This window comes from Montipora foliosa, chromosome 13 (genome assembly GCF_036669935.1).
Source record: "Montipora foliosa isolate CH-2021 chromosome 13, ASM3666993v2, whole genome shotgun sequence".
Lineage (NCBI taxonomy): Eukaryota > Metazoa > Cnidaria > Anthozoa > Scleractinia > Acroporidae > Montipora > Montipora foliosa.
This window is the reverse complement of record NC_090881.1, coordinates 11,112,387-11,174,886: the sequence shown is the minus strand read 5'-3', so window position 1 is coordinate 11,174,886 and position 62,500 is coordinate 11,112,387. Positions and strand designations below refer to the sequence as shown.

The following is a 62,500-nucleotide window of genomic DNA, read 5'->3' as shown; positions in this document are numbered from 1 at the left end:
CGTCAACGAAAACGCGATTCCGAAATAGAACTTAGCGCTATCGCAAGGATTTAGGGGGTATTCCGTATTGTTTACGTGTAACATTACAGGCAGGCAAAGTATCCTGTAAATGTATAGCCCGTTTTTAGTGTCAAAAAATTCAAAAATGCCATTCCAACTTTCAAGAATTCGACAATTTAAATATTTAATGGGGCAATTCAAACATTCAATTCGACAGTTCAAATTCATGTATTCAATTCGGCATTTCAAATATTTGGGTGAATGGAAGGTTTGAATTAAATGGTCGAGAGAGCAAAAAGTAAATTGAAATTTTCCAGACACTTGAAACATCGAAACATGTGTTATAAATTTCAAGGTTTGAATTACCGAATTGAATGTTGCAATAATATTGTTGAATTGAAGGTTTGAATACCTAAATGGAAAGTTTGAATTGCCGAATGCTCGTTTGAATAGTAACTGATGGCTAAGAACGGTTTTAAAGTGAAGATTGCAAATAGATGGTTTATTGTTGCTTCCTCACGTTGCTGTCAAAACCTAAAATTTGGTAATTTCCCGTTGTTGTTTGGTGGAGTACGGCAAAGAAATTAATTTTCCCTTTTTAAAAAATAAATTTTTGTTTTCTGGCGTTTTCGTTGCCGTAGCCGTCATCTTTGCACAAACTTCCTAAAAACTCTTAATCGCAGCAGGCAACGAAGACAAATCCATTTTGTGGGGTCATTGCGATTTAGACGGGTGGGGTTTTCAACACAAGTCAAGTCAAATTGAATTGTCACTATTATAAACCGATAAGAATCAACCCTTCCGCACGATTTCAAGTGGGTGCTATGCCCTGGAAGCTTGGAACAGCACGAGGATTATAGACCAGCAGCATCAGATTTACGACAAACAACTAAATAATGTAGAATATTAGACTAACGTACATTGTAATTGCCTTCATTACCATTAATTCCCAATCATTAACAACCAATTGAATTACATATTTTGTAAGACGGTGTAAGTTGTACGTCGTTCTTTCATAGTCTATGAGGCAAAGATCAAGTCTGTGTACCGAATAGAGGAAATAATAGTACATGGAGTAAAAAGCAAAACATTTCGCGAAATGTGAGAAGCTTTTGCAATAGCTTAGCTCGTAAAATGGGTACCCTGCGTGTGTTCATTGCGTTTTAGTTTTCAGGCTGAGCGTAATTGTTGTACGTTTCTCTATTTGTGAAACTATAATAAAAGTTTTCAATCCATTATCAGACTGTTTTCCATGGCTTGAATAGAAAATGGCTTTTAATTTGACACTTTTTTCCAACTTTCATCCTCAAAAAGTGGACTTATTATATGTAATTCTAATTTTTGTATAGCTCCAACCATTCAAAAACTCTAAATGCTTTCCAAAACTAAAATAAGGTTTGTTTTTTTTTTCGAAATCAAGCTTAAACGTGACAAACTCGCTTTTGTGTACACAGCAGTTAGGAGTGTGGAGGAGTTCAACTCGAATATTAGGCGTTTTGGTTTTTACTACCAAAAAGCGTCTTAACTATGGAGCAGATTCTTTTTTAGGTCAAATAATTAAGAAATGGTATATAATTTCCCATGCAAACGAAACTTTTTATTTGAGTTGGATCTCGAGTTCCGAAGCGAGGAATCCTGGGAAGATGAAATTATAATACCCTGTCAACCAGGGTTAAAGTTCAGACGCTATCAGTCTTCGCTTCAATTTTTTTATATTTCACCTGTAAGTTATTTACACTCAAAACAATCATCTTTAATATGATTACGTCGACTTAAGCTAATTGCAAAAAGGCTTGAGGCAAAACTTACCAGTGACTCGTAAATAAACGTTTATTCAATTCAGCGAAAAATTTGGCCAACTATACTCGATAGAGCCGCTCACTTTACTGAACAATCGTAACAAGTAACAACAGTGCGATGAACCAATCAAATTTCAAAACAATTTTATGACACAAGGTAAAAGCGCGGGAAAAAAAAATGGAAAAGGCGCTCATGCATGGCCTTGCTTCTCATTGGTCGAAAACAGGTCGCGAGATTTTTTTTACCCAATAACTAAGGACAGTAATTATTCAAAATCCTAGTAAACGTCGCCTTCATCACGTGGAATGAGATCTACTTTCTCGGAAAAAGAAGTACCCAAAAAATAGCCCGCAAGATATGAAAAATAGAAAGACAAAATACGTAAAAATGCGTTTAAAATATGGCCTCTTCTACACTATTTCTGGGCACTTCAGCATAATACAGCTCGTCAAATGATCATTGTGTTGGCGTTTATTCGGCAGAAAGTGATCGCGTAAAAAAACACTTTTCACGTTTTTTGGCCATTGATATTTTTTCTCAATTGTAAACAATTTCGGATATGAAGGATTGTTATATATTTGATTGTTATCAACTGCTATCAACTTCATCATTTAGCAATAACATGTTCAATGTTCCTGCGACTATTCTTAGACAACAACAACAACAACAAAAAAAAGATCTGGCAGAGTTGGGTATTGGGGACGTTCTCTCTCGAGAACGACTCCCAGAATTAATTGTACTGTAAGTCTGGCAAGCACAGAAAATAGAGATTTCGTGTCGATCATGCTTTTTCTCAGTAATTGGCATTCGGCCATTTACTTTGTAATGAATCCGCATCCTTCCTTTGAAGACGAAACCCGAGCCCAGTTGCACGACTTGTTGTAGTAAAATGATTCATCTAGTTCATATTAATTGATATTCTTGTCAATTAAAAAGCAAACTAAATAACTCAACAACTCTTCAGTTTGAGGCGTGAATAGCGTTTGATGAACACCTTGACAAAAACTTGTCCGTTTAAACGTGATACGTTCATTTTGCAGGGAAGATAGTTGTGTTTGCGTAGAAAACATTAAGATTATAACTTGATAGCACGCTGAGGTTGAAGCATTGCATGTGAAAGATATTAAACTGCTAACAGAGGATCTCTTGTTGAAGGCTGCGGATGGCATTAGCACACAATATGCATATATCTAGATGCACACAAAACTCTAAGCAGTATAAACTAGAACAAAGAGGCGGAACAACGAATGTATACCAACGGAAATCCGATTACTCCGATCTCTCCTATACAATTCACGCGCGCATTTCATTCAATGAAATATTTTTCATACTACCACATCAGAAATCGGTCTATAATCATAGGATAGAATGTGCGACAACAGATGTTGAAACCACAATGCGTAAGGAAATCGCACACGTGAGATTGTAAGACGCACGCGTTTTAAACAAAGAAGAAATTTTACGCCACGATTCAACTCTGGGTCTCCCTTAGACACTAACAATAAGACAATTTCTTCGACAAATCAAACTCCAATTTTCTTTGAAGTCCGTGTTATAAATGACTTACCTTTTTTCAAGTAATGTTTCCTTCCTTGAATCGACAATTTCTGAAAGTTCTTTCTTTGATGAATGAAGGCAATCTCTGACGGACTGTACGCGAATGTGTGAAATTGATATGTATGAAAATGAAGTCTTTTCGTACTGGGTTATTTATCCTTGGGAAGTGTCAATCAGTTCATGTGTCTGGAGAGGTCACGTCATTAAATAAGCCACGACGTTTGATATTGGAAACCTTTTCCTGGTCTGAGCATGAGTTCCTCTCAGTACTGTAGTGGATTTTCCGGTGACGCCAAAAGGCACTCTGTCATTTTTCATTGGCAGAGTGCTGGAGGTGAAAGGGCAACGGCCAACGGTTGGAGAGATTGCTAAATTGCACGGGTGGGGAGGGCTGTTGAGATAGAGGTTGATTCAAAATGTGCACACCACTCCCAGTTATGAACCTCTTTTGTTGAGGCAAAGTTCTTTCATTTCAGGGACGAGACGCCAAAATACGAACATTGGACGGCTGTTTCGATGGTCTAGTACTATTACTAACGAAACGTGGACAAGATGACACCCAGCTGGGGTTTTAAACAGTGCTTATTCAACCATATGTGAAATTCTATTTTTAATTTAGTAGTTTTGATTACGTGCAGTAAGATTCTTGTCTAGATATAGACAGTCGATTGAGCAAAATGACAATTGATGCCCACCGGAAGACAATTGTTCGTTGACCTCGCTAATTCAAGTAGATCTTTATCCTGACAGCCGTGGAGAAAGGCGTAGACGACATGACACAGAATTTTTTGCTAGGGATTTGAAATTTGAACATATGTACTCTTTATAAGTTCTTCACAGGCAAGAAAATAAACATGGCATCTTTTCTTAAACGATTCGGGTTTGTTGATAGTTTTTCTTATTCCTCGTTGTTTGTTTGCTTGGAAATTTGCCACAGCTAACGAACTAATAGCGATCTGGCTAGATCCAGAAGTTTTTTTCACGGCAGAAAGATTTTCCTCTGAAATGAATTCACTAAAACTGACAAGTTGTATTTATGCAAGGCATTTCCCTCTTAAAACTCTTTAAACGAACAGGGGTTTTCTCAACACCAATCTGTCGCTCAGCATAAAATAGCGAACGGGTTCTTCAGTAATGGAAAAAATACATTGGTGTTCATATTCGAAAATGTCTAGCCATTTGTTCAGGCGCTGAAAATGTCTTAAAAGAAAGAGGTTTTGTTATCGCGGGGACGCTTGAAACCTTAACGAGCTAAAGTTCTGCTCGGAGCACACTTACCCAAGATTTCCTATACCGATTCAGGTTTGAGTGATGGTGCCCTACAGTGAAAACTTTGTATGATGAATAATTTCACTCAAGGAGCCCATTACCTAACGAGCTCCTGTTTCAATCCTTGAATAATGAATTTGCCTAAAGTTTGATCGGCAAGCATCTTCAAAGAGACATATTTTTTGTAACGTACGAGTTGTGAGCTCAAGCGGATGCATCTACTCTTTCCGTAGCAAAGAATTACATAAAATCCAAAACAATGTTACAGGAATGTCATACTTCGTATATGAGTTTTATACGCCTGTTATCTCTTTATTCTGACCTCTTCCCACTGAAAAAAAACATCAAAGGGACCGTCAACTTTTCTTAGAAATAGACAATCCCTTCACTTTTCAACAACTCCTGTTTCCGTATTACTCATCCGTTGGGGATTATTTTGATTATGGCACGTTCAAACCTCAATCAAAATGATTGCTGTTCTCCAAGGATTGCCAGATGGCTCTGTCATTATGAATGCAGAGCCCGCTGATTTGAAGTCCCGTGTTTAAGGGGCAAGGCCTTCGATCATACAAGGCCCTTTGAACACAACGGAGGCCGCCTTGAGCTTCGTGGCACAACAGACAGACCAAAAATAGTATTGATCCCTAACTTCGACCCCACTCCATATTAAGGAATTCTTTTTAAGCGTGGGAAAGCGGGACTAGAAGATTGGTATTAATTGTCCATCGTGAAAGCGGAAACAAGGAAAATTACAAAATGAAAGTATATAGGGTGTAGCTGCTAAAACAACACCACGAAAACTGAACATGTACTGATCGTTACAGGGCATTGCAGTTTTTAGGCATTAATTTAGAAATTAAGTGATGAAGTGATACTTATTTTTACAAAATGTGGATAAGGAACGTGAAGCGATGCGGGTTGAAACTGTGACAAGATTTTAAAAAAGTTACGTACAAAGAATAGATTAGTCACGCAACGCTACAGGTAATAGGAAACGACGATGTTTGTATTGTTACGACTATTAGAAAACCGATTCATTAGGGAAACGGCTGGATAAGCGGAAAGACTTAAACGTAGACTGCTTAATAACGTCAGTAGGCGTAGCGCGACTTTGAGCGCCAAAAGAAGAGAGATGAAAGTGAAAAGAAGCTTTCGTTTATATACCAAGAAACTAAATTATTCAAAACGAAGGTGTAAATAATGGTACAAGAGAAACAATCGTGCAGAAAAGTTTGAGAAACTGGACAAGAGACGCCAACGAACAGGATAGAAGAATTGCTTATTTTAATATATCGAGAGTGGGTTATAAATAGCCCACTATCGATATATTAAAATTCAGTCCTAAACAAAAGGTATCATCTCGAGGCTCTGGGGAATAAACTCATACAAATCCTTATATCTATTCCCCATAGCCTCGAGATGATGCTTTATGTTCCGGACTTCATTTCGATATATCGAAATTGGTCTATTGAGCCACCATGGACACTGAAACAGACTTAACACTAATAGAATACCACTGAAGAAAACACGCTAAGATCTCACTTAGGGAATTTGAGAAACGACTGCATTCTTTTTTCTAAGAAAGTCTAATTGTAAGGCTGAGGATTCTGCTAGTTTTCTTGCGATTTGAGTGAGACTGTAAAATGATGTTCTTAACTTGATTGTTCTTAAAGTTGTGTGGTATACTAAGTTCGACCACAAACTGAGTTGTTCTTCATTGTATCATGCAATAAGAAAACCACATTTTAAATATAGTCCCCAATTATTTGAGTTAATTTTACCATTAGACTACAGTTTTACATTCAATTACCATTTGTACCAATCAAACAAACAAACAAACAAACAAACACACAAAAATGAACAGCACTGTCTCTCGGCTTGGGTATGTTCTTAGTTTGTTCATAAAAATTTGTTTAACCTCATCCTGAATGTTGTTATATAAAAAAGAGTGTATAGTGAGAATATACAAATTTTAATTCATTTATTTGAATTGCAGTTATGTAATTCTGAGTGAAAGGGAGCATCGCATTAGAACGATTTTCAATAGATCGTTTCTGAGTTCATATGTGCCTCCTCTTCAAAGCGAATCTAATTAAGTGCGAAGTTTTTGTGATAGTAATTAGTTCTACTTTACATAGGAATGAAAACTAAATTTCAGATGAAAACTTCGCACTTAGACTCGCTTTGAAGAGAAGGCAGACATGAACTCGGAAATGGCTTATTGAATGTCGTAAAACAAATGCCAAAGTAATTTCTTCGACCAATCACAGCAAGTGTAAACAACGGAATGAACCAATCCAGATTCGTAGCTATTCCATGTAACTTTCTCAAGGTGAGGAAAAAAACGCACGTGCCAGTCGCGATTGGTTTTGGTTTTCCATCTCATTAGCGTGAGATTTTAAAAAACTACATGTAATTACTAAGCGTAGCAATTGCAATCCGGTTTTTTAGCTCGCGGAAAGCTATTGACGGGGATGGTTGGCGAATCAGGCTGTCAGGCGTAAACAATGGAAAATTTGTAATCGATTTCTGATCGTCTCAAGTTCGGCAGGCGCATTCATGCATTCATTAAATGGTCGTTAAGAATGCTTTTATTCGGCTACCAATGAAAGACGTTCAAAATAATGTATTACACTTCATTTGTAATGCTTGATAATTCGCTATATCACTTCCCTGACGCAGTATCTTCCCTATTCCACGAGCTTACCACAGGATACCTTTGATTACTTTCGGCGAGATAAACATCCACCTCCACTTCGGTGAATAGTTGTTTGAGTTTATACTAAAAAAGTGGGATAATATAGCACAAAAAGATGATTTTAACTCATTTATCCTTGCAACAATTACAATGTCGTCGGGGATAAATCCTGCGCGAGCTGCTTGCCCGGAGGTGAATAGAAAAGGATATTCGGAGTTTCAGTAGCCAATCAGAGCACGCCTTCAACGCTATCCACTGTTTTTGTACATGCTTATAAAGGATATATATAATACCCGCTTGCAAATGATCATATCCGGCCCCAGATGACCTGATAGCTCAGGTGATCATCCAAACTGTTTTCACCTATTCCATTTGAAGGACAAAGGCATACTGTACATTTAGACGATTCTTAAATGATAAATGATACCGACCAAAGGAATGATTTACGCAAAATCGTCAACCGGGCGGGAAACGGCAGATTTCTGCTTGCCATCATTTAACACACGAACATAAATTTTCTTTCTCTAAATTTTCTCTCTTGCGAAATAGCTCTGTCGATATTTGTAGCTAACCTGAGGCATAAAGGGAGCTAAAGGCAAACCTGAAATATATTTTTATGATTGGCGTTTGCTGTACGTAAACGCTAGGCTATATCTCTCTGATACCGTCGTCCTTTACAAAGACGTCTTGGCATTTGTTTCCTTCTTCTCGCGTAGTCTCAGACGAAGCTGGGAGGATCACATTAATCAATGTATTTTGCTTTGTTTCGGGTTTTTTTCCCCTTGGTTTATTTTCTGTATTGTTTTGTTTGTTGACTTAATTAAACTGCTTACCTTCATAAGAGAAAGGTCGATCATGAAAGAATATATGGAACATCACTCCGGCTTTTGAGTGTGTAAATGTTTCTTCGGCCAAGGAAGGCGTTGGGAAACTACAAGTAGCTGCGTAGCGAAGGGCAAAAGGACGAGAAAGGTGTTGATTTGAGTAATAATATCCTACCCAAAAGATAGACCTTTTGCCCAACAAGAAAAGAGTTTTACATCCATCTCATCTGACAGTAACGTCAGCTTCCAGCTAGAATCTACTTTCGCAGCCAAAAGGTTCAATTTTAGCCAATACACCTTATTCCAAAATGGCCGCCATTTTAGTATTCTTTTGTTTGATTGCAACTTGGTCCTTTTGGCCTCGTTCTAGGTTAAATATTCTTTTGAATTTTACGTTTGAAAGCGAGACCAACAGGGCCAATTTGCAAAGTGATAAAAGAATACTAAAATGGCGGCCATTTTGGAATAAGGTGTATGATCACGTATGATTAGCTGTTATTTCTCTACACAAATCCATTCTCTGTTTCATTCACTATTTTACACATGACTAACAGTTGCAGGTACCACTCGATTCCCTTACATGAAAAATCTTAAGAAGATATTCCACAATGTCATTTTTTATACCGATGCATATAACAGAAGCTCAGTATTAGAAAAAAATACTACAAATTTTGAAATTTAAAAAAATAAAAGCAGTGAAAAATATTACATTTTGCATTGTGGAACTGTTAGCTGAAAAGAACAGTTCTTGAACATAGAATATAAATGTTTGAGTTACTGAACACCGAATGAAAAACTTCACCACAGGAGAACACTCACAACCAGCCGGTAAACATAATCGGTAAAGAGCAGATCGAAATGGCTCCCAAGCATAATTATGGTCCAAATTTTGGACTTTAACTAAGTTAATTAGGACTTAAAGATTTCCGACGTAAAAGACACCTGATTCATACATGTAATTCAGCAGATAATGGTTATGTGCAGGGGCGGATCCATTTTTGATAGGGGGGGGGGGGAGGGGTCCGGACCCCCTCCCCCTGGATCCGCCACTGATGTGAGGACAATAATGTCAACGGTCAGGCTCTGAAGTTACACCTTTTCGCCATATTCGATGTATATATTGTTCTCCACAAAGTTTTTATCAATTTACAGATACGATACCAAACAGTTTTCTTTTCTCACACAACAATGTACGACTTCCAAACGCATTCACTAAGCGAGCTTGGCACAGCTTAGCAGAAGACCTGAGACAACTCCCGAAATATACTGGACTTAGTCAAGAAGAACGTGGCTGTATTCTTCGGTTATTCCAGATCTTTTAGAAAACAAGGCAGTTTTGTTGATACGTTAATAAATGAAATCAAAGAAACCTAATTTATTCTTATCCGGCTTCAAACACTTGAAATGTATCTTCCTATACTAGTATTTTGTGATCATTTTTCACGTCTTGTAATTGCAACAGCATGATACGTCTTCATACTACCTGCCCTTATTAACTTTCCTATTTGGAGGCAGTCTGTGTCTGATGTATTTGAGATTGTTGTTATTGTTGTTGTTCACTATTAAACATTGGAGAGCACTGTAAAAACAAGAAAACGTATCCTGAGCTGTACAAAATGTAATGGAATTCTTATTGCAAAAGTTGGTCACAGCACGATTAACCAACGATAGTTCATTATCGATCGTTAACCCCTATGTTAATTTTAAAAAGTCCGCGGGGAAAAAAAAAGTGACACAAATAGAAAGCCAGTGGCTAGAAATCAACACACATTGAAGACCATTTAATACACTCTTATTTGTGATATATGATCGAAAAACGTGTTGAGATACGCCGTACAACAGAACCCAATTCACACAGCTAAAATATTGCTGGTGTCATAAATGTGACACGCTTGCTGCGAGAGCTTGGCCCATTTGAAAAAATAAGTCAGGTACTAGTGTGTGCTCTCAAATAACCGTCTTTAGCTTCAATCAGGAGGAAAAATATTGCAAAACAACCTCTCGATCTCCATAGAAAAACGATCGCAGACAAAAATACACAGTCTTTCTGAAAGTCGACAAGCTCCTTTAGTAAATCCTGTTCAATGATTTAGAATGCAAACAGCTTAAACTATAAAGAGATTACATTGGTATTACTCAATAGCATTGTTTATTGAAGATACGTAAAGTGATCTGCCATTGTTTTCGTAATGTGTATTTATTTTCTCTGTAAACACAAAACATAGGATCAGTCGTTTTTAAAAGGATTTGCCTTGGCCCTGACCTCTTTCAGTAGTTTCTGTTTACGTGTAGGATGCAAGTGTGTTTCACTGAACTTCACATATAAATTACCGAGTAGAGTTAAAGTCTTTGAATGTCGTCTATACTTCCATATCCGCGTCTCACTGACAAGGAGAAAGAAGTTATAAAACGCGGCTTAACTCTGGCAACTGCTGAATACCCAGCCACTTATTTGCATAAGAATAACGGCTATTGTATTCTGACTCGGCTAAAACGCTGCCCATGCGTTATGATTGCTTTTAAGTGAAATGTGACATTTTCAGTTTGTTCTCGACAGTGATACTATTGCCACCATTTGAACTGACTTATCAATTGACTTCTCATGCAGTTCGAATTTGGCACACATTTCGCAGACTTGGGAGTTCACCCAACCATCAACGCCCCACCCCGAAAAAGAACCACCTGGTGAAGCCCAGACTCCCTACTCTTCTCCGAGAGGTTTTTCTCCAGGTACTCTGGTTTTCCCTCACCTCAAAAACCAATGTTGAATTTGATTTGGTTTCTATCTTCAGTGTCACCAATTAATGTCTCTGCAATAGAAAATTTGACATTCGAAACAAAGTTCATCATAATTCTTCTCATTACTGAATTATTCTCCTTTATATGTTCACCCATTTTCGTCTCTATTTTATTCTGATCACAGTGCAGCCGGGCTTTGGTTGAGCTATTTTAAGCGATTAGTCAGACAAAACTGCCTTTAGACAGATCTAAAGACCCTCCACCTCATCCCACCATGTTCCTCACGTACCCAAGCTTGTCCCGCCCTTATGATCGTGATGTCCGCCTTCGAGATAATAGCGAGTTTAAGAAACGACGACGGCTGCGGAAACGAAAACACCACAAACAAGTCTATCATTCGTTAAAAGAAAAAAAAAAATCGTGCTGCACGTGCAGCACGCATTTTAGCACGTATTTTTGCAGTACTCTGCATAACAACGACGTGAAATCACAGCGTGTGCCTGCACATACAAACCTCTCATTCTATATTTTGACTTTGAAAGCCCTCGATCCAAGTTACCTTTTTTTATGACAAGAACGAGTGTAACAATCGCGAAAGACATACGATATTGGAAAGTTATATTTCAAGGTGACGGTTTCGGCGACCTCGCCGTCGCAGAATTTTTAAAGTCCCTGATAACGCCATGAATTAATGAAATACGCGTTGAAAGGTGGGAATCACACCACGACTTAGGGTTACAGTGGACTCATTTTCAAGGAAGTGGCGTGGTGTCAGAAATCAGAGAAAATCCCTAGACTAAGCTTTTCCGGATTAAGAAGCTCTCTTTCATTAAAGCTCTTGTTTTTGCGTTTGAACTTTTACATCTCGTCTCCCAATGATATTTCATTCGATCAAATTTCTACTTTGGATACCGTTTATTCACTGAGCTGCAGGATATCTTAGTTTTAGTAGAATTCTCTTATGAACGTTCAGACGAGATAGGTGAATTGATGTTTAATTAACCACAAAAATAAATATTTGGGTTTTTAGAATCAACATTGTGATAACGACAAGACGAATGTACAGCTGCACGATTAAATACTGCGAGATTGTGGGGGTGGGGGAAGATCAGGAATGGCCGAGATGGTTGTCCCGAATACTCCCACATACAGAAATTCCAGCTCGTTATTTGGGTAGGGTCTAACCTCTTGTTTAACACTATATTTCATTCGCTGTATAGGGTCATACTTCCTATTGCTTTCTCTGCTAAAGCCATTGTTATCTTTGTTCGTTCTATTGCTTTTTTTGGCCAATCCTGACCGTTATAAAATGAATGAGTAAATTGCCGTTCACTCGTTGCCCAATAGGGAAATTTGATGCCTTCGAACAGTTACACGACGCACTATCCTCCTTCACTGAACAACGAAAGCTCAATTATGTCTTAGCAATTACTCAAAACAGTTAAGCTTTTAGACAATTTGTTTTTATCTACGAGAAAATGATTAATTTACCACTCCAACTCCTCTCCCAAGGGAAGAGTGAGGTCTATGTGTATTGTAATGAGTTGTGTGGGTTTTGGTGTATTAGGTTGGATGTTTTCCTGCATGGAGAGACAAACGACTCAGTCGTAACGCTGTTTGAAAAGTGTCGAAAATTTACCCATCGCTAGATGTTCAGTGGTTGAAAGCTAAATACGATTGATATTTACTGATGGCAAATTTTTATTTTACAACTCAACACTGAACTGTCCATCCATACTACTCTTACAAAGAATTGAACTTTGAAAATTGTTCATTAGCGGTCGCCTCGATGTTTGGTCATTATTCTTTTTTCTGCCCCGTCGAAAAGTCACACACATTACCCTATTCTGTTTACACGACTATCTTGCTAATACGACGTACAATTTGTCCACTTAACCTGGATGATCTTATTACAAGGTTCCGATTTTTTTGGCTGGGATGTCTGCGGTAAAACTATATATCCCTCTTTCGCGGCTTTAGATCTGCAGCTATAACACTAACGTGCTTGATGACTGTGAATACCTAAGCTAACTTTCCAGAAAATATCCAAACAAAACTGCAGACAGCTTCGGCCTTTATTACATTTATTTAGAAATTACTGATGATATCCTTGCAACATGATTGCTCTCACCATTTAACCAAGCCAATGAGAAAGGAACATTAAAACAAGACAGCCAATCCGATTTCAATTTCAGGAAAATGAAAGACAAAGAATACCATTGCGTGGCGCAAATGGATCAATAGAATATTGAAACTGACAAAAATCCTGTATCTTAGCGATTAAATAATCATATTGTGATTCTAAATGCATGTAACAAGGTGGTAATTGAACTTCGTGCCGTGCAATTTTGGTCTGAAATCATGCTTGTGAAACCAAACCTATCATTTCAGACCAAATTGCACAACACGAAGTTCAATTACCATTAAATGTCCAGAAATGCACAAAATCAGGTGCACTTGCGCCAAAATTTGACATCCAACGCGAAGTGTCCCTTGAAGCTTTCCAAGAACAAGGTAAGAGTAAACTGATTTAGCGTTATTTTTAGCTTAGGGTAAATGCAGCCGTTTATCCTAATTATTTTGAGAAGCAGCATTTGGTGAGCAATCTGTGACGTTACTTGTCTGCATTCCGAGGCACGAGTGATGTTGAAGTCGGGGTGAAGATGGGGAACTTTGTGACGCTTATTGAAATCTGCATGCATCAAATTAGGAGCATTTCTGGAGTTGGCCCAGAGATAGATTAACAGGGAGGCACCTAATTCTATACCAATAAAATTTGCTAGTTCAGTCAAGCTTTTTCTTTTGAAATATTTTGATTTAAGCCACGTTTTACGACTTCCAAGTTAATGAGTGTCCTCAGTGAACTTGTTCCAACCTAGGGAAAATACATATATGATACTTTAATTTCAATTTGTGCAATTACCCCCGACTTGTCTTCTCTTACAGTTTACACGTTCCTGGGGATTCTTTCAGATGTCATTACAACGACATGCTCAACCTCAAACGTTTCTTTAGAGGTAGAATGGAGAAATTTCCATAGCGCATGGCCTTTCTTTCGTCACTATCGGGTAATCTTTGTTTACATTTTTGCGACATTAACACAAGGCATTCCGGCGTTTTCTAATCAGTAAGCTGAGATTAAAGAACTGAATATTTAAAAGTGTATTGCATAATGAGCTATCTCTGAAAATCAGAACGCGATGTGCAAGATCATCTCTGAGAAATATTGCTTTGAAAATTCGAAATTTTACATCGTTCGCGGTCTTGCCTCACAAGAAGTTATCATGTTTTGATGGCTAATAACTGGCTCGTTATCAACGCTAAAAGGTTTAAAATTGGTGATTTAACTTAGTTTAACAAGATCTTTTATCGTTTGAAGTCAATAGACCTCTTTACAGTTGTGTGCTTAGTTACCTAAAGTGAGACTTGTGTTGACCTTGTTATGATATAGACCTCCTTCCTTTTGTTATGTAATGATGTTGTTGTTATGGTAATGAGTAAGAATTTACATATGAAAGGCAGTGAGATTTCTATCAAAACAAGGTCAACTCAAGCCTCACTTTCATTCGCAGGTCAGGTAACTAAGCACAACTGTAAAATGGACTATTTGTAAATAGCATAGTGGCTTCTGTCAGCAAACTCATACGGCAATAAAACACAAGGTAAACAATGACACGAGCAAAGATTCCCTTCTAATAGCTTTCTGCACAATATTTTTTGTGTGAAACGAAAGGCAAGGTGCTTCTTTACTTCTCGATGAATGAAAATCACTTTGGTCTATTACGTGTTACGAATCCATTGAACATCACTGAGAAGTATACAAATCATTTTTGTTCCCTTATTTCAGTACGCTTAGATAAATCTGCTTTAGTAATAAGGAACAATTTTTCTCTCATTTGATCATTGTGTCACAGAGGTTTGTATTAACTCATTCATAGTTGCATGGGCCGAATCAATCACTGATTGATCATTGACCATAAATTAGTATATTACCAGGGATTAACCAAATTTCTTTATCATCCCTCCTCTACTCCTCCTAGGCCTGTTGGTCTTGACGAGGTGAATCGCAAGTTTCATGTATCCTTTCATTTTCAAGCCCTGGACATTCCAAAGTGTCCTTCCCGTTTTCGTGACTTAAAACTTCTGGAGAAACTAAGTTGTCTACATTGTTCTCGGCTAGGTATGCAGGGATTTGTTGTGAAGTATCCAGTTTATTTTCTGTCCCATCTTCGTCTTCACTCCTTTGTTCGTGAATTTCTGACTTTTCTTGGTCATCCTTTTGTTCCATTGAAAGTTGACGAGGAAGAGTATTGAGTTTGTTTCTGTCCACCTTCCCGTCTGTTAGGCTTTCTCGATCGTTTTCATTTCCATTCAACTTTTGAGCGACTGGTAAAGGATTCATTGCTTCTTCCTGACCCTCGTCGAGTCTTTTTTGACTATCTTCCTTGCTTTGCAAGTTTTTTTTCATCTCGTGAGCACTAAAGTCGTTGCCTTGCTCATCCACTGCCATTTCCGAAGGAATGGGAAGAGAGCATCGTTGTTTTTCTTTCTCATCAATTCCTTGTTGAGCAGCAGAAACCGCATTGTGTTTTTTCAGTGAACCGGAATTATTTTCACCAAAACTCCCTGCCTTTAAAACCGAAGAAGAACGGAAGGATTTTGTCGATGACAAACTAAACAACCTCTCCATTCGTGTGGATGCTTGGTGCGCATTTCTCTTCATCTGGTGGAAAGCGACAAAGAAATAACTGGGTTAAGCCAATTATTATCTTACTGAAGGTAATTCCTCAGTATTTCTTGGTATAAATGTTTTTTTTTTTTTTAAGAGTAGAAATTCTCCAGCTAATTTATCATTTCAGTCACAATTATGGGAAGTTTTAGATCTTATGTCTCATTAATTAAAAGTACTTTGTTAAACCTGCGTGGAAAAGTCTAATAGCAAAGTAAAGTAACGAAAGCGGGACTTTTTACGTATTGAAATAAGACGTTACCAGCTCCTTTCTTAGTGCTGAATTAGCTCAGTCTTACCTAGAAGTGTCTTAAAATCATCATTGTCGGAGTAAAGACCCGTTTGATGAGGGCATTTTCTTTGCATGTCCTTGTCACGAAATAGGGACTTCTCAGTAATTATTGAAAGAAGACGACGGTTACCAGCTCGTTTCTAAGAGCTCAGATGGCTTTTACTTAAACATGTCTTAAAATCATTTAAAGCTAACTTTATCTATTCTCTGCCTCATCCCAGCCTTTAATGGGGAATGATCTAAATTTTTGTGTCTCAATAAAAGGTTTTTTGTTTAACACTCTCACTCGTATCACTCTTATCTCTGACCTGCTTGGAAAAGTTAATAACAAAAAAGACGACACTGGAAAAAGAAAGATATGTTTATAAATAACTTCTTATATATGGACTGTTCCCAAGGAGAAAAGAATGCCGGAAGTAACTATTGTCCGAGAAAAGACCCGTTGGTAGAAGACATATTGCATGCATATGAAAGAGGGACCACTTACTTAGAATTGCCTTAAAATCATCCTTGTCAAAGAAAACACCCGAAGGATAAAGACGTTTTGTGTCAGTGCCCTTGTCGTGAAATCGTTACTTAATGAAAGAAGACATTACAAGCTCTTTTCTTAGTTCTAAATTAGCTCTTACTTAAAAGTGTCTTTAAATCATCTGTAAAATTAAATTTAAATTTAACTTTATCTACTATCTGCCTCAGTCCAGCATCAGGAAAAATGTTACTTACTTCATCGTCGAAGCAGTACTGCGCGATTAAGAAATACAGGCCCTGGAAATTAAAGAAAAGACAGAAAAAAACAAATATTAAAGTCTTTATTTTACTGGTGGCGGTTTGTTTTCTTTTTGTTCGCCCTATATATCTCCGGAGGTTCTCAATATGGCTACATACAACAATACAAACTAGTATTCTGAAAAGCCAAAAGAGATTACTAACAAACAAAAAGGACCTCTTCATTTCTGATCTACCAGGACTAACAATTCCCATCTCAGTCCTTAATAGGCCTTCATCAGACGGCGGCCATTTTGAATCCCGAGGGATTGAAAACTTTGTTTTTGCCCACCGAAACTCGTTCCCAAACATTTCAACTCGAGTCTCGTGGTACGAAATCTATCGTCCATGGCCAATATGGCCACCCGCGAGAATAAGGTCCATTTCAACAGCGAGAATGCACCGTTTCGACAATTTCAGTGGCAGCGGTATAGCTGGACAATTATCACCTGAACCTGCTTTTAATGGCGTAGCTCGATCGGCTGCGAGTCTCATAGGATCAACTCCTGCAAAAAAAACACTCGGGTTATCTCCGAGTGTTTCCGAGTATCCCCGAGTCAACATCGAGAACACTACATGCAGGGATGACAGGGATGGGGCGCAGGGATAGCGCGGTGATGAGAACACTCACCTCCCACCAATGTGGCCTGAGTTCGATTCCCAGATTTGGCGTCAAATGTGGGTTTCAGTTTACAGTTTACGATTTGCGAAATGATACTTCTATTATTATTACTAAACCTGACAAAGCAAACCTCAGCAAAATGAAACAGTTGATTTCCGATGGAACGAAATTTAAGTTGTTGTCGCACAACCCAACCAAGTCTAGGGAGAACAGTCTTATTTCCTATCTTCGTAACCTCAAGCGAGATTGTATAATTGATGAAGCTACATTTAGAAAAATCCTTCCTTGTGGATCTACTGCTGGTGTTCTTTATGGTCTTCCTTAAGTCCACAAAACTGGTTGCCCCTTTCGCCCGATTGTCTCCTCAGTTAACACATACAACTACAATCTTGCCTCTTTTCTTGTTGATGTCCTTAAACCGATCTCCACCAACCAATTCACTATCAAGGACTTCTTCTCTTTTGTGGATTGGGCGAAGACTCATCAACACAACGATGAAATAATGTGCTCTTTTGACGTGTGTTCCTTATTCACGAACGTTCCACTCGACGAGACAATAGAAATTTGTCTTTCCAAGTTATACTCTCTTCCTGACCCTCCTGCCTTACCGCGACATGTCCTCAAAACCTTGCTCGAGTTTGCAACGAAGAAAAGCCACTTTGTATTTGATGGTCATTATTACGACCAAATCGATGGCGTTGCAATGGGGTCTCCGCTAGGCCCAGTATTAGCTAACATTTTCATGTGTGACTTTGAACAGAAATGGTTGGCTAATGTAGATTCTCGTCCCTCCATTTGGTTTAGATATGTGGATGACACATTTTCTTTGTTCGACAGTGAAGCCACTGCGGCCAGTTTTCTGCATTTTCTTAACACCAGACATCCTAACATCAAATTTACAATGGAACTTGAAGAAAACCAGGAGATTCCATTTTTAGATGTCCGCATTAAGCGCAATCTCAACAATTTCACAACAACAGTACATCGCAAAACAACTTTCACTGGCCTCTACACCAAGTGGGACTCTTTCACTCCTAGAAAGTATAAAATAAATTTAATCCGCACCCTCACCTATCGCTGCTTACGCATCTGCTCGAGTTCTTCGTTGTTACAGTCGACTCTCTTCGATCTCAAGAACACTCTCCTTCAAAATGGTTACCCAAGAGGCGTTCTTTGTTATAACATTAATAATGTTTTGAACAGACAAAAGAACAGGTCTGCTGAACCTGCCACCACTGTTCCTAAGAAAGATATCATTCTTGTCTTGCCTTTTTTGGGCTTTCAAAGTGAAGCTCTTACTCGACGTGTTAAATCATGTATTAGTAAGTTTCATGGCTGTGTCAATCTTAGGGTTATTTTTCAAAACACTTGCAGGGTTAAGTCTTTTTTTCCCTACAAAGATCGTTTCAGTCGTTCTCAAAGATCAAAAATAGTATACAAAGCCAGTTGTTGGGACTGTGATTCCTTCTACATCGGCAAAACAAAAAGAAGATTGCATGACAGGAAGTCCGAGCATTTCAAAGCTCTTACACAAGTCGGCCACGCCTCTGCTGTTGCAGACCATACAATTTCTACCGGTCATAACATCAAATGGGACCATTTTGAAATCCTCGCAACTGGAAAGTCCGACATGCAATGTAAAATTAAAGAAACGCTATTAATCAGTGACTTAAAACCCTCTCTCAATGAAAACATTGGTAGTGAGAAGCTTTTTCTTTATTAATTTCTTCCGGAAGAATCGACTACCGGAAGTTACGATTTTGTTATCACACTTTTTAACTAGTCACCAGTTCCTCGCTCTAGTTTTTTAAAATTCTGTGTAACAGTTTTAACCGTCACTTCTGTTGATGTATGCTGCAACATACGAAACGTCAAGTATTAATTAAAAAGGTTTGTAACCGCTGTTTGTTTTCTTTTCCTGTTGAAGTATATCCACTAAAGTTCGGGGTGAATAATGGGCAACTTTCGATATATTAAAATTGAGCTTGAAAGAGAGGTTTAGAGGACAAAGACAAAGGAAATTTGATGATATGCTAATATCTTTCATATTCATTGCAACTTGTTTCCATTGTTTTTGTCCTCTCTGCCTCAACTATCAAGCTGAATATTGATCTTTCGAAAATGGCCTGTTATTTTAGTATAAACCACAAAAGACCTGGAACGAGTAATATCCAGGAAGACATTATGTTTTTATTCGGTTGCTAAAGGGTGACTAGTAGTTGCTAATTATCTCGACGCTAACCAATCAGAAGGGCAAATTAAAGTTTAAGCACCATTCACTAGGGCAATACATACTAAGGAATGATAATACACACAAGAACAAGATGACACGGAGACTGGGAATCGAACCCGGGCCATTATGCTTATATATTTATCGTTTATTGATAAAAATGTTAACTGCAAAATACAGGTACCTGCACAGAATTGACAACGGCAAACAAATACTGGAACACAAGAGATTTTTGGTGTATCGATAAAAATCCAAGAAACCATGTTAGGCCTAGAAGGGGCACCAAAATCACTATTGTCTTGAACGCCGCCCTATGGAAAGAAAAAAATAGGATGACAATAATTCATCAGTAAATTGTATACATACATACATACTTGACTTTCATTTCTCAAGTGAGGATTTTCAGCAACAAATTTATTCATTATTAATCAATTAATGATTAAGTGATAATTTTAATTCATAATTATAAGTTAATCAATCAATAACTCAGTCTGTCAGTCAACAGGAGAAATTTGTAATCGCGATTGGAATAAGCTACCCCCTAGAAATTAGAACTGCATGTCAAGTATCTTTCTAATTTTAAAACAGATCTGAAAATCTGGCTGTTCAGAGAGGCCTTAGATCTTTGAATTTTTATTTTTAGAATTATTATTTGAATTTTCTGCTTCATAGATTGTTAAATACTTATAGTTCCTTATAGTTCCGTTTTATTTATTTACTTATTTTCCGATCGATGTAAAGCGTGATTAGCTTAATTTGCGCTATGTAAAATTGATACTATTACTATTAATATGAACAATTTTATACATCACAGTGACTTTTTGCCGGTCGCTTGCGCATTTGAACAAGTTGAAACCAACTTTGGTTTTTTTTTTCCTAGAGCATGGGAAAATGCAAAGGCAAGCCTGCCACAACGTGTGCGGCATATTGTAAAATAAAGACTGGATTGGATTTGTAAAACATGGATTTATTTACATAAAAATGTTTTACAAATCCACCTTTTACAATCCATGTTTTACAAATCCATGTTTTACAAATCCAGTCCATGTTTACAAATCGAATCCAGTCTATGTTTTACAATATGACAACGTGGGCAGCCCTGTTTTGTTACTTTTGAAGCATACTTGATAATGTTTGTTAAAGCTGGTACCACTACCTAGGAGCGATGATGCTTCACGTAACAGAGCTGACACGTTCTCCACGTGAAATTTTCATAAATAGGCATTCCAAAGCGTTCAGTTTCTTGAATTTTAGAAATAGGGCTCAAAGAAAAGTCAATGCTATCCTCGATAGCTGGATGGATGGAGGGGAGGAATCGGTGGATGGCAAATAGGGCAAATCATTGAACTCCCTAAAGTAGTCACATCGTGCCTGCCGTGCCTGACGAAATACTGGTAAACCAAAGAATATATATTTTGTTTTTTAGTCTACAAATTATTTGCAGGCTAGATCTCCCAAGATCCGGCACTTCTTTCGTTGTTGTTTTTTTTTTAATAGTCTTTCAACACACACATACTTTATAACCTAAGATGACTTAACTACATTTACATAAAAAATGTTACTCAATCACATACACGCCTGGAAGTTACAATGCCGCAGATGCCTTATGAGCTAACAATTCAATTCAATGAAATTCATTCTCCATTTCTTATTAAAACACTCTAGCTTTTATTTTTCTTACATATATATTTCTCTGTTTCACACTTTAATTTAACTTTCTACCAAAACCCTTGAATATTTGGAAGATCCTGCACTTCTACTTTGTTCAGCTGGCCCTTGCACAAAAATTGTCTACAAGTAGTACTTGCCATCTTAACAGGAGCTTGTGAGTTGAATTTTTGCTTCCTTTACTACTATCATCTTATACTCGAGACGATATACTAACATACCTTATTTCAACTTGGAGGTCAGACATCTCCTTTCTTTCAGCAGGTTTAATTTTGTAGGTAGCCCTTCGTACAACTATCTTGATGGCCACAAAAAGGACAGAAAAATTCACCTGCAAAAGCAATGTTGATTTCATAGTGGTCCTCAGGAACGATAATAGACTATTAGCTTTTAATTTATGGATAAGAAAACTATACCAACTTTTCTTCAGCTGGGATAAAGGATGCTAGCAGTTAAAGGGTAAATCGAGTTCTTGTATTGAGTCCTCTTCCTCGCTCAAGCCAGGAAATGTAAAATAGCTGTGCTGATCACCCTCTATTGCTGTAAAATACTGTCTTTTAATAAACACTCGCCTCGATGTTACAGGAGATTCCCAAAGAATGCAACTACTAAACGCAATCGCGCATTATGGCTCTCCACTCACACACGATGAACACAGTGTATCGTGAGATTACCTATAACAAGGTTTCCGGTCTAGAACGATTTCCGGACTAAAACACTACAATTGTAGTCTAGGGAACTAAATTTCAAAGGGCGCAACTCATGACATCGAGCCGCTCGCATACAGGGGACGCCTCTGGCAGCCACTATACGGTCCATGTTTGATGTCAGAGCATAGCACCAAAGCCAGATGAAATTAGTTATGGGTCAGTTTTGAGGTCAGTTTTGAGGGGAGGCAGTGTGGCCCAGTGGTTAGGGCGCTTGCCTTGAGATCCGGAGATCCCGGGTTTAACGGGACCACTCATTGAATCTGTTCCTAGTAGTCCCTGGTTTAACTTCCCGCTGCACTTGTAAATAGCCAACTGGTTTTGCCTCCGGCCATTTGGGATTTTCAAAAGTTGTTGTTGTTGTTGTGTTGCGTCGTTTCGTTAACTGTGTTTCATTGGCCCTGAAAAGCCCCTACGGGAAGCGGTCAATTAAGTATGTATTGTATTGTATTGTATTGTATTGATGAGGGAGGAAAACCAGAGAAAAACCCTCAAGTCAAGTTGAGCTTCACTGAAACTCAGCCCACGTACCATCGCAGAGGTGGGAAGCATGGTTCATGACCAGTGCGCATGCATAACTCCCCAGAGCCGGAATGTTCTTGAAAAATTGACAAAATTTAACGCGTATGATTTGACATCCCTTAAGTGAATCTAGCTATTAAAGCCCCAACTGTTGCAAGTAATTGTAGGTATTAAAGTTAATTCGTTAAGCTCGAGGCTCCTAAGTGTGAAAATTCAATATGAGTATCGACAAGCCTTGATTAAACGTCCCCGTGTTGGATTTCATGAGAATCAAGGTGACATAGTATATTCGCAAATGGGGATCATAAGAGACAGAAACCCATAACGCATAGTGTCGACCTCTTTCATTTCTCCTTTGCCAATCAGTTCACTGTATCCTACAAATTTAGAATAGTATGTCCAATCAGATTGGCCTGATGACCACAACGCTTCTCATTCGTCTGCAACCAAGTCGTCGCACGAGGGATTGCTCGTACTTAATGCAAAATCATGAATCGAGCAACTAAGACAATACCGCCACGCTTTTCCCTCAAAAATCTAGCAGTAGCCGTTCTAAGAATAGATAATATTGAAAACTGATGTGCCGCACTTAATTTCGTCGGAGATTGAGACCTTTTTGGTTATCAGTGGACTTCTTTAAGAGGGATTAGCACAATATTTTTGCAAATATTGTGCAAATATTGTGCATGGTTCAAATTTTCTCATAGTTCAACGTCCTTAAACCATTGAATTTTGATTTTCGTTTGTTTCAGGGGTGCAGGGATGGCGCAGTGGTGAGAGCACTCGCCTCCCACCAATGTGGCCCGGGTTCGATTTCCAGATCCGGCGTCATATGTGGGGTATGTATGTATGGTGTACTCCGGTTTCCCCTCTCCTCAAAAACCAAAATTTGACTGGATTTGTGTTAATTGTTAATTTCAATTTACAGCGTCCCCAATTAGTGCTTCTGAGCTAGAAAGACTAGACACTTAAATAAAGTTCCTTTCCTTTCCTTTCCTTTCCTTTCAGATTATGATAGTGAATATTAGACAAAGAAAAATCAAGAATGAACTGAATTGAAAAATTTTAAAGCAAGAAGAAATTGGAACCGCAACATGAACCTGGCTGACATCTTCATCTTTAAAAGTCAATTTTGAATTGAGGGGTTACTTGTGATGTAAACGTTGTAGGTTAATCATTTTTGTACATTTATTTGTTGTGCAAGAGGGCTGAAACCGTAAAAAAATATTTTTTTAGTATTTTTATCAATACGCTGTTAATTAAAGGTCTACGACTCACCAAAAGAATGCATGCCACAGGACCAGCAAAAGCCCAAATAAGCCGATGAGAAAGCCAACAGCTGTAAAAGGAGAATAAAAACAATGATTTACTAAATATCCGCGCTGGTACAATTTATTTTATTAGATCGATTTCTTGTTTGCTCTCCTCGCATCGCGTCAACCGAACAGGAACCTTTCGAGTGCTCTCAACTTGAATTTTTTATTGACTTTTTAATACACAGGCAGGAGTGTTTTTAATTATGATCAGATATTATATATATATCTGTTAAAACATTTGCTGCGCGCGTTTATCTGGCTTAAAATACTCCCCCATGTTCAATAGCCGTTTTGACCAATCGTGATGGAAAAAGACTGTTCCTTCGTGAAAGGCGTTCTAGCTCAGTTCGTCTGGGAATCGAAAAACACCCGGAACAGTGAAGAAAAACTAATTACCTAGTGTTACATAGGAAGACGCGCCAGTCCAGTTCACCTGGAAATGGAAGAAATGTAATTCAGCGATGCATAAAACTGTATTCAGGTCGACTTTGCTAAAATTCAGTCATTGGATTTAAATATCGCGAAAATGAATGTTGAGAGCTTGAACTTCTGGCTGACGAAGCATTATATAATGCCAGTAGTGGCATCCCCAGGCTTTTAGGTTTGTTGGGTATATTACTACTGTACTTAAAACAACTTAATAACGTGTCTAGAGAAATTCATCCGATTGGTCAAAAGGGCTATTGAATATGGATGAGTATTTTAATGTCTAAAGGCGGCCAAGATCAACAGTGGTGAAAACGCCACAAAACGGCACACGTTCGTGCCTTTTACACTAGAGCACGTTTTACGCCGTCCTCTGCAAAACAATTAATTAACAACGTGAAAAAAAAAAAAAAAAAAACGAAAAAACAAGAAAAACAAAAACAAAAGTGTTGTGAGGACAATTGCTTTGCAATAATGAGCAAACCACTGTTTTCCTCTCAGCATCACAAGCGCCGTTTATGCTGGCTTTCATCTCGGATAACTCGCAAAGATAACTCTTCTCTTTAAGGACGATGCCTACTATTGTTATTGCTCATACGTTCTGCGCATCTCGAGATACACGGATTTCCTATGGCTGATGCTTATTAATACTGGGATATTTTTTCGCGGTTCAAAATTATGCGCAGAAAGCAGAACCTAGCAAGTGATCTCGGTATCCAAAAAGAAAATTGGGGGTAACCATGCATTTTTCAGAGATAATTAAGATTCAATTTGGCAAAGAACGCCATACATTACTTTGTATTTTAAAGCTTTTTGCGATTATTGTTGATTAATTATCTTCGAAAATGCGTGGTTACCCCCAATTTTCTTTTGGATCCAATAACACTTGTTAAGATCTGCTTTTCCCACATATTCAGTAAACCGTGCAAAAATGCCTTTGAATTAGTAGTCACCGTCCTTAAGGTGATTCCTTGGTTTTACATTGCGCAATCCTACTGCGCATAATTTCTTGCGTCATTTTCGCGCGCAGTGGTGCGGGCACATAGATAAAATGGCGGATTTTCATTGACGCCAAACCTAGTCCATCAAGGAATGATAACGAGTACGGTGACCGCCATTTTTTATTTCATATATTTGCTGAGAACGTTGTCTTCTTGTAGTAATGAAAAATCAGCAAAAATTTATGGCCAGTTTTTTTGGAAATTTCATAAAATTATACGGAAATGAGTCATAACAGATAGAACAGCCCACACTAAAGTTAAATATATTTTGGAGTGCTAAGTACTCACAACGGTATTCAAAAACACGTGCTCGAATTAACTATAGAATGACACCACGCTTTGCGTTATACGTTGCGTGATTACATTTATAAAATCGAGCTAAATTTGACCAACCTTGGGGGCGCGCGGCAATTTCCCTTTTCACGGTTTGTTTTTCTCATTTGCATTACAATGTAATCTAACGTGGATGCGAGGCAATTTCGGGTTAAAACTACAAAATAGCCCGAAATTGCCTCACATAAATGCTAGATTATATTGTAATGCAAATGAAAAAAACTAACCTCCAAACGGGCTATTGTCAAAGTAGCTCAAATAGCCGCATTCGTCAGCCCCGTACCTTGGAAACGAGCACTGTGACTCCCCTTCTTTATTAGGTTTTTATAATCTCCTTAACATGTTACAACAGTGTGGGAAGTTTCATTGGAAATCTGTGACAAGTTCTATTTCTGGGGGGTCACCTTAAAGGGTTGGTACAGCTACGGAATTCGTACTTATGTACGTCAATTCAGCAGAAACAAAAGGAAAACCTGAAAATTTCAGGTTTGAACGGGAATTGACCCATGAACTCTGCGATACCAGTGTAGTGCCTTACCAGAGAACTATAACATCAGCTTGGATTTTTCAGAATTTACTTTTGTTAGTATTCAGTGACCTAAAATACTAACCTTTCAAGTGTTCAAATACCGCCTAGTACATTACACGACTTTTAGTATATTCTACGCAGTTCGCTATTGCTAAGCCAATGGTGTAATGCCGAAAGAAAAAAATGAAATTGAAAACTTAAGATGGTCGAGGGTTGATGATACAATGTCAGAAATGATTTCCCAAACTGTGCAATCATTAAAACCTCTTTATGGAAATTAACGAGGGAAATAATACTCCAAGTCTCCGAGGGAGGCGCCTCCTTATAATTCCGATATAGAAATTAGTTTCCGCAGTATCCGAACTGTCATATCTTAAGGAACAAAAGATTAAATGAACAAGCAAAAATAATGACAACAACAATAATTTGAGTCTTTACGTACAAGTCACTCCTGAGAAACGTCTGGTGAAAAATACTTGAAATGACTGCTACAACAAGCGCGGGAAGTCCTACAAGGATAATTTAAGCAAACATAGTGACGACTCCAGAATGAGTAGAGCATATGGCCTTCGTCTCAAAATGGTGGGAAATATCTTGCGTAGGCGTAATGCTGAGTGGTTCGGAGAATGAATTTCCAGGCAGATACTGATCTCGTACCCAGAGTGAGATCTGGGTGCGAGAGGCCTGTTTCTCAAAAGCTCCGAAAGCTATTCTGGCTCGACAAGCAATTCGTTTTATACATGAGGCTCTGGCTCGGATACTGAGGGCAACCTCAATCCCACGCAATGACTTCAATAAATTGATTGATTGATTCGTGAAGATCTACTCATTCTGAGAAACTAATCTTTCGACATGTTGTCAAAAAACAAAAACGAAACAAAAAATAGAACATATATAAAATTTCATGACTTGAAACGTTTTTCTTTTGAAGATACAAAGCGTCTTATGTGACCCGAAATACGCCCAAAAAACTTTCGGGACTTTCGAGAAAAGACCCTCTGTCCCGAGACCTTCTGCCTTCTCAGTGGTCCCGAACCCACCACGTTTTGTAAATAAACAATAAACAAAACAACATGACGACGACCACGAGGTAAACCTGATCACGACGCAAGTACAAATATGACCCATTGAAGAGATCGACGGTATTGGCTGGAATTTGCGAGGTACTAAGAGGGGCAATAAACAAAGGATGTTACATTATACTCACCCCATGCGAAAAAGCCATAAATCCGTAGTCGACCGGTGACACGGAAAACTTTCAGCATCCCACGCAGAAGATTAATTCCCTCAACCAACATCCAGCAAAATGACACCAATTGAAAATAATAAAGAAGAAGGGCGATGGCAAAGCAAAGTTCCTATACAAAACACACACACACACACAAAAAACCAAAACATGGTAGAATCATCAACAATTCTCGAGAGTACTATCACATAGGATTTACAATGGCAAGCTTACGGCTCGCAGGATTTAGTGACTAAATTTTTATTCAGATCTTCTGCTGACGTTGCTTCATCTTTATCCAGTGCAGTTTTTTTTTTGTGCAGCTTTACAATTGCTTCGTCCCTACTCGTTATACAATTTCATGTTTACCCAGAAATTACTTCTAAACGAAACGAATGAAACAATCGTAACGAAAATTAAAATGGCTGTCTGGAACACATATTTCGAGTTTCAGGCAACAGTTCAAACGTTGAAAAAGCGCTAATTAGGCTGCACAGTTTAAAAAAAAAAAAAAAGTTGCAATCCATTTTAACCTTTTTAACTTTGCCCATCTCTGCTTTCTTTACAATTGCTGTTTTTTGTTTTCACCTTCACCTATCCTTCGCATGCCAGGTGGCACATAGGGCCTCCACAGAAGCTTTCCATGTCTGTCTGTCTACCGCAACGCCCCGCACCTCTTCCCACGAACCCCATCCTCCTTCTTTCATCTCCCTCTCAACGGTCCTTCTCCACGTTGTCTTTGGTCTCCCCCTCTTTCTTTTTCCCTCCGGTCTCCAATTTAACGCCGTCCTTGTATCGCTCGCTCTGTCCTGCCTTAGAATGTGGCCAATGAACTTCCATCTTCTTCTCTTCACTTCCTGACCCACTGGTGACATTTCCGCTCTGGCTAGTAACTCTTTGGTGGTGATGTGATCTTGCCAACGTATGTTGTGAATCTTCCGGAGGCATTTGTTTTGAAACACGTTGAGAACGTGTTCATCGCTCTTGGTCATTTTCCAGGTTTCACATCCATACATCAATACAGGCAAGACGAGGGTCTTTTACAGTTTCATCTTCGTTCTCTTTGAGATGCTCTTGGAGTTCCAGATCTTAATTAGCCTAAGATATGTCCCTCTTGCCTTTGAAAGTCTGTTCTGTAAGTCCTCCATCCCACCTCCTTCTTTATTGACTTTGGCACCAAGATAGGTTCATTGTTTTAAGTACTTATTTTTACGTTTGGCTTTAATTGGTTGCCAGTTCCCAGTTGCGGAATTTTCGTTCTTTAACGTGCTACAGGGTGATGACCGTACATTGAACGGGGGTGAGACGGGGCCTAAGGTATATGATTATTTTCCGAGAAGACTTGAAATTCTAACCATTTGATGGTGTCATTACAATGGCGGAACTTTCACATCATTTACTTTAATGATAAAAAAAAAATGCACACAAACCTTGATCTTCACCGATGGGTACGCAAGGAGGAAAAAGGAAATGGCAAAAACCTCGGTTGCAGCGAGATTCATATGAATAGAAGCTGTCTCCGTCCGTTTTCTGTTCATAAAGAAAGCAAAGCGTTAAAAAATGAACGGCTTTACGACTCTTTTCTCTGTTTGTAAGAGCCAGAAGCGAACGAAATCTCAATTTTTTCTCCGCTTCTGGGATAGAAACGCCTGCTGTATTGGTACAAACGATCGGTATCTGAGAAAGAAATCCGCTATAGAGCTCTTTTCAATTGAGTTTCGTTAAAAACACCAAAGTAATTACTTCGACCAACCACAGTGCAAACAGCGCAATGAGCCAATCCAAATTCGTAGCAATTCCATGTGACTTTGGTTAAAGCGCGGGAAAAATTGCGCTTGCAAGTGGCGATTGGTTTTGGCTTTCCTTCTCATTGCTTGATAAACTGGCACGAGATCTTTCAACCAATCACTAAGCGTAGGAATTGCAATCGCGTTATTACTTTCGACAGTCGTTTCAGAACTTCTCTAAAATGGGTCGCTTCAGTCTCTGTTATTGTTCGGGTACATTCAAACACGACTGATAGTCTAAGATGGCGACCAATAAACAGCAACAAAGAGACCGGCCCCTAAAAGATATTTCTATAGCGAGGAAATTGAAAAAAAGAACGACTGATAACATCTTATAACATATCACGGACACATTGCCCTTACAGGCTTTTTTACTACAAATTATCACAGAGCTCTGCATTCATGGTTGATTGACAAATCATCTTCATGTGCCTAGGGTACCTCGCCTTTTATAGTGCGTCTTTGGAGATTGAAGTGAGACTGGGCTGGCGTAGCAAAACATACTGAGGTTGGATCAGAAGCTGATAACAAACGGTACCAGGATGTATTTGTGCGACACTTCGCCTTGAGCGCGCGTGTACCACAAGGCCTTCTGGGAAAAGTATACAAAAATTTCGTTTTATCAACGGAGTTGACTATGTAAATCGACCACCGTACACAAATTCTGAAAGCTGACGTTTCGAGCGTTAGCCCTTCGTCAGAGCGAATTCAAAGGGCTAACGTTCGAAACGTCAGCTTTTAAAATCTCTGTACGGTGGCCAACTTACATTATCAACTCCGTTGATAAAACCAAATTTTTGTATACTACTTCCCCACCGACGCAGCACCACAGTTTCTTCAGAAACTACCCCCTTCATTCTTCTGGGAAAAGAGCACCTTTCAAGTGAACATTTCGTCAGTTTGTAAAATTTCGGCCAAATCTTGCAAGGACTCCGCAATGAACTATCGCAAGACAAAGCTAGGTTGGTTGAGACCTGATAAAAACATTTTTGGTCGATTCTTGCAGGAAATACCCTTAGCCTTTTCCACCTAAGGTCCCGACCAAAGTAAAAAAGAGTCCTACCTGATAGAGTAAAATGTCCAGAACAAGATAACGTAGCAGACAAGAGCGACTAAGCATCCCAAAATTGATATTGTTGTTAATGCAAGCGCGTGGTCGCCTGAGATGGTATCGGATTCCTGTTTAAAGGAAATGAAGATCACAAATAGGCCATTTTAAAAAATACCACAATGGTCCCAAGAGAAAATAAAAACACTACTTGTGCAAAATTTTGTAGGGCAAATAAAGAGTTTTATGGCATTTTTGAAAGTGGCCTATCACGTATCCAAAATTTGCACCAACTAGCGCTCGAATTGGATAGGCTCTCTGTGACGTTCTGTGATCATTGACCAATCACAATGCTTGGCTTGTTATCTGTTTTTGCACTTACGTACATCTTTTGCACTGTTACCTAAAAACTGAATTTCCCTTACCCAATCAGAATGGAAAATGTTCAATGCATATAATTCTTAAGAAAATGATTGTTTTTTTTTTCCTGAAGACTGTAAACTTCTACCGCGAAATAAGCGGACTTTGCCAGTTTCAAACCAATTTTACCTATTATTACGGTCGCTTTGGGTATGAAACGTCTGCTTAGTAGGCGTGGTCCAGCGTTAAATCGTAGGATTTATAATTGATTTCGACACTTCAAATTCCAATTAGATGCATCGCTATCTGGACTTTCGATGATCTTTAATTCTAAGACGATTCATTTGATTGCCACCCATAGGTAGGCCAGGTTGTCGTTTTGAATTGGCACCGTAAAAAGATAAAATGATTGACGTTTCTAGCGTTAGTTATTCGTCAGGGCGAATTGACGATGAGCTATGGAATTCACTCTGAAGAAGGGCTAACTAATTCGTTCTGACGAGGGGCTAATGCGAGTGAAGCGCACATTAGTGTTCTCACCACTGCGCCATCCTTGCTCCAAGGAGGAATGCTATAATTGAACACCCACCAACAAATAAAGCAAGAAACAAACCCATGTTTTATGTTAAAACAAATCAACTTACGTAGGCTCCATGTACGTCCATTAACACAGCATAGCTTGTCATATGGTAACAATGACACACAGTATGTGAGACATATTGCTGATGTATGACACATCCAAAAGTAGACCACGAGGGTGGACTGCAGAGAAAACATCAGATATTATTTTGTGTGTTTGATTCACGTGATCATCCGCCATAATCGAAACAAATGAGATTAATAAATAACGCCAACGTAGCCACCGTTTTTTGTTTAAGGACACCAAAGTGGCTGCCTAGCCTCATGTGAAAACAAAAAGATACTTGCGTTACAAACTCATCAATATTCATGAGATGACAACAAGCATACACGCATTATTACGGAAATTGGGCAATATGTAAGGAATGACCGTGGCCAGGAGCTCATCAAGCTCCTGCTGTTGTGCAATTTGAAATATTGAAAAGTAAACTTTCGGCCTTATCATGCGTTCACTCATTGGTATGGAATCCCCTGTAGAACTCACAACTATCAGTTCCCACACCCCTGTAGCTCATTTCAGAAGCACATGACGTTCAAGCGTATAACATGCAACTGTTTATCTCGGAACAAAGCTGGGAATTGTAGGACGCCAATTTTATGCCCAAATATGGACAAACATAAGATCGAAGCTACACGCGCGGTTAAAAAAACAAGCTAAGTTACATCCACATAAGCAAATTTTTCAATTAAAAAATCCCCAGCTCTGAATCAGAGTTAAACGCTTCAAGGTCATAAGCTTCTGCTTATATTGTATCAAGCAGATGGACCTACAAACATCAGCAGAAGACTACAACCCACATGTTTAGATTCCCGATGGAATGCTTCCCATCAAATAATTATCACGTTATAAGTTTTTAGACTGGCTTTGGGTAGACTTTTGGCCGGAAAAGTTCGTTCCGTGACAGATCCATGACTTTCAAAAGAATATGACATAAGACAGCGATTCCCTCTTAATTGGCCCTATTCCGATGCTAATTATTTGAGATTTATTATTAGTTCCGTGGCGTACTGCGCGGTTATTTCAAAGACAACACCTTATTGGTCAGATGGTGTGAAAGTGGACTGCGCAGTCATGGGGACATCAGATAACAGTAACCCACGCAGTACGTGAGCGATCTAAAAATAGATTTCAATAGTTATCATGAGGCACAGGGTTTCGCGCTCTTACCTGTTATTCTCTTGACGATTTTGCATTCGGCACGAGCAATCCCTCGTGCGCCTACTTAGTTTCGGATCAATCCGAGGCGTTGCGGCCATCAGAGACAATGTCACAGGCCATTATTTGGCGGGGGATATGTATTTTAAATTTAGATAATATCGCAAACTGATTGACCAAGGCCAAACAAAAGAGATTGACACTTCTGGCTTTTGGACTTCTGACGTCAGCCTAAACATTAGTTCTTACCGGGAAAGTTAGTGTAGTAATTAATTCATTAACTAGTTTAAAAGATACTTACTCCGTGTTAACATCGAGGAAAACACAGTTTCTAGAATCTCTGCCATTTGCCTACAAATGAAAACGAGGAAAACATTCATTCCACGTCATAGAAGGTAAATTGGAACATTTTCTAGTATCAAAAGTTTTTTCCACGCACCCTCTCGCTTTCAGATAAATACATGCTCATGTCTTTAATTGTTGTCAATTTTCCCTGATGGCTTGATTCCTTAGTTTATGTCAGGCCTCGTACACGAAACTCCACTTGTAACCAAGAGAATATGAGGTAATAGAGCGAATAGACGAAATCGGTAATGTACTTCCAGGAGTTAAGATTCTTTGTGTATTATATTTGCATTATAACGTAGAATTCACATTAGAATGATATGAATTTGCTGCATCAGTAAGGGTGCTTTCGATTAACCTAATCCGGTCAAAAATAAGGGCACTTTCCTTTGGTACTATTCCGGAATAGGAATACACGGAATAGACGGTATTCGTGTTCTTTTGGAACCTATTCTATTTTCGGAATAAATGTACTATGTACTATGCCGTTCATTCTGCCCCCGAAAGCAGAATGAACCGAATGACCGGAATATGGTTCACTCCGAACAGGCAGAATATGCGTGCTTTTGGGAAAGTTTTGGCGGGAATAATACGCGGCTGGCTCGTTGCCTGCCGGCGGAAGGAAAAGTGTAAAAAAATTATTGGAATAGCGATCCAAAATGTCTACCGTAGATGTGGGTGTGCTGGCCTCTCAACTGTTTCTTTACTGGTGCTAGAATGAGAAGAGCTGTCAGTTTGTGTTAATAAAAACAGTGCCCTTGCCTGGTCAAAAGAAATGACGTTGGCACTAAGTGGTTTTGCGCAAAAACCACGAACCTTTTTGTGTGGGATTTCCCCAAGCGTTGTCAGGACCGACGATATTTCTTTATTTATTTGTATACAAGAGCGAAGTGTTTGTCACGTGGTGTCTATTAGGAAGAGAGGGACATTGGAAATGAGAATGACCCTTTTAAAGAGTGTTTGTGTGTGGCGGCCATTACTCTTCTCGGCTGTTGTTTGGCGAATTTCGCCTTGTTTTCTCGGCGCGAGTAATTTACAAGGTAAGGAAGAATTCACTAGTAGTCTTCACTTTTACTCAACAAAGCTAACTGTTACCGTAAATTTTGCGTTAATTGCGAATACCATTTTGCCGATATCATTTTGTTTTGCCACAACAATACCATGATCAGGTTAGTTTTTACTTTATTTTGTAATAGTTGTCACCAATGTTGCATTTCTCAGCAAGGCTATATAAGCAATTAACCACTACAATGATAAACGAAGAAAAGTTGAGTGAAGTACTTGTAAACACTTTGAAATAAATTTCAGTTTTTGTTACTCTCACACAAAACGAGTAACGTTTGAAAATATGTTACTTAGTAGGTTTTACACGCCTCCAAATTGCATTCATTGTGAGCTTTCAGAGAGCAAAACTGACAATTTATGTTTAGATATTTCTGGATTTGTAGTAGTTCTTTATTTCCGCTGATGAATAAAAGCAGACGGCATTTACATCTTTGTCGAGTGCAAATATTTCACGAGTCTCTGAAGTGGTGTGTTCACGCCTGAAGCGCTTTGACTGTAACACATTTTGGCATTTGGTGGCTGAGAAACTCATATGCTCAAATGCACCCAACTGTAATGCGTCACAATCCCTAACCTGCAAAATGTTTACTTCATTGACTCTTAACTCTGTCAATCACCGCCCCCCTCCTTCCCCCGTGATAACTTGGGGCCATGTGTAGCTTTGTCTGCTGACTGGGAAATACACAAACCACAGTTAATGGCATTTCCCATGGTAGATAATCCCAAACTGTATCACATTTAACTTTTGGTATTCCTCGTCAACCAACGGCTACATTGGATTTCTGAATTTGCTATTGTCAGAAAAAATGTCACGAAGGAAAACCATTTAAATGGAGAATCGTGATTGGCTCTTATACCTTGGACATCAAAACACCCCCACATTTAGAGAGGTTTTCAATTGAGTGTCGAAAGTAATTAGCTAATTGCTTTGGTTTTGCATTACTTCACTCAGTGATTGGTTCATAGTTCTCGCGCCATATTTTCAACCAATCAGAAGTGAAACCAAAACCAATCGTGGCTTGCCTGTGCACATTTTCCTGCGCTTTGTGACGGCTACATGTAATTACTTCGAGTTTTGATTGGTTTGCTGGATTGTCTCCGTGCTTTTTGATTGGTTTTACGGCACTCAATTAAAAGTCGCTTTAATGTCATGGGTGCTTTGTGTGATCCTTTTGACGAATCCTCAAATAGACCTCTTTCATAATGGCGGCCAAATAAAATATTTTTTGGTTTTAATGCTAATAAGCCCTACTAGCCTCGCTACGACGAGCAAATTTCAAAAGAATATTTGTTTCAAAACGAGGGCAGTAGGTCTAATTAACATAAATACAAAAGAATATAAAGTAGGTCGCCATTTATGAAAGTGGTCTATATTTACCACGGGAAATTTACCTCGGGGAAATATTGTTAACACACACCAAATACAGTTTTCTGTCGTAAAAGAGTCACTTACATCGACAAAAACAGCCCCGTGTAACCGCACCCTAAGAGAGCTACGGTGCTTACTATTTAGCAAAAAAATTCGGAAATTTTGGTTGAAAGTCAAATGGGATAGTAAGGGTGCTTACCATTTGTCAAAATAAACCGGTTGGGACGACCGATGAATAATGGCAAGGGTTTCTTCAAAATAAGCAAACCAACCGAACGAGATGGTAATTACCATTTGCAATTCGATTTCCCGTAATTGTTGTCGGCTGATGAGAGACTGGAAACTGGAAAGTTTAGCAAATGGTAAGGAAATTTCCGCCGTTCCGTTCCGAACGGAAAAAAAGAGGACTACCTCTGGAGGTAGTCTACAATTTCCGAACGGTTTTCCACAAAAATGTCCGTTCCATTTAACTTTCAACCGAGATTTCCGGATTTTTTTGTTAAATGGTAAGCACCCAAATTGAAAATCCATTTGGAAATTGTAGAGTACCTACAGAGGTAGTCCTCTTTTTCCATTACGAACGGAACAGTGGATTTCCTTACCATTTGCTAATTTTTCCAGTTTCCAATCTCTCATCAGCGGAAAACAATTGCAAATAGTAAGTGCCATCTCGTTGGGCTGGTTTGCTGGTTTTGGAAAAACTGTTACCATTATTTACCGGTCATCCCAACCGGTTTATTTTGACATAGCAGCTTGGGATTTTTCGGAATCTTTACTCGACATTTATCACTATTACAAGATAAAATGTATTACATTTACTGTAATGCTAATCCTCAACGTTTATTTGACTAAAATCCCACAAAAGTACGCATTGCGGACCTATTTTTTCAATTAAATCGACATCAAAAAGAGCTTGTGGGAATACATTTGAACCACGCAAAGTACTCATAAGTGCAAAAAATTCTTCGTCATCTTCCCCCTTAAGGTTTTTAGCAAATTAAGCAAACCGAAAAATTGCGAAAACCGCCAAAAAACTGGTACTTATGGCCATATTTCAACATTTCGTGTTCCGAACTTTCGGGAAACTTTTTCACTCGCCATGCCAACGCAATTTGCGTATGTGGAGATACATTAGTTCTCAGGTAACCGTCGTTAATAGTATTCCGTTTTCAGAACATATGTTCTTTTGCAAATTTATCTTCGTTGTATTCTGTTATTCCTAATCCGGAATGAGAATAGCCAGGATACTCTAAAGAGAATGCGTCCTAAGTATATGTGGAGTGATGTTGCCGTTGTCTGGCGTTTTAAAGCAACAAGGATAGTAAAGGTATGTTTAAAATAGCGTTTCAACTCAGTATTTAACAACTTCAACGCGAATCTCCATAAAAACGAAGGATTCCTAACTTCTATTCCATGTACTCCTATTCCGGAATACGGTCAATCGAACACACCGGAAGTTAGCCGATTTGGTCCAGTCAAGCAATAGGGTATTTGCATGATGACGCCATTTGACTACAGTACCAGAATTCTTCAGGTTCTATTTGTCTCATGCTGATTAGAGCCATTGCTATTTTTCCCCTGTTGGGAATACAAAATTTAAGTAAGAAAAGAAAAACAAACTGAATTCTGGTAGTTTGTAGTCAAATGACGCTATCGTGAAAGTTGCCTTTTCCATTCATAAAACCGTATTCATAAATGGCGGCTAAGTAATTATTCTTTTGTCTTTGTTCTAATCATCCTAACTAGCCTCGTAAACACGAGCAAAATTAAAAAGAATTTTTTTTTAAAGTGAGGCTAGTTAGGATGATAAGTACTAAAACAAAAGAATAATTTCTTGACCGCCATTTATGAATACGGTCTATGCACCTTGCTCAACGCACCGGAAAATGCACTCGTACAACTCGCAATTGCTTTTGGTTATCTTTTGGCCAAAATAATAGCGCAAGACTTTATAGGCAATCCCTTATTTTTGCAATCGAGGCCGAGGCACGTGTGAGTCGATTGAAAAGCGCTCTATCTTGACCAAACCCAATACCAACTTAAGGATCATCATTGAGACCGTTTCCTGTACCAAGTTGCTCTTACCTTTTTAGTTTGAGACAAATTTATTACCACAGGCACACTCAAATTATTGAATCTGCTTCCGTTGTTGAACAAAATGGTGCTCGAAATAAGCCCTGAGTTCAAGACCCTGTTGAATTAATAACGAAAACGGAAAATTATTTGATCGATGAATGAATTGTGTGGACTGACAACCAAACTTAATGCTTGAGTCCACTGGAACTGTACGTCAGATTCATCTTGTATTTTTTCAGAAGATTTCTTCAGTATGCACAATATACAATCTGAACAGTTCAAGATTCTGATTCATATAGATCAGTGATCTAAATGTGTATTAGCAAAACATTATTTCTTTTGTGGCAGAACGTGGTTAAGGTCTGTGACGTTTAGTTCAAGCAAAACTCACATTTCATTGTGAACATTTCGCTCGTTTTAGACGGTCTTTATGGCATTTTCCAACTGCTGAGTAAGAGCGCCCTCTTAAAATTCGAAAGAAGCAAAAACTTGCCTTTTAGCTTGAGGATCCGTTTCTGTAGTAACGTCTGGAAGCAAGAGGCTTGTAATGGAAACTCCATCTGTGTAAATTAATAAACACGTACAGTAGAGGAAATGTCAGCTAACATATAGACAGAAGAGGAATGATACCATGAGAGGGCATTCTTAACCAGCACTTGTGCATCACGACAAGCTTATTTCTCCAATTTCAGTGACTGGGGAATGGCCACCAAATGAAGCGAAACGTAAAAAATAACTACTAGAAATATTGAACAAATAGGAAAAGCTATAGAACCCAGATTTAAGACACAGACTTGACATATTCGACCTAATAATCAAGAAAGTAGTAATGGAGAAGGTTGGCACATGTTTCATTCTCACGATCGTTTCAGTGGATATTGCAATTTCAGTTAACATTGGGGAATTAAAGCAGGCGACGTTTTTGAGCCAAGAACGGCAACCGAAAGTAAGTTGTTCTCATTTTTAAGTTGCCTTGACAGTACCATATTTACTGTTCTACTTATTCCTCCAAAATTAGAGACGACTGATTTCAAAATCTTTGAGAGCCCACTGCCCTGGTATGCGAAATGTTCATAACCGACCGCACATTTCATCCGACCTTTAATTCCGAGCTCCCCCCCCCCCCCCCCTTCCCCTCCTTTTCCCCATTTAAGCTGCGAAAAGTGTTGTTTAAGGCCATTAATCGCTTTTTTTTATCATTCTTGATAAACGGGAAAGGGGTTGCCTTAATACAAGGTAAAAGGGATCTGACTGTAACGATAGATAGAAAAAGAGTGCATGGGAATACATAATACTGAACTAAGAAGAGGAACGCGAGCAAAGTAATAGAAAGGGGAAGAAGGAATGACTCAAGAAAGTACCGAAAAATTATGGGGAACAGCTATTTGTCTTTTGATGCCATTCGCACCTGCATGTTGAGCTCTCCATATTAGTGAAGCTGGTAGATTGATAGTGTTGGTCGTTCCGCTGTCTTGCGGGAATGTTACAGAGTTTGTATGGTTTTGCGATGAAACGGGCGGTAGTATATCCACTCCAAGAGCTGTTAATAAAAGGTCCATGTTATATTAACCTCAGTACGAAAAGACTCAGCAAGGATAGTTAGTGGCAACTAAAATACAAATTGAAATAACTTAATTCAACTCTCTCAAACGGACATCTCGTAGCTAACATTCTACACATGAATGAAGGGGTAGTTTCTAAAGAAACTGTGGTGCTGCGTCGGTGGGGAAGTAGTATACAAAAATTAGGTTTATCAACGGAGTTGATAAAGTAAATTGACCACCGTACAGAGATTCTAAAAGCTGACGTTTCGAGCGTTAGCCCTTCGTCAGAGCCCTTCGATTCGCTCTGACGAAGGGCTAACGCTCGAAACGTCAGCTTTTAGAATCTCTGTACGGTGGTCAATTTAATTTTTGTATAACATTCTACACAGCCTATCAGTGATTGTAACTCAAAACTTGCACACATATTGTTCACAATAACAGAAACTACAGTTTTACGAAATCTGCGATTTTGACAATAAAAGGATAATGTTGATAATGAAATAAATGATTTGCTTTGAAATCGCATGGGCCTGCCCTCGTCACTAAGCGACGAGTTAGTGATGAGGGCAATTTGGAAAACTTTGAAAACACAAGTGAATATATAATCCTAAATTGCACGACGTTATCATCTAAAGGGCAAAATTATTAAGGGAAGCCCATTCATTGCGTCAAAAAAGGACATTCTACTTAACACACTTCATTCAGTTAGAGTTCAATTTAATAAATCGTTGCTGTCAACAGAAATAGTGCTTTGTATTTTATATGTGGACAAAAAGCAGTTAAATCAGAGTCATAATCTGGAAGAAGATTCTCCTGTGACTTCGCTTGCTCTGGAAAAGCATTTGTTAACCAATCAGGATCAAGTAATCGTGCCCTATTGATTATCAACGGTGCCCTTGTGAGTAAGAAAAAAATGCCCTCCGTCTCAGCCAATCAGAATTCAGTAATTTTGCCCCGTATGTGATAAATGAATAGTAAATAAGGAACAATCGGAATTTTCCTAAAGTGAACCACTTGCTCGGCTTGTCTCTTTCCAGCGTAATCATTTTTCCACGTTGACCAAAGCGAGATCTAAATTTCGACAAGCTAACGGAGTTCTTCGGATAGGGCGAGAATCATCACTGTTGTTTCCTTATCAACAGATGTTTCCAACTCAAGCGCAAGGCAGCGTTTTAACTATTTAAAATTTATCGGCATGTGTAATAGTAAGTCAACAGTTTGAAGTACCATTTTTACCGCCGTCACGAGCGACAATAATTTGAGTCCTGATTGAGCGCTGACTTTCAGGTGACTGGTTGCTTGACTGTTAAATGGCATATTCATAATAACACCGATTGGGTTGAAAACTGTACTCTTACAGAATTGCAAGACAATCACTGAATGTATTTGGAAAGATGAAGGTCAATCATCTTTGACTCCTATTTGAAATGCTTATTTCCCCTGTGTCCTATGTAATTTATCCAGTCAATGTGCTACAAAGCTGAGCCATGCAGTTTATCATTGAGCGGCGCCAGGTTGCTTCCCAATCTTGTTCTGAACTTCGATGAAGAGAGAAAACGGAATCGTTACTTTATTTTTAGGGAATGCGCCCACAGCGTTAAAATTCAGTACCTTTTTTTACATAGTACATGGTAAAACGTTGGGTCAATTCATCTGGCATTTTTCAAGAGTACTCCTCGCGCGCACTTGACTTCCTGTTGTACTTTCCCTCGCGTTTTAGTTAATGAATAACTTACTAAGATTGTTTTCTTGGGCTGAAACTGTAAGTTTCAAGAAGCTTGTAGAGCCTTCGAGCATTCATCAGCCCGCACATTTAGTCAAAAAAATGAAACTTGGAAAAAGCGGGCCGAAACTCGGAGTTTAGGTCTAGGCCTCCGAATGAAGTATTGCATTGAAGAAGCACTAATCAGTGCCATATCCAGTTTCTGCATGAATCATGCATCATTTAAAGTTGCTTAGAAAGCTTACAGAGCTCTCTCTTATGCTTTTCGTCTTAGTGAGTCAGCCTAGCGTACTAAACGTCGACCGCGTCTCCCGCCTTTGCGATCTTAAGTGGCCTGACTTTCGGAAGATTTTATCCTGACACAAGGGGTTCTCTCCGGTTTCTCTGATTGAAAATCTGCTGCTGCGGTGCTCTACGTCGACCGTATAGCGTCTACAACAGGAGCCTTAATTATTATTTGGAGGAGAGTGTTTTACTGGGAACTAAACCACTCGTAGATTCCATACGCCACTTCATCCGGGACCCGAGTGGCGTATTTTCCGTATGTCACCTTTGTGAGTGTCGTATCGTTCTGCGCGTCACGTTTGTTGTTTAAAATAAAGCATGACGAGCAGGTTGGAGTCCATCAGCGACAAAGAAGTTAAAGAGTTTACAGTAAAACTTGCAAACGAGAACACGAAGAAGAAAACATGAAGAAGAATATTTTCTGTTTGCTATAAAGCCCAGCCGTATTTGTAAAACTTGACTACTTTGTAACACAATAAAATCGGAAATATTCAATATTTAGTCTCCGTGCACATAATACAAAGAACAATACACGTTGTCTCGAAGATATGAATTTTATGTTCTCGTGGCAAGAACAATATCTCACTCGTTCGCTTCGCTCACTCGCGAGATATTGTTCTTGCCACTCGAACATAAAATTCATATCTTTTCGCCACCGTGTAATATCCGCTATATATGCTTTCTGTCCTATTTTCGTCGGAAGACTGCAGGAAAAGAATGTTAAGCAGGGCCAGTTTTCTCTCGTATTCTCCAAAGCTCTTGCGTGCCTTACAACTCGATTTACTGGCGCTAAAACGTAAATCTATGCTCAGAATGGCGTTTCGATAGAACAAATAGAATTACAGTAATCAGGATCTCATTACCAGTAGCCTACAACTCCAATACTAGGTCTACATAACGGCATACCTAAGTTGCTCGCCTGTATTTTGATAGTTTGTCTTTCTGTGATATTTCTTCCTCTCTTGAGCCCTTTTACGATCGTCTCGCCAATCTTTTCACTCATCTCCACGACTGTTGTGAGGCTAGCGACGGACTAAAAACCAAAATAAATTGAGGGTCGGGTATTCCAGGAATACCAGGAATAAGCCTTTTGCAGCTGCTTGTGATCACATGGTACAAAACCACCATACTGGAACGAAAATTGCCCACTGGAATATCTAAAATCGAGAAGAAAATTTAGATGAGCATGAACTTGCTTTGTTTTGGATGTCCCAGTGTGCAATTTGCGTTCCAGTAAGGTGGTTTTTGTACCATGTGATCACCACGCTGCAAAGGGTCCATTTGGAGAAGAAAGTAAGAACGTCTAAAGGAACTCGTTTGAGTTAGCAAGGGTTCGAGTTTATCGGGTGTCGACTGTAAGTTAACTGTGATTAATTCGCTTATGGCTAACTTAGAGATAATAATAATAATAATAATAATAATAATAATAATAATAATAATATTAATAATAATAATCAACTTTATTTTTCGAGGGTGGCACTTGACACTATAAAATACTGATAAACTCGTGGCCCTCATTGTTAATGCAAATGTGAACACTTTTCGGTTGGATCTTCGAGTGTCCTGTATGGCCCAAATTAAATCTAATACATTTAAATGGAACCTCCTCTCTTACTGCAGAATAACTGGGTTTAATTTATTTCGGATACAGACGCGTTCATTGAAAACATGACAAACGATTGTCATTGCAAACATTGATGATCTGGGGTTTACTTTCTTTGGTTTAGAGGACGTTCCCAAAATTTAAGTCTTGCGAATCGCGGCAGTTCGAGCAATCACAAATTAAACATATTTGTTTACACTTAAGGCACTGTTACACTTAGCAGTTTTCTTGCAACTTGTCTCTCAACGTTGCCGGCGACAACTTGATAGTTCTCACATTGCCAGACAAGTTGCCAGACAAAGATTACAATAGTGCAAAGTTATATTTTGAGGTGACGCTTACGTCAACGTCTCCGTCGTAGATCCTAAAGCCTCTATTTACCAAATGGGACTTGCCATCAATTATTGCATCTCAAGCGGCAAATTTACTATCACAAGCAGGCCGGGTGGCTGAAGGACTGTCACCGCTTTTAGCGCGTGGCTTTTATACTTCAGAGCTACATTTTCAAAAAGATGCTTTTTTTAGGCCTTCTTGAAGAAACTTTACGTTATCCAATTTTGGACAAGAGGGTCTGGGGTATTTCTTTTTCTCACAAAGGATTTCTTAAGAATAAAAATGGGCGATATCAAGCAATGACGTTTCGAAGGCTCCATGCCATCATTAGGGAACTGGTGAAAACTACTATACTCGAACAGGACCCACCTTTTGGGTGGGGGGGTTCTCAAAGACGCCACCGATCTTCGAACCTATCACATGAACATTTTATTGGCTTTTAAATTTGAGTTGAGACAGGAATGTTCAGCTAGCAAGAGTCGGCATTACTAGACAAACAAGAAAAGTGAGGTTTGAATCTCACTGTAATTTTTTACTGCTGGATAGAGGGGTGGCTATGCAATATAGACACCATCTTTTGACGTTAAGCAAGGGGGGGGGGGGGGGGGGGCCAGGCAGACACCACCATCTATTTTGTGGTTTGGTGGGTCCTCTTCGAGTGTAGTAGTTTTGACCACTTCCCTTATCAAGTTTACGTAACCAGATATTTCTTCATATCGTAAGAGAATGAAGAGAACGTTAGCAGTGAAGTCCCTGAAAATTGTAAGAGTTACGTGTTACGGTAAACGTGTGTGGGTTTTGAGATTTTGCGAAAACCGAAAATATAATATTATTTTAATTTCGTGGTAGATGCTCTTATAATTGATAAAGCGAATGTTTGCTTTCATTAGCTAGTTCGCAACATGCAGCAGTGAAGTACCTGGGGTTGTGGTGTTGTTTCGTTGGACATCAGGAGATCATTTAAGACAGCACCCAGTTCCTGCAATAAAGTGAAAAATGCGAAGACAATCAATTGGCCCACTTTGAAATTACTGACGTTCCGGGAAAATATATGCAAGGTATTAAAGTCTTATGCTATTTACCAAAATAATGGTGCGACGCCGATAATCTGGCATTGATTGGTGAGGTAGAATAATTACCATCACCAAGCTTAAATTAAATTTTGTTCTTCCATTCCGGCAGTTTGAGAATAGAGATTGACGCATCTCCGTAAATGGGTTATTTTACAAAGAGTTGATAACGTTACCTTCATTTGTTTGTTAGCAGATTCTTCAGTCAAAGAAATCCCTTCCAGTGAAGAAAGTAGTCCCGTCAGCTTTTTCAGTTTCATATTTTTATCCGCTGACTGGAAGACAACAAAATGGTGTATTTCCCATGTTAAGGAGAACGGTTTTATTCAAGCAAAATGTAATAAGACAGCTGAGGCCCAGGTCAAACGTCAAACTTTACATGAGACGAACTAACTAGAACCAATTAAATTCATGATAAAATCGACGTTTGACTCAATTAAGTACGACGACCTGTATTTGGATCGAGCCACATGCTCTATCCGTCCGCCTCAGACGGATAGAACGTGTAAAGATCACGTCTGGGACAAACGTCGGACTTTTCACGAGTCGAATTTAATTCATAAATTATAATTTTGTATGGTAATTTATATTTTGGCCTCGATATCAAAATACTTAGAACAGAGCATGGGCTGTCAGCGTGTTTTTTTTTCCCTTTTTTGTGGCATCCATTACAAACATCGCCAGTCAGCGAGTAAGGTTGAATTCAACGCCGGTAAATGACGGCGAAGATGTATAGTGCGTCTTTTAGTAAACACGAATAGCGTGTGCCTCATGATTTGAAAAATCCAACGAACATTAGTTTATTTTTTTCCCGTGAAAGGAATAGCGGGGTTGTCATTGAGGAATGAGAATTCCACCGAATTTGTTAGAAGATCAGCATTTTCTACAGTATGGAACGTCCTTTTCTCGAACTGCAAAGCAGGTAAGCACTTCTTTCGTTTATTTCTTTTTCGCCATTTTGCTGGAACCCGCTGACTGATTTCAAGTTACACTTGAAAACAAACGGCTTGGGTAAGAAAAAGCCGTATTGGAGCAAGAAAAGTTTCATCATCAAGTAAAATTCCGTGACAAAAAGGTTATTTGTAACCGTTTTGTCAAATTAAAGGGGACATAGTTTTTGAGTGGACCTACAATTCCCGCCGCGAAGATCGTGACACCAAACTGTCTAAGAACCCCTCCCCCGTATCAATGTTTATCCCGCAAAAAGTTTACGGATTCCTGGAATAAAAATGCCATACTCTTTGCAACATTGAATTCTTAGTTTGCACCCACGTGACACAGCGGCCATGCAATACAATTTATTTTCGCATAATTTGTTAATGGTAATGAATTTATATGGAGAATTTTCTATTTAGATATTCAATGGCGCTTTACAAGCGATCGATCTATGGGTGAGATTAAACTTCAGCATCTATAATAATAAAGTTTACTTCCCAGCGGATAGACAGGTTATTGTTTTGGCCTTCTAACATGGCCTCTGTGACGTCAGATGCAAACCATCAATAGCGGGAGCGGGGTGAATTGTTATGCAGCGTCAAGTGTCCCGTAGATTTATGACTGAGATTGTAGATGTTGTTAAGCAATTCATCCCTGAAGGGCCCCCATTGACGAGGAAAATTGTCCGGCGTTAGACAGAGGAAGATCTTTTAGTCTTACTATCAGGAGAGAAAGGATTTAAGTTGAAGTGAGGGTTACATGGATGACTTGTAAACTGAAAACCGTGAATCACTTGTTGCTATATGAAGCAGCCAGTGAAAGGCACCAAAACTAATACTTCTTAGGGGGTGCAGATCTGTCGCAGTGGTGAGAGTACTTGCCTGCTACCAATGTGGCCCTGGTTCGATTCCCCGACTCGGTTTCATGTGTGGGTTGAGTCTGTCGGTTCTCTACTCTGCACCGAGAAGTTTTTCTACGGATACTCCGGCTTTCCTCTCTCCTCAAAGACCAACATTTCATTTGATTTGCGTTTAATTGTTGATTTCAGTTTACAGGGTCCCCAATAGGCTAGTTTCGAAATGTGCGGCATAAAAAAAAAAACAGAGTCAAAGTTCAGGTTGTTTTGAACAAAACAAAATGCTAATTATTCCCCTGAACCTCGACTCTTTTCTTTGGTTGCTGCACTTTTCAAAACTAGCCTATTAGTGCTCCAGGGCTAGAAGACTAGACACTTAAATTAAGTTCATTTCCTTTTCTTTCTTTCGTTACAAATTTTGTCTGTGGCTTGAGATGGATCAGATACGATAATCTCGCTAGAGACCAAAATTTCCGACCAATAACGAAGCGTGTAATTTGTCATGAATCTAGGTTCTTAATTGAAAATAAATTTCTTTTGAATGAAATCTTAATATTAAAAATCCATATCTCATGACCCATTCATTGTGAAGGGGGAGGGGAGGGTTTGACTATTCTCTCGCTCTCTCTCTATTGTGCCAAAGATCTCTCTGGATCCATACACGGATGCCGATGCTGTCTCGTCCTTAAAACTCTATTTTCGGCATGCCTGATAGCTTGTGAAGAGTATTTTGCTAGAAAAGTGCAGGGAAGACGGTTAAGTTGGCAAAAAAGTTCTGTTGATTGCCATTGCTAAAAAGAAATTGATACACAGAACTATTCGTTAACTTCTAATCCCTATCAAACGTATCAAATGTGCCGTTGTCATATATCGTCTGTTAAATTGGGAGACTAAACTCCCGTGTCCACTGCCTACCTCTGAAGTGGTGGGAATACTTGCTTCTGTTGGATTGCTGAAATTCCTGGCTGTAAATAGTAAGCAATTTCAATGACGCCCTCGAAACAATTATATGTCAAATAACCAATTAGTGTCCAACTGTTGGGGTTACATAATTTAATTTTATGAATTTAACTGTTTGCTCTACTGAACACTTGTGTCACGGCAACTTGACATTTAGTCCAGTTCCGGGACTCCCTCTTACCACGCCCTGAAAATGGGCCTGGAACCCAGGCGGGAAAAGAGAGAGTCCTGTATTACTTGCAGGCGCATGCTCGGAATGAACCAATCATATTGCATTAGATGCCAGGCTGGATATGTAAAGGGAACCTTGAAACTCCGGCAAAAAATCGTATATGAAAATTACTGTGTGATTTGCAGTGTCAGGAAAGAGAACATCTAAATTATCCCTCGTCGTGACCAAACGAGGAGAAAAAACCCCGATCAGAGTGATGTTGGAAAAATATTGCCCAATAAATGTAACGACTAAGAGAAGATCGCAATAAATCGATGCAAAGGCTGAACTAGTAAATATAGCATAGGATTTCACTAAGCGACAAAACAGCTCGGAGTCAGAATTTCATATTATCTGCAGTACTTTACCTCTAAAAATGAGTTTCAGAAGGAAAGTAGCAAGGATAAAAGCAAGGTGACACATGCTTTTAAGTAGCATTATTTCATCCTTATTAATTAATATTCACGAACAAATTTTGACCAGAAAAAAAAATCGTGACAATTAACGTCCGAATAATCGATGTTTATACGCATAAATTTAATAGGAACATTATTGCTTCATAATGGCGTTATCAACACAAACTGGTATGTAAAGAAACAAATAGTCCAGGTTGTGGTTCAACTTCGTTTAACTTTATCTAACTTTATCAGGACTAATGCTCAGTTTTTCTGTCATGCAATCGTCTTTTAGTTTTTCCGATATAAAAATCACTCAGTGCAGTCTCGACAGGCAGCTCTACATAAGACCTTAGCCATTTGGCCACGGCCCTAAGTCTGTCCCTGTAAGGAAAGAAAGATTTAATGGAAGGAGTGCTTTGAAAAATTATTCTAAGGAAAAATTAATTGTCTGAGTAATATACCCTACTCTAATTACTCACACAAAGAAATACTCTGTTTGTCACCGGTGTTTGTGTATTATTCCTGATAAAACTGAGAGTATTTACGACATTTTTACCTGATGACTGTTTTATATTGGGTTTCCATAAAATTTGTACCCGATTTTGAAATAAAATTGGTAGGCTTAAACTCCTGAAACAATCATAGTTTCAATAATTACTGGGCAACTCAAATATATGTTCACTGGATCAGTGCAATTATCACATTACTAGATCGACAGAAGTAATGAACAATAAACAAGAGTTCCAGCAGGAGATTTATTAGTCTTCGTTGAGCGATTCACATCCACAACCTACAGTATATCTGTAAGTTTCAAGTGAGTCTCGGGAGAGCAATTAAATCAAATTTGACATTTTTCTGTGCCAACATCATGCAGCTGTTCAGTTGGGTACGAAATTCCATACTTTCGTATGTCATGCATCTGATCTTCCACGATTGGGACTCACGATAAGAAGGACTGACTTACAATTAACATCGGACTCGGATCGAAGAGAATCGCAAGCATATTAAAGGAACAACCATGTAGCAAACAGACTTGCCATATCCAGTTGCAGGTTTAACAAAACCATCATTACCGGTAACGACTGCATGAATAGCTTGCAGTTGTTCCGCCTTAGGCACCAAACTTAAGGTAAACTGGTATTTCTTGAAGGCGAAATCAATTGCCTTCAGAAACTTGGCATTATAATTTCCTTTCACATTATCCCCGTGTATCCAGTGTAAAAAGCACTCGGAATAAACTATGCCCAAATAAGGAATCTTGTCCAAATATGGTTTCTCCCCCAGTTTTTGGGGAAAAAATGGCGTCATTCCGAGCATGCGCCTGCAAGTAATACAGGACTCTCTCTTTTCCCGCCTGGGTTCCAGGCCCATTTTCAGGGCGGCCGGGTAAGAGGGAGTCCCGGAACAGGACTACTTGAAATTGAGGTGCTAAACATACTTCAATGCGAATTACCTGTTGATTGTTCTTCTTGTTGTGCCTCATCTTGCTGTTGAGGCTCGTGTTCTTGTTTACAAATAAACAACTTTTTAGTTACACATTTCTGCTCCAACTCCCACTGGTGAACGTGATTATAGTAAACACAGTTGGTTCCGGTTCCATTTGTTGGGACAGGCTCTACACCATCAAACCAGTTTGTGTAGTTGAATAGTGCATTGTACACCCACAACCATCTGTTATTTTTGTACCGTAGCGCAATGTAAAATGTCTCATTTTGTCTTAAGCCTGTTTCGTTGATCAGGCTATCCAGAAAATTGTTTTCGCTCTCGCTAAGGACGGTCGTTAACCTCGAATTATGGTCTTTGCACCAATTTTTAGCTCCCCAGAAGGAATGTTTCACCGTTTGCTCCGTGTAGACGAAGTAACACGCGTGGCCATTTCTGGTCCAACCACTTGAACAATTCACTAAAAAAATTAAAACAAAGGTTATTAATGACATTCCCTTTGATTTCTTGAAGGCTCATCCTCCGTTGACCTACCTGAATTAAGGCATTCTCGGCTTAATTTCCACCCACCCACCCACCCACCCACATAGAATCCAACCTCTTCACTCGTCGCTCAGTCACGACATACACAAATATTAGAGAGTTTAAGTGAACACAAGGGCAACGCAGGGCTAGGGAAAGGGTGCAGGGGGTGCGAAGGGTTATGGCAGCGACTCGTAACCGAGATTTGGAATGTGGATTTCCGCTGGATTCTGGAGTCTGGCCAAGTCAAGAATCCGAAAAATACCGAAGAGATATGTGCAATTGAGGACATGAAATCCGGAACACACAGTATTCAACCCAGCACCAAAGATTGTCTTGGCTTATCATACATGGGCTGATACAGCCGGCCTTGCTTTATTACTCTTATTTAGGATCTGACCGCAATAGCTCTTGTCATTCACTTCACTCTACAGCCTGCTATTCTTCTGGCTCGAAACCAGAAAACCTGGGAATCACTGCTTTCGGAATCGGCCAGAGGTCATTATACTCAGTACTGTCTAAAAGACTCGAGACCTCTTTAGTTAGTTTTTAAACTCTTAACAACTTGCTAATGCATTTTGCGTCACTGCAATGCTTGTGCAATACCGAGAGTAGGAAATGCCACAAAAACATTAGGGCTAAAGAGTTGGAAAATAAAAATAATAAATAGTAAATTTCAATTTCGGATATTTTCCTTCCATCGTTCTAATTGATTCACTCGAAGTTACCCCAAGACTTCTACAAACGAATGTGGGAAGTGATCCTGTCGCTTTATAGATTCTTGAAAATTCAGGTGGCTCCCTCACTTCAAAGATAAATATCAATTCATTTCACTTCTACAAACATTCTCTATTTCCCAGATAATGTTACATGAAGAAAAGAGAATAACAATAAATTAAAAACACAAAGGTCAGTGATTGGATAATGTGAGTGATTTGTTTATTCCCCTTTCAAAAGCTAAGTATAAAAAAACATGAAGGTCTCGCACTGTCCAATGCAATAACCTGCCAGCAGGGTGCTCTCTTTTAAGTTTAGTACAACTTGCCCATAAAAACGTACCGCGGCATTAGGAAAAAAATTCATCCGCTCAGAGTTAAAAACATCTGCATTAGGTGATCGGGAAAAGTGATTTGATTTCTATGCTTAATTGACTTCTTCGTTGAAAAAAAAAACAAGTTCTCGTCCACTTGTGCATGTCTCTGCCGTTGTAATCGCCGCCGCTAAAGTAAGGCATGCATAGATATTAGCATAGCTTCTGGCAAAATTATATCTAGTACATGCCTGGTCTTGATTTAATGCACGATTTAGCCGGGAATTAAAAGAAAATTACGACTATATATCAATAAAGCGAGAAGGAAGTTTACAAAAAGAAATTCTGGTATCGTCTGACAAGTCCAACGGCAGTTGACCATGCTTAACTCGATGTGCAGTCTCGGACAAAATTGTTGAAACATTTTACCATACCTTGCCCTCCCACAATGTTGTTTTGCAAATGGGCTCAGAAACTCGCGTTAAAACAACATTGTGAGGGGAGAGTGAGCTGCGAAAGCTTCAGATTTTATATTCTTGTACTGTTCCAACGAATTTTGTCACAGACTGTAGGTCTCTAGATTCCTTCACGCATCAATTAATAAGAGAGAGATAATTCATGATCACCAAGTAATACATGCATAACTAAGATCCTTTTTTACGCCCAGATGGATAAAACATTTGACAATTTTCCTCTAATGAACGTAAGGGGCGTTAAATGTACCCAGTCGTTAAATCGCTGATGTTAGTTTTCCAAGGGAATTTTAAGAAAGAACCGTTTTGAAACGTTCGGAAACCATGTTTTTATACACATCACAGGTCAAAGCAAAATACTGTCTTGTCTAATCGATAAAGAAAATTGTGATGTTGATGACATATCATCTTTCAAGTATTACCTCAACGTCAAGCAAGGCACAAATTTTCTTGTATTTCTTGGCAAAACGAATAGCTACCCGATGATAAAACTCCACACACAAAAAAGAAACTTTCCTCAGTCTGTAAGAAAATGTCACTAAGCTCGCAAATCCAGTTGGTCGAGTTCGCCAAAATTTTCCGGCAAGACTGAAAATCTCTTTTTGGAAACGTACAAATAACCAACTCTCGATTTAATGGTCTCGTTATATGTACGAAAGTTTGGTCAAGTATTATTGTAGTATTATTGTCTGAATGATAAGATGTTTGATTTGTTTTGCAAGTGGCATCGATTTTACATGCTCACTCAATGCAATTAATCGTGAGAACGGTTCCCATATTCTTAAGAAACTTACCGTTCTCTGCAGAAGTCTGGCAAACTCCGGAGAATGAACTCAAAATAGCAGTAATGGCTACGAAACTTAGCAAGGCCTTTTCCATGATCGCAAATTGAATTGAACGAGTTGGAAGTGTTAATAGTTTCAAACTTCATATACAAGTCTTCTCTTTTCCTGCGACAAATAGCTTAGCCCCAGGGGTTCTTCTCAAACAGCTTGATCCGAGTGAAGGCCAAATTGAATCAGCGCAACTGTCGTCTTCTCTCTACTTCATTGGGTGACAGTGTTCAAAACAAGATCTCTAAAAACGATACGCCGGCTGAAAAGAACTCACAATAATCGCTAGTCTTTAGTAATCAAAATAAGAACTCGAGAATAGTGAGCTCTTTTCACATTCGATTAGATTTTAAAATGAATGTTTTATTATAACTGGAACATTCGAGATTTCACGCTAGGTCACCCAAGCAGCTTAACTGCTTTTATCATCATAAAAACTGGAGGGTATTTTGCAGAGCAGCAACTTTTTGTCCTCGGGTTACATTAGGCCATATTTTATTTAACTCATTTAGGATCATATTTACTGTAATAAGTAAACTACATTAAACTGTCTTGTCATCTTCTTCTTTATAGCCTACATGCCCCAGTTGCTTGTTCAAACCATGGATAGCGTTATCCACCGGATAAATCACTATCCACTGGACAACTCAATCGGTTTTGCCACTGTTTATCCGCTGGATAGTGATTTATCCGGTGGTTAGCGCTATCCATCGTTTGAACAACTGGGGCCAGGCAACCGTGAACTCGATCGTGAGGGTGGCGTCTTAAGACGAATAATAGGGAGCTTTAGCAACGACAACGGCGACGGCAACGAGAACGTCACAAATTGGATATTTAGTGGGCAAAAACAATAGCTTCGCACGCCCTGCACGTGCGTTTTTCGTTTTTGTCCATTTCTTTGCCGTCGTCAGCAAAGCAACAACGTGAAATTACCAAGTTTGAAGTGTTATGGAGAACGTCAGCACCTGGAGATAAATTTTCATTTTTCTCCCCTAAATTAAGCGCCGCTCGTAACGTTTTCATTCCTGAGGGACTGAAACACCTTTGTCATATTAAAAGGCTTGGAATAGTCGCGAAATGATCGCAATAACGTGAAGTTATGTTTTTACATGACGTTCTCGTTGCCGTTCCCCTCGTCGTTGCTAAAGCTCCCTAATAGAGAGCGGGAGCTTTAGCAACGACGACGCACGTGCAGGGCGAGCAAAGCTATTGTTTTTGCCCACTGAATATGCAAATTTGTAACGTTCTCGTTGCCGTCGCCGTTGTCGTTGCTAAAGCTCCCTAATACTTAAAAGTGGTCAGATCACTTAGTTTATAGCAACTACTTAGTAGTTATCATGTACGCCACTGTAAAAACTAAAAAAGCATAAAGTCAATTTTAAAAAATCTACGAAGTATAAAAAATAAGATAAGATAATTCTAGAAGATCTATGGCTTTCAATCTTTCAATAAAATTGTCCTAAGCTTAATGTTCCTCAGGGGCACCCAACGTCAATTTTCGGAAAATATCTGTTCGGAAGACGATTTGAGTTCTAGAATTTTCGGAACATTTGTTGTAAATTTTTTTTGCTTGCCTGCCTCTCCTAGGATTTTCGAACATCTGAAAAATAATATAATCGCCCATTTTTAACGGATTTTTACCTTAAAAAGGTCACCTAGAATTTTCGGGAGCCTATTTTCCGGCTAAAATTTTCGAAAAGGTAAGACTTTCAGCTAGGAAATCCGAACAGATGAAAACTTTTTAGGGGATAAAAATATGCCTATATCTACCGTCAAAATACTAAAATACCTTTAACAATGCTATGTTTAAGTGGTTTTGAACTATATTCTCGTTGGATGCCCCCGGTTCCTCATAGCATCTGTCCTACAACTTGTGTCGCAAGGATGAGAGTTATCTGCTGGCCATCAGCCGGTGACTGTGAGTTTACCTGATCCTTGTATTATCATCGTCAAACGTGAGACATGTTGCAAGAAATGTTTTCTTTTAATTTAAAACTCTTGTTGAGCACATCATTTTTCCTTGCAACTGACCTGATGCAACAAACACATTTCAACAAATTGCAACTAAATTGCTTCTAAAAAAGGAAAGGAAAGGAAAGGAAAGGAACTTTATTTGTGTCTAGTCGTTCTAGCGCTGGAGCGCTAATTGAGAACACTGTAAACTGAAATGAACAATGAAAGTAAATCAAGTCAAATGGGGAAACCGGAGTACCCGGAGAAAACCTCTCGGTACAGAGTACAGAACCAACAAACTCAACCCACATATGACGCCGAGTCTGGGAATCGAACCTGGGCCACATTGGTGGAAGGCGAGTGCTCTCACCACTGCACCATCCCTGCAGCCAACAGCGAAGTTTAAGCATTGCATCGTTTGAAGGCTACCTTCCTCTCTGCTCAGTTAAATATATGTAATGTGGGAGATAATTACAACATCTAACAGTGATTGCGTGACAGTGCTGTGTACCCAGTCGCTCTCGTTCTTCCATTCGCATCTGTCAATTGTTTGTAAAGGTGGCCATTGAAACTGAACACAGTGTTTAAGCTTATGTTGTAGTTTAATTTTGTTTTTGGTTTGAAAAGTTCATTTTTTTTCAAACAGTTTAAATTTTTTAAGGTTTAATTTTTTTTAGACCACTGCCCATTTTAACGTATTCGGATATCTTCCTGTAATTGATTTTATGGAATATGTATAAAATAAACTAGAGAAATCATTTTAAGATTATTATGATGGATTGTTGTCTCTGATACTATCAAAGACAATAATAATTATTCATGCATGTGAACAGTAATTCTTAGCGTTTAGGTTAAATTATACGCTTAGTGATTAGGGTTAAGCTCTCAATTAGTTTGCAGTATGCAAGTATCAGACACTGCATTATGTTGTAGGTAAGGGATTGGGACGCATTGTAGTGATAATCAGGTTAGAGTAATCACGTATTTGCAGTGTTAAGTCCTAAAACAGCAGTTGTCTATTGGCTTTTGGTTGGTGGAAGTCAAGCATTCTCTCACATGTAGGATAAAGGGGTTTAGTTTCTAAAGAAGCTGTAGTGCTGTGTCAGTGGGGAAGTGAAATAAAGAAGGGTTTATCAACTGAGTTGATATGGTAAATTGATCACCTTAAAGAAATTTGAAAGCTGATATTTCGAGTGTTAGCCCTTCGTCAGAGCTAAACCCTTTTCTGTCTTTCACAAGTAGGACTAGTTTTCATAATGAAAAAACGGTGACATTCTTGAATCATTCCTTTGGCAATATAACTTGTATAATACAACATTTATAAATATTTTTCTCTCATGTTTTCAATTAAATAGAGCAAGATACGACTGGAAAGTAACTACAGTACAATTAAACGTAACAATGGTATTATTTGTACTATTACAATATTGATAAACTAAAATTTATCTTGATAGGAAATAACTCATTTTGGCAAATGACCTGAGCATAAAGGAAATGTCTTTGAAATGATCGAAAACAAGATAAGTGGCACTCAGGTTTAATGTTGTAGGTAAAATAAGCCATTAGACTTGTCCAAACTCAGTAATCGAAAATAATGGTTTTCGATCTCAGTTATTTTTCGTAAAAGCATGTTCGGGTACAAGGGTGGCATTTTACCATCAAGTTGAACTATATTAAAGAGAGGAATGTTGGAGCTGCTATTGGTTGTTGGGCATTTTCTGTGCATGGAATGCCTTGAAGCAGTTGTGTGATGGAAGGGTATGGTAGGATGGAGAAAATTAGGGAGGGGTAGGTGAGTAGAAGGGAGGGAAAGACGTCTAGTTTTTTTTAACCCCCTTAAAAAACAAGCCCCTGTGTCCCTTTTTTAGACAGTTGATTACAAAAAAAAAAAAAAAAAAAGAACTGGTTTCCAAATATTCACACCAAAAACAAAATTAAACCACGACATTTATAGTGACAAGAAATAAGTATAAGCGTTCTCTGGTAAAAAAGTTTAAAAACTATGAGCTTTCGACAGACTATACTGCTGTCTTCAACGGATAAAAACGTGTAAAAAATTAATGCGAAAGAAATTGAAGATAGCGAAAAATTCGCATAAATTAAAAGGTAAAAGCATGTGGTAGAAAGAATGTTAAAAATGCTGAGAAAATTAGTGTTTCTTTAAGAGAATGTGATATTGGCACGAATTATTGTCCGCCCCAACGGTTTTTGCCGTGTGCCATGACTCCAATGTCTTTCTACTCCGGTTGTTCGCTTTGTCAATGATTTTAGAGTTGCTGAAGTCAATAACATGATTAAAAGTCCACGCGTGTTTTGCGACATTTGAGCCTTTAGTACAATGCTTTAAGTTCCTCATGTGTTCTTTTCTCCTAGTAGTAAAGGATCTTTTAGTTTCGCCAATGTAGCTCCAGGGGCAAGATGCGCATGGAATTTTATAGATGACATTGGACTGGTCGTCTTCGACAGGTTGAAACTTAGGGATAGGGAAATGCTGTTGTAAAGTTTTACCGGTCTGGTGGTGACTTGGATATCGTGTTCCTTGAGGATTCTTGTGAGAGGTTCCGTGGTGCCTTTGATGTAGGGAAAGAGTGCGAAGTTGTGTCGGTTTGTTGGCTCAGCCCATTTAAGAACATACATAATTTATGCGCAATTTTCGTTATATTTAATTTCTTTCGCTTTTATTTTTTACACGCTATTATCCGTTGAAGACAGCAGTTCAGTCTGTCGAAAGCTGTCGAAAGCTCATAGTTTTAAACTTTTTACCAGAGAACGATTATACTTATTTCATGAATCCTAGTAACGGATCTTCAATATTTTTATTTATAGTGACGTTGTAGAGAAGACGCTGAAAAAGAAATTTAGTGCTGAGCTGCTTTTTGTGTATGTAAACGCCTTCCGTGATGTAGTCAATGGTGTCATCCAGAGGCACTTCCGTGAAAAGGGAGGAGACGTCATATGAGATTAGGCTTCGTTCATCACCGAGGGTTCTATCTTTGAGAAGGACGGCAAAGTCCTTGGTGTTTTTAATGCTGTATTCATTCTCGGTGAGACGGAATAAGTAGGAGGCTAAGTATTCAGCTGTTTCAGAGTAAAAGGTGCCATAGATGCTGACTACTGGCGTAGTTTAAGGTTTCAGTTTCTTCAGGGATTTCGTTAGGATTGCTAAACTTGTGGGTTTTAGCAGTACCCCACAGGAAGAAGGGTTGGTGAATAAGGGTTGGTTTGCAAGTGAGTTTAATCTTATCCAGAGGCAGTGTTGATTTGAAATTGTGATTTAGAAAGTTTTGGAAAGGTTTCAAGTCTTTTAAGGTGTTGTCCTCAGTTTCAATGTACTTCCCATTGGCTATACCTTAATCTTGGATCATAGTCTCAAGTTTGTTGACACACTCTTCACGCCGCATAATGATGACAATCGAGTCTTTGTTACCAGAGAGAATAGCGATGCTCGGATCACGGGCTAACCTGTTTAGGACTTTGTATGTGAAATCTGGAGTATTAATTTTCTAGTGAAAAAGGTTTGAGTGGACGCGGAGGAAGTGTTCGAAGCCTTCATGATACCTGGTGGGTACACTAAACCCTACTTGTGTGAGAAGAAATTCAAACTCGGAGAGAAGGTTAAGTTCTACGTGTCGGTGGTAATGTCAAACACTGCCTGCGACAACTTGAACCGAAATGTTGATGATCGGAACTGAAAACGGTGTTTTTTTGGTTTATGGTTGCCGAAAGTTTACACAGCTTGTTGTTTTTTTGTAGGAAGAGACTCAAGTCTTTCTGTTTGAAGCGATTTCGATGCCATGCGATGAAGACGTCTGTAACCTCCAGTGCCATAATGAGAAATAATGTTTGTTCGTACATCTGAATAATCGATGTAAACTCGTCGGCGTTTTTGGTTGTGTTCTTGATGATTTGCTTTTAGAATACTCTTGACGGCGGCGTAACGGTCAGAAACAGTTTCCATTTACTTTTGCATGGATCCTGACTTTGAGGAGCACTATCGAGAATTACTAAAGCAGTGGGAAAAGGATGTTGATAACACCAAGGAGAAGCTTGATGAGCCAAAACGTATGCTGGGATCGAAGGAGTATGCCGTTAGTGAATTAGATGTGCTTTGTGTATCTTGCTAATACTGAGGGTTGCCCAGCTTTCAGAGAATTCTCCCTGCCTAACCCAAACAACCAAAATCCTAAGTAATGGACGTATACCAGGGGCACCCAACGTCCATTTTCGGAAAATATCTGTTCGGAAGACGACTTGAGATCTAGACCTTTCGGGAGCAGTTGTTGTAAAATTTCTTACTTGCCTGCCTGTCCTAGGATTTTCCAACTTCTAAAAAATGGTATAATTGCCCATTTTAAACGGATTTTTACCCTAAAAAGGTCACCTAGAATTTTCGGGAGCCCTTTTTCTGGCTGGAATTTTCGAAAAGGTAAGTTTTGAATCCTTTAATTTTCGGATCACTAGACTTTCAGCTAGGAAATCCGAACACGTGAAAAATTTTTAGGGGATAAAATTATGCCTATATCTACTGTTTAAATACTAAAATACGTTTAACGATGCTATGTCTAAGTGGTTTTGAACTATATTCTCGTTGGGTGCCCCTGGTATATTTGTAATTATTATTCAAACACATTCTGACAATGTCCAAATATGGTATATGGTCATAGCGCACTCAATGTTCGTTGTTTGTACTCAACAGATATCCTGCGATATACGTAATTTTGTGTGTCGCGGAGAAATGGTAGTTTTTCCAGCTCAGTTTGTTTTCCAATCAACGTAAAAAATTGTGCTTTGTCGTCAATGTGTTGAATAATAAAACAATTATCCTGTTCAATTATCAAGCGATTCGGGCAGGATGATTGTTAAATATATGTTGTTACATATTGTTACAGTAGTTAACATTTCATCTTCATAGGTCTATTGTGTAACGATCATGACTACCTCATCATTATACTGTGATTCTGGACATAAATGTGTTGTAGTAAGCATTCTTCGACTTAAAGTGGCATCAGAAGTTTATGTTATGCACGTTAACATGGTTGACAAAGCCACATTCAGGCTTTGTAAATTAAATGAATAAGAGCATGAACTTAGGCACTGTCATAATTAAGCCGTTTTGCCTGAAACAATGAATGATTTTTCATTATTTAAACAAAGATATGTTGACGAAATGGAAGTCTGATGAAGGCAGCGCCAAGGAGAAGCTTGAAAATATGAAAGATGTGTGGCACTGAAACAAATGGCTCTAAAAAATAACAGCTCATGCCTTGTTTCGTGACTGATTTTAACAATGATAGATTTGCCTGTCTAATGTCAGAAAACTCATCAATGGGGGGCCGTGTGGAAGCCACAAATGTAATAAAGCCCTCAAATGTAATACAAATTGACCACAAATGTAATAAAGCCCTCAAATGCAATAAATACCTTATTTACTCGAAAGAACGCATGATTCGAAGCAGCGCCACCCTCAAGTAGGCATCGCACCTTAAAGACCTAAAAGTCACTCTTTCAAATGAGAACAATATCGCAAAAATCAACTTCAAATATTACTTTCCGTAGAGTACTTGACTCTGCAATAAATTATCCTTTTTTTTTTACCCAACCAAATTTAAACGGATGAGTGTTTCATTTTGAAAGGACGTGTGACAATCAATCAAATTTGCGTCACTAAATGTTGTTGGTTATCAGCGTGATACTTGAAGTGTAAACAAATTTCTCTCCGAATCATCGAGGAAGTAGATCAGAAACATGATGTCATCTCAAAATAATCAAAATATTTGGCAGTTACCATAATGCTGCCTAGCGATGCACACAACCCCTTCATTTTTTGCCACTGATAAAGCAGCCCTGACGAGGAAACGAGCACTACCCTGTTCCATGCTCTTTAGTTGGTCGGGACCCATTTGTGTTTGTTTGATTATGTCTGTTTGTTTGTTTTTTTTGCACACGTTTTTCCTTGCGCAAACTGAAGAAAAACTCAAGTCTGCAGCGTTTTGTGCAGAACCTCATCTGTCAGACAAATGTTATGATTTCTTTAACTTTGATCAAAATAGCCGAAAATCTTCCAGTAAGGAACTAGGGCTTGGTTATGAATTAAGCTTAACGCTAAGAACTACGTCACTTCAATGTCATTTCAAAGTAATTATTCTGCGCACGTTAATAATGGTTGACTGGGCAGGTATTTCAAGATTGTAAATCTTTGGATATGGTGTTTTGTCGACGGTATATCTGAAAAATATATTAACAGTTTTATAAAATAATTAGGATAGTACGCGCATCACTTGAATTTTGATTGGTTGTGTGTTGTCAGACGCGCGTTTTGATTGGCTGGTAGGAAATATAAGCGTATATCAAGAAAATCTTTCTCAATCAAGAAGTAAGAAAACAGCATTTTCTTACATTTGTCGAATTATCTTTGAGAAATATTTTATACAAGCATCAGAGGACTTTTTCCTTGTTTCCATAGCCTCATCTAAACGCTCTGGGAGAATTCTCGGGAGAATTCTCGACAGTTATGCAAACCTTCGACTGCGTCTCGGGTTTGCAAAACTGTCTCGAATTCTCCCAATTCTCCCTCGTGTTTAGACGAGGCTATGAAAACACGAAAAACATCTTCTCTTGCTTAATTAAGGTGCTCCTCGAAGAGGGAAATGAGCTCAATAGAAGCTTGATGATTTAAGGTTCAAGCACGTCATTGTTCAATAGTTTTTCGGTGGTGCTTGTCTGATCATCGTTTGAGTTTCCAGGTTCCCATTCGAGAAATGATTCATTGGCGTCTATCTGCTGACCGGGTGAGTTGCTGCCTGTGGATTCGCTGCTGGCCAACACGTGATTCACTAAGTTTTTGTCTTTTTTGATCACTTCATCATCAGTGAAGACATCGTGAAAGAGATGAGTGTGAGTCGATGTAGTCAAAATTACATAATGCTCTCCAGGATTTTCCGAGGTGTGGCCTAGATAGATAGTGGCCGAGGCATTACTTGAACCAGGTTGAAAGGTATGTGCCGCCCAAGGACCGAGAGTGGAAACAACGTGAATGTTGACATTATACTGATTCGCTGCAGCATTAAGTGTTAACTGATCCCCGTGGGTAGTACTCCTAGCCATATGCTGTAAGTTCGATTCCCATGAATTGAACTTTGGAATGAATTCCAGGAAAGGAAAACCGTCATTGTCCAGGAAGTTTTGTTTCATATATGCGACAATTATTTTCTCATTTTCTCTGTCGACTTGAAGACACCAAGGCCACCTAACTGACTAGCTAACGCGGCGAACTGGCAGCTTCCATCTCCTGGTGGATTAACGGCAATATTGTAACCGTGGGGCCGGTTGCTCGAAACCTGGTTAGTGCTAACCGTTGGTTAAGAGGTATCAAAGCGTATAGGTTTCCATGGTATTTAACGCTGGTTAGCGCTAAGCATGCTTCGAGCAACCCGGGCCTGGTCTTCAATCACGTTATAGCTCTTTTTGATCTCCAGTAACACATGAATGCAGACTTCTCCGCGTTACCCGACGTTTGACAAGAGGGATAAATTCCCCTGTCGCGAGTTTAGGCAAAGCCGTGTATGCTTCATTAGAAAGTGCTGAAGGCTTTCTAACTCCTCGTCCTCTTCTTTCTTGTGAAGTGCAATATTTCGCAGTGACAGAAAAATCAGGAAGACAAAGGAAAACCAGAACAGCAATAAAGCCCGATGACCGCATTTTTGAAAACAAGGTTAAGTTGTTTACAGGCGTATTTTCCACTGATAAAAAGTGACTCGACACGAAGTTGCGCCATTGTTCTAGACAGCCTTAACCAATATCCCTACCACAACGAGGAACTAAACGTTGAGCCTCGAAGCACTTTCTCTTGGGTCTTGCAATCATGTACTTTGTTGAAGTAAAATTCCCGTGGACTATTCATGGAGACATTGAAAAAAAAATTGCGTTTTTCGATCCCCAGGGCAAAGAGAATAATCACGATGGCTTGTTTCGCCACTGCACACCACACCATCATTAATATATATGGCAGGAGCTGTTCAGCATGGCATACAGCCTGCGTATCACTGTCACTGAGGAAGGAAAGGGTTAAAGGTGTCATTACTGGACGTTGGTGTTGTTAACACTTTTACCTCCCAACCAAACTCCATCCACAACTGCTGAAACGGCCATTGTCATCTTGTGTTAGGGAAAGGGTGAACATGAAGGTAAACCAAACCAATTAAAACCCAATGTCTTTCTAATTATTGACTATTTATCTTGCTTTTTTCCAGAAATGCTGAAGTCAGAATTTGGAGACGTGAAGGGTGTGTTACTATAAAAATGATTTATAGTAACCGCAGACGAACTCCAAAGAAGTCTCACAAGTGTATCTGCTTCATTGGCTTATGATTGCTACGTAGCTGCAGACATGTGATTACTTAATGATTAAAAAGCCTTCAGAATTAAAAAGCCTATGTTAAGGTGAATATTTGAAAAAAGTGGGAAAGAAGAGAAAATTAAAATGCCCTGCTTCATGAAATCATATCTTTTTTTCTTTCTTTCTAGAGTTTTCATTTTTGGATAAATGAGATTTGGAGATTCATCACAGTTTATGCACAAGAATTTATAAAGTAATAATGAAATAAGTGACCTCCATTTTTTTATCGCTGGAAATTAATCAGTGGGTTAGGATAAAAGTCTGCAGAATTAAGAAAAATAGTGGAAGCGTGTCTAGAGCCGTCTTGACAACATTGTTTACTAGGCTTGAAATCGTCGCCAGCAAAAAAGAACGCAGGTCGACAAAGACTACATCTTCTGTCAAAATGTTGGAAAAATCTTCAAATCACATAAGTTATGTTCTCAAGCTAGAAAGGTTTGATTGAAGGACAGGCAGGAGTGAGGAAAAGAAAGAACGACTCGATTGCAACAAGATTGCTTACGACTGGCCAACGAAATCAAATCTGAAGGTCCAAGTGGTTGCCTTTTGTTGAAATGTATAGAACTTACTTCTGATTTTATGGGACGGCTCTTGAATGACCAGCTTTCATTTACCCAGAAACAAAATGAAGAAAGAAGAACCAAGAAAAGCTTTTTACCCTTCGTTCGGGAACATTATTCAAGGTTTTGCTGGTACTTTAGCGGACTGGACGAGTTTGCCAACCCATAAATTACCCTGCTATGAAGAAATCATTCAAGGGAAATTGCTTCCAAAATGTTACTTAGTGCGTATAGCACGCCCCGAAACTGGGATAAAAGTACGAGAATCCTGCGAC

At 38.9% G+C, this 62,500-nt stretch overlaps 2 protein-coding genes across 3 annotated transcripts in view; both read right to left on the bottom strand.

Annotated features, from left to right (window-relative positions):
- Window positions 1-3,518, bottom strand: part of LOC137984023 (cysteine-rich motor neuron 1 protein-like) — a 36,686-nt gene extending 33,168 nt beyond the window's left edge. For both annotated transcript variants that reach the window (XM_068831238.1, XM_068831239.1), the window contains exon 1: window positions 3,368-3,518. The gene's annotated coding sequence lies outside the window, so the exon portion shown is untranslated. The remainder of the gene's footprint in view (window positions 1-3,367) is intronic.
- Window positions 3,519-13,433: 9,915 nt separating this feature from the next.
- LOC137984015 (adhesion G protein-coupled receptor E3-like) lies at window positions 13,434-51,482 on the bottom strand. Its single transcript, XM_068831226.1, has 20 exons — window positions 51,279-51,482; window positions 48,470-48,919; window positions 46,363-46,412; window positions 43,832-43,930; window positions 43,505-43,564; window positions 41,556-41,682; window positions 38,506-38,637; window positions 37,591-37,657; window positions 37,107-37,212; window positions 32,544-32,593; window positions 31,092-31,209; window positions 30,103-30,218; window positions 28,683-28,782; window positions 27,235-27,385; window positions 26,470-26,536; window positions 23,701-23,761; window positions 21,415-21,524; window positions 19,710-19,836; window positions 16,632-16,673; window positions 13,434-15,610 (listed from the first exon to the last, which is right to left on the bottom strand). The coding sequence occupies exons 1-20, from the start codon at window positions 51,361-51,363 to the stop codon at window positions 14,924-14,926; spliced, it is 2,805 nt and encodes a 934-aa protein (XP_068687327.1). The 5' UTR covers window positions 51,364-51,482; the 3' UTR covers window positions 13,434-14,923.
- Window positions 51,483-62,500: the final 11,018 nt, after the last annotated feature.

Excerpts from the sequence above, each read along its gene's own strand:
- LOC137984015 (XM_068831226.1), bottom strand. The coding sequence starts at position 51,363 with ATGGAAAAGGCCTTGCTAAGTTTCGTAGCCATTACTGCTATTTTGAGT. Across the intron at positions 43,565-43,831 it reads CTGCTAACAAACAAATGAAG|GAACTGGGTGCTGTCTTAAA; the intron begins GTAACGTTATCA and ends ACTTTATTGCAG. Across the intron at positions 16,674-19,709 it reads CCGTTGTCAATTCTGTGCAG|GGCCTGTATTTCTTAATCGC; the intron begins GTACCTGTATTT and ends TTTAATTTCCAG.